Source organism: Macrotis lagotis, chromosome 1, assembly GCF_037893015.1.
Source record: "Macrotis lagotis isolate mMagLag1 chromosome 1, bilby.v1.9.chrom.fasta, whole genome shotgun sequence".
NCBI lineage: Eukaryota > Metazoa > Chordata > Mammalia > Peramelemorphia > Peramelidae > Macrotis > Macrotis lagotis.
The window spans coordinates 322,605,335-322,677,423 of NC_133658.1; the positions used below are offsets into that span (position 1 = coordinate 322,605,335).

General features: G+C 35.7%; 1 protein-coding gene and 1 pseudogene across 1 annotated transcript; both read right to left on the minus strand.

Moving 5' to 3' along the window:
- Positions 1-2,309: 2,309 nt before the first annotated feature.
- On the minus strand, positions 2,310-50,214 carry LOC141505584 (uncharacterized). Its single transcript, XM_074211527.1, has 6 exons — positions 50,151-50,214; positions 46,527-46,647; positions 45,946-46,055; positions 37,052-37,178; positions 36,396-36,491; positions 2,310-7,238 (listed from the first exon to the last, which is right to left on the minus strand). The coding sequence occupies exons 3-6, from the start codon at positions 45,958-45,960 to the stop codon at positions 5,770-5,772; spliced, it is 1,707 nt and encodes a 568-aa protein (XP_074067628.1). The 5' UTR covers positions 45,961-46,055; positions 46,527-46,647; positions 50,151-50,214; the 3' UTR covers positions 2,310-5,769.
- Positions 14,276-17,205, minus strand: LOC141505587 (small ribosomal subunit protein uS10m pseudogene; annotated as a pseudogene).
- Positions 50,215-72,089: the final 21,875 nt, after the last annotated feature.

Consider the following 72,089-nt stretch of genomic DNA (forward strand, 5'->3'; position numbering starts at 1 on the left):
ATCATACCAATATTTATATTATATGGGGACTTTCTTCTTATCATTGGTCTCCTTGAGGAATCTCAATGAGAAATGGAATCTTTGGATCAAAGTGTATGGATATTTTAGTTACTTTATTTACATAATTACAAGTTGCTTTCTAAAATGATTTTACTGCCTCAACTCAAATTTTGCCAACAAAAGGTCTGAGACTTTTTTTCTGATCTAAGAAAACTTAGGAGGTCTGCTAAAGAGGTCTGTGACAACGGGATGGAGGCCTGTCCAATTCAAAAACAATCAGCCCAGAGACAGTAAAGGGATCAACCAATTGCTCAGAAAGGGGTTAAAGGGGATCTATTGTTGACACTGGGCAATTCTGGGTCTCAGTTCCAGGGCTGAGAGAAGCACTAGTGCTTAGGGTAAAGACAAGAGTGCAGACAAGGGGAGTAGTGATCATACCTCTCCCTGCATCACACCACTTTGAAGCACCAAGAACGTGCAGTCTAGTTCAGAAAACAATAGCATGATAAAAGCCTAAAGCTTGCATAAAATCCAACTTTAATATAAAATTCAAAGTTAAGAATTAGGCTGGAAAATGAGTAGAGAGCAAAAAAGAGCTTTACCATAAAAAAGACATGAATTCAGAAGAAGATAATTTGGAAATAGCTACAACCAAAACCTGAGAGAAAAATGCTGAACAACTTTAAATAATACTTCAAAACAAATTCTGGAGCTGCATAACCCACAGAAGGATGAGGTGAAACAATTTTCCAGTCCAAGTCAACTTAGAAGATTGGCAGAAAAGGTTTGCTGCATCAGGGGGAGAGTGTAACACAGTTCAATATGGTAGGCTTTGGATGCAACTGAATCAGTGGCAGATTTTGGATCTTTTAGCCAAAAGACTGTAAGAGGGTCAGACAACTTGTCAGAAGGAACTAAATAGGTCCCTTTGCTGACACAGAACTCTACTGCATTGTCCATATTTGGAGCTGGGTCATTGTCCTGGGTAAGGAGAAGCCAGGGGACAAGGAGTATGCCAGAATTTGTGACCATAGGGAATGGGGTCACTGGTCGCAGTTCCAGGGTGGAAAAGAGTGTTTGGGTCCTTTGAGGACCAGAAGATTAGTAAACACCTTTCTAGATCAGACCATGTGAAAAGAATCAAAAACAGGGCTCCAGAATTATCTTGAAAAATAGATGCATGAAAAAATCTGAAACTTGTCCTCTAGTCTGGAAGCATTAGTCAAAACTGCTATATCAGAAAGCTCAGAGGAAAAATATGAATTGCTCAGACCATGGAAGAGTTTAAGAAGGATTTTGAAAATCAAATAGGAGAAACATTGGGAAGAGAATGATGCAAATAAAATCATGAAAAAGTCAACACTTGGTAAAGGAAACACCAAAAAATACTGAAAAAAAGACTAAAAAACAACAAAGGCCAAATGATTCAAAAAGAAAAGGCTCAATAATCCAATGAAGAGATGAAAATCTTGAAAAGCAGTAGTGACCAATTGGAAAAAGAGGAACAAAAACTCATTGAAGAAAATAATTCCTTAAAAAGTAGAATTGGCCAAAAGGAAAAAGAAGTATAAAAGTTCAATGAGGAAAATGATTTCTTAGGAATCCTTAAGATTTCTTAAGTAACCAGGCAAATGAAAGTTAGTGATTTTATGAGACAGAAACAATATGAGCAAGTTAGTGATTTTATGAACAAGAAAAAAATAAAATAAAATCAAAAATCAAAATAGAAAAATATGAAATATCTCATTGAAAAAAATAGCTGTCCTGTAAAATATATCCAGGAGAGATAATTTAAGAATTGTTAGGTTACCTGGAAGTCATGACCAAAAAAGCAGTCTAGACATCATTTTTCAAAATGATTACTGTGCCACCTAGCTGCCCTAAACTTTATCCACTAGTAATTTAATTTCAACTGGACCTTCAGTGCCACTTCATAATCCTTTTATTTGATTCTTAATGACTTTACTTTTCCAACCTTTTCTCTTATGTTCATTCTCTATACTCTAATAAAACTGGGCTACTCTGTCTTCAAAATGTCTTACTTCCATACCTTTGTTTCCTGTTTTCTATGCCTTCAATGCCATCCCTCTGTTAACCTAAACTCCTTAAAACTCAACTCAAAGATTTCCTTGAAGCTTTCTCTCATTACTCCCCAAATGATAATACTTATCTCAGACCTTATATAGGATTTTATTCACAATTCCTTAAGAGTATTTATCATGTAATGTTGTAATATTATAGTTATCTATATACCATATAATATATAATAATATAATATAATAATATATAATATCCATATTTGTGTCAACTCTTTACTGAACTGGAAAGATCATGAAAGCCCGTTACTGTGTCTTACATAAACTTTGTATTGTCCTAATACTCTTGCACATTATAGGTGCATAAAAATCCTTGTTGAATGATGAGATAAATGCATCCATTGGAATAGCAAAATATGATTTCATATAGTATTTATTTAAAACTACATTATATGTAATAGAGAAACATAAACATTCCCACCCAAAACAGGTTTGTTCACTTTCAACATTAATATTCATCATAATTTCAAAAATGCAAGCTATAGCAATAAGGCATGAAAACAAATTACAGAATATCTTTGTAATGAATAAGCTATCTTTATTTCCAAATAATATGGTTATATATTTAAAAAATTCAAAAAACTGACATGTACTTGATTTCATTTGATGTTAGAAGTTAATCAGAATTAGGACTAATTAATTAGTTTCAGAAGATACTCATAACTTTATTAAATAGGAGGGGTATAAGATAAATCAACAAAACTCAACAGCATTTTTATCACTGCATTTTATCACTAAGAAAAAGAAAAATTACAGGAAGAAAAATATTCTTTATAATAATGAAAGACATCAACTTTATGGCATTAATCTACTAAGACACAGACCTCCATAAAGAGAATTTTGACCTCTATAAAGAGTTTTCAAACTGTGTGACAAAAATAAATAAGGAAAAATATTAACTGGAGAGATGGCCTCTGAAATGGTTAGAATAATGTTGTATAGCAAAAATGTCATGATTTCTCATTAATATATAACTGTAATATAATATCAAGAAAGGTAGTGTGACATAATTGATAGAATGCTATACTTAGAATCAAGAACTGGAATAAAAAATCATCTCTGACATATACCTACCTCTGTGATCACAGAAAAGCCACTTAACTTCCTTGAATTCCAGTTAAGTTGCTAGGTTCCCTCACTAACATACTATCAATAATGCTAATACTAAATATCAATTAATCACCTTTAAAAAAAGAGTTAAAAACAACAACAAAATTTTACATGGAAGCACAAAAAGAAAAAGTTATCAAAGGAAACCATTAAAAAGAAGTTAATGAATAATATATTGTATTACATTTAGAAAAACAATAATAATCAAAACTATCTGGTACTAAAGCAATAGAAAAATACAGCAATGGAACAGAATTATAAAATATAAATAGTTTTGACTATATAAGCTTACAGGATATTTCCCCTAATTTGGTCAGTTCATATTTTATGAAATTGTGTGTTTATATATTTTCTTCTTCCTCACCATACCTTGTAATTACTTATTCAATTCAATAAACCATTATTATATGCCTACCATCTGCAACAATCCCTGTGCTAGTAAAGAGCTCAGAGGGTGAGAAAAATAGATTAATTAGGTGTCAGGAACAAAAGTCAGGGTATGTTTCCTAAATTATTTTAATGAGAGCTTCACAGAGAATAAGAGAACATTATAGAAATTTAAAAAACAATTTAAGCTGCTGGGATTCTAAGATTATATTTAACTCAGAGTGAATGTAAAGAAAAAAATTTCTTCCCTTAAAACCAAAACTAAGTAATATACAACAAGGTGAGGTAGCAAAGAGCAGGTCTATCCCTAAAATGAATTTTTTTCAGTTAGATGCATTGGTTCTAGTACTTCCATAAAATGTTAGTCTTATTATTTTAGTTCTACTGTAAATTTATATGTATCAAATGGCTAATAAAATTGAGAGGAAGAACAGGAAAGAATACTGTAGTTGAAACCTTCTATTAAAAGGCAACATGTGGGATTAAGTCAGTACCTGTGAGATTGGCATTAAAAAAATTTTTCTCTTAATCACTGAATAATACAAGATCCCTTGAAAATATGAGATAAACTTCAATCAACAACCCTTTCAAGATTAATGTTAAGTGAGGCATAAAAGAGGTGTGTTTTTCCAAAGTTATTTGCCACCATCATGGATGATGTTTATTAAATAATTCAAATGGCATATAGAAATGCTAAAATCTTCCAGATGCCCCTATTTGTGGTTGACATTATGAGGACTGTATTAAACCCTGGAGTTCCTGTGGAAGATTTAATGGAAGATGTGTGGACAAACTTCGCTCAGAATAAGGGGACATGGATAGTCTGTGATTCACTTCACTGGAAAAAATGCTCATCAACAAGATTACAAATCCATCATAGAATCAAAATGAAGTCTCTGATTTTCTATGTGGGCTGACCTGAATTTAAAGACTTCTTTAAATTTTTTTTTTTATTTTAAGGAGCAATGGGGTTAAGTGACTTGCCCAAGGTCACACAGCTAGACCATTATTAAGTGTCTGAGGTCACATTTGAACTCAGGTCCTCCTGACTCCAGGACTGGTGCTCTATCCACTGCACTACTTAGCTGTCCCCTTTAAATATTTTCTAACATGACACATTCATATGGTTACTAGCCAATATGATTACAATTAATATTAGTTTTCTTAACCACATCAGAAGGAAAAAAGTGGCTTAATGCCTATTGTCCTAGTTAGATGGACAGACTATAAAATTGATTTATCAGTACATTATTTTAGAAAGATTGCACATTAACAAAGAGCTAGGTCCAAGACTCTCAAGGCTGGATTGAATCTGGGAAACTGTGCAGTCTTTTTAATAATTCCATGTTTCATCCTGAAACAAAGACACATCTTTTTATGAACAATATTCTTTCAGTGATGCTGTATGGCTATGAATCATGAAATACCACAGTCTCCAAAGAATTCAAGTAGTCAGCATGAGTACCTAACCAATAATTGCACAGAGAAGTGTCATATAGTATGTCAACAAAGTGCTGTATGATAAGAAGTTAGGCTCTGCTTGGCAGAAGAGACTGATAACTGATGGAGGATTCACATGCTTCATCTGTAAGGCATGCATAGGATTCACAAGAATCAAAGGGAGACTTCCAGCATGTTGGGTGGACTGCCCTCTGGAAGATTTATGAGAAGACAAAAGTGGCTCAGAATGAGCAATATTGGAAAGTATCCACATTAATGAGAACACAGATCCATTAAAATGTCTGAAGCATGAGAGCTGAAGTACATCTTTTCTTACATGTATTCATATGGGTACTCTCTGCTTTCAGTTGTGAGATTGAACAAATACTATATTTTGCATGAAAGTTTTCCTACATTCTTTTTGTACATATTACTGCTCATTATGATTCCATTAATGGGTAAATGATGAATTGTTTGAAAGATCATAGGTTTTGAACTGGAAATAACATTAGTGCTCATTTTGTTCAACATCCTTATCTTAGAGATGGGGAAACTGAGACCCAGTGAGTTTAACTGACTTTGCCCAAGGTCACAGGTGGTAAGTAAAAAGAGTTGGGATTTGAGTCAGGTCCTCTGATTCTAAATTCAACTTCTTTCACTGCATTGTTCTACCTCATGTATTCTAGGTGAATTCTGTAAAGTTGAGGGTAGGTTGATAAGGGATTTTCCACACGAACTAAAATTTCTCTCCATTATGAATTCTCTGATGTTTAGTTAGAGAAGATATGTGGCTAAAAGCTTTCCCACATTCATTACATTCATAGGGCTTTTCCCCAGTATGAACTCTCTGATGTTTAGAAAGGGATGACCTATCAATGAAGGCCTTCCCACATGCATTGCATTCATAGGGTTTTAATCCAGTATGAATTCTCTTATGTTGAGCAAGGTTTGTGCTCCTTCCAAAGGCTTTCCCACATTCATTACATTCAAAGGGTTTCTCTCCTGTATGAATTCTCTGATGTTGAGTAAGATATGTGTTTCGGCTGAAAGCTTTTCCGCATGCATCACATGCATAGGGTTTCTCTCTAGTATGAACTCTGTGATGTTCAGTAAGGGATGACCTGTGAGGAAAGGCTTTCCCACATACATTGCATTCATATGGTTTTTCTCCAGTATGAATTCGCTGATGCTTAGTAACAGATGACCTGTCATTGAAGGCCTTCCCACATACAATACATTCATAGGGTTTCTTTCCAGTATGAATAAGCTGATGTTGATTAAGGTGTGTGCTGCGGCTAAAGGCTTTTCCACATTCATTGCATTCATAAGGTTTCTCTCCTGTATGGATCCTCTGATGTAAAATAAGTTGTGTATTCCACCTAAATGGTTTCCCACACTTATTACATTTATAAGGTTTCTCTCCAGTATGAATTCTCTGATGTCTGGTAAGGTGTATACTCTGAATGAAAGCTTTCCCACACTCATTACATTCATAGGGTTTTTCCCCGGTGTGAATTCTTTGATGTCTACTAAGAGATGACCTGCCAGTGAAGGCTTTCCCACATTCATTACATTTGTACGGTTTTTCTCCTGTATGAATTCTCTGGTGCTTATTTAAACATGATCTCTCATTGAAATTTTTCCCACATTCATTACATTCATAGGTTTTCTCTTCAATGTGAATTCTACAGTGCTTGCTGAGGGATGATTCCTTATTGAAAGCTTTTGAACATTCATTGCATTTATAGGATTTTTTTCCAGTATACTGAACAAAGTTTAAGTGGTACCTGAATGAATTTCCACATTCATTGTAATTATAAAGTTTCTTTCCTGAGGAGATCCTATTATATTTAATCAGATTTGAGTTCTGTTTGAAACTTTTCCCAAGCTTATCAAATTTACAGAGATTCTTTTCTATAGGAATTCTTTGTTGTAAAGCAAATACTGATCCCAGTCTGAATTTTCTCACAAATTTATTATTTTCACGGTTGGTCACCTTGTTGGTTTTTATATGAGTTGTTGCCATTTGCCTAGAAGGTCTCTCCTGGTTGCCCTGTTGCTTCTCTAATATGACTTCATAGTTCCAGGTTTTTCCCAACTTGAAGTCCTGGCAACTATCCTCTTTACATTTTGTCTGGGATAATTCTTCTGTAGAAATGACCTGCTTTAAAGTTGACTCCTCTGTTTCAGGCCTAGTCTTCCAATCTGAAAGAAATTGAAAAATACAAATTTGTCCTTTTTTTCTGTCCTGAGAAAATAAAACATCAAGAAAATCAATCTTTCCCATGAGAGGTCCTATTCCAAATGCCTCTTGAGCCAGGGGGTGACTTAAGTTCCTGAAGAAGATACCTGTCATTAGGATATAAAAGGTGCTAAGTCCTACTAAGCTGGAAAGAATTCCATTATGGGGGTAGCCTTTAATTGGGTGTTCCCCTATTTTCAGCATAACTAAATTTTTAGAAGTTTATCATCAAGAAGTTGACTACCAAGTAAGGCTCTTCTAAAGCATTATAGTATAATACATGGGTATAGCTATATACAGTTTATAAATTACTTTCATATTCATCCACTTTTAATACAGTAAGAGATAGATAGGTCAAATGACATCATTTTAATAAAAAAATGGATCTTAAGAAGAGCAAATGACTTAGACAATCTCATATGACTAAAAGGTGACTGAACAAGTACTAAAACCCAGGACTTGTGACTCAGGCCAGAACTATTTCTACTAGAATTCTACTAGAATAAGTCAATTTAAATAAAGTACATGTATAAACTCCAACAGATAATAAGTTAAAATACAAAAAAGCACCATTAAGCACAACTATAAATTATCTTTGGAAAATCACACAGAATGAGAGTGAAGAAAATTTGAGAAAGGAGGATATTCTGCTTTTCTAAATGCAGTCAAGGAGGATTTTTGAAGTTGTAGCCTGGGAGTTTCCTCATGTAACAACTCTAGGTTATTAAAGGGATGATTTGTAAACACTTAGAAAATGAAATAGATTCAGGTCTCAGTCAGTAAAGAGTGCCAAAGTATAATAACTTCTCAAAATTATATAACCTGGCAAGAGATTGATTTCTTTAGAGAGTACTCTTTCGAGAGTATCAGTAAGTAAGAAGTTAAGATGCCTGAGTATCCCTCCCTTTAATTACAAACTTAGGAGAACAATGATCCAGATGCTGGGTGTCTTGCCCTGCCAGGAAGAGACAACAAGAGATCCAATAGTATTACATAAGGATGATAGTCTTTGAATAGTAGTTTGGAGCTGAGATATTGGGTAACTTTCATGGTCAGGCCACAAAGGAGATTAATGATTTTCCCTGTTCTCTGTTTATGCATAAAAATCAACTCCTTCTCAGGTCAAGTGTGGCCTCCACTTTAATGGTCTAGAAGTAAGATCTTAGAGAATAAAACTTAAAAATATCTAACCCATATTTTGTCATTTTATTTTAACTATATTTTTAAGGTTCATAGTTTTTAGGGTTCATAAGAGTCATGCAGAATAATTCTGTTAGGAATAATTTTCTCACTTGCTTTATTAATAAAACTGTTAAATATGAAGAAGACTAGATTCTGAAAATCTAACATTTTGTTTTTTGGTAATCATACCACCATCACTTCCCAACCACCCATTCTACACACAAATTCCTCTCTTATAATAATAAACAGTTAAAACAACAGAGCAAATTTAACTGATAATAATTTGTTCAATAATTTGTTCTCATAGTCTAACATATTCTTTCTAGTAGGAGGGTACTATATTATATTAATCCTCTACAACTAAATTGGTCATTATGTTCAATCTTAATGATGTCTTCAATTCTTATTTTCATTTATAGTCTTATTAGCATATATGTTGTTCAAATGATTCTGATTAATTTGCTCTTTATAAGTTTATATGACTTCCCATTTTTCTCTTTATTTCTTCATGTGTATAGTTATAATTTATAAGTCATTCTTCAATTGATGAGCATTCAGTTTGTTTTCAGTTTTTTGCTACTACAAAAAGTATATGTGATTATTTGGGTATAAATAGGATCTTCCTATTACTGACCTCCTTGACATATAAGCAACATCAAATTGGTATGAAGAGTTTATTAAACATATATCTCCAAAATGTTTTCCAGAATGGTAAGACTAAATCACAACTTTACCAAGAGTGTTTGTAGTATTTCTGAGTTCTCACAGTCCTTTTAAATTTTTACTGTTTCTTTATCAGATTTTCTAATTTGATAGGTAGGAACTAAAACTTCAAAGATGTATTAATTTGCATTTCTCTTTTAAATTAAAAAAATTGAACTTAGCAAACACCAAGAAAGAGCATTTTTCATATTTTTAATTTGCAAAGAAATTTTATTTGCATACTGAGTAGAACACAACAGGAAATATGTGCTAAACAGTAAATCTCTATTCCATACTACTTGCTTTTAAAAATATATACATAATACATTTAACTTAACTTCAAAAACTATTCTTTTTCTATACTTTTTTTCTGTATTTCTTCTGTACTCCTTTGTACACTTTTAAAAATGTTCAATTACGTGCCTTTCTTCTTTTTTCTTCTTTTTTTAGGAAAATCACCATTGATATTTCCTCTCTCCCTCTAGACTTCTTACCATTAAGAACAGGATGGGAAAACTCCTCTTGTTATAAATAAGCATTAGCAAGTAAAACAAATTCACCCAATGGTTGTGGTGGTGGGGGGGGGGGAAGAATTTTTTGAGTTCAACACCTCTCTGCCAGGAGAGGAACACTCTGCTTTACAGATCCCCTGGAAAAGTAATTGGTTGTTGCTTTGATTAGAGTTCTTAAATCCTTTAAGTTGCTTTATTAATATGGTTGCTGTCATTGTTTAAAATTGTTCTACTTGGTTCACTAACTTCATTATATAGTTTTTAGTCTCTAAGATTCTATGGAATTGTTTTATCATTTCTTACAATGCAACAATATCCCATTATATTCATAAACCTCAATTTATTCAAACATTTCCCAATTGACGATTCCCTTTAAGTTTCTAGTTTTTGCTTTTTATTTTTGTTGTAATCTCCACTTCATGATTAGGAAATTCACTTTGCTTGAGATTATTTCCTCCCAGTATCCTCCCTCTTAACCCCTACTTTCCTTCCTGTATCCTTGCTGCATCTAATTTACTGTTCCACCAGACCCTTTTAAAACAATAACAATGCCTGATCCCAACTTCCTTTCTTTTCTCTAAACAGTTTGTTTTACTTACCTTTTCTTACTTAAATTTGTTTATCTTCCTCTCTTTTAATCTTTCTATGCAGGTCCTTCCATCTTAATCCTGTTCTTAAAATTGAATCTTTGTCAACTTTATCTAATCCCTTCTCCTACTTTTGTTCATGCTATTCTTATATTTTCCTCAAGTTCTTTTACATTTCTCCTTTCCAAATTCAATCTCTAATCTTCTTCAACAAATAACTCCAAATCATCTCTACATGTCTTTTTCCTCTATCTTCCATTGTTATGTCTTCCTTTACTTTTTTTTTTTTTTTTGCAAGGCAATGGGGTTAAGTGACTCACCCAAGGCCACACTGTTAGGCAATTAAGTGTCTGAGGCTGTATTTTAACTCAGGTACTCCTGACTCCAGGACTGGTGCTTTATCCACTGCACCATCTAGCTGCCCCCATTCCTTTACTTTCATAAAGAATTTTTTCTAATTCTTATTTAAGTCTTAAGAAGGAAAAGGTCTCAAAAATGTCATACAATCTGCTGATATTTTAAATGGAATGTCTCTAATGTTTCAATTTTGCTATAAATAACAATAAATAAAAAAGATATTTTGTGGGTTTATTTTATACCAGGTGTTCTGAAAGTCTTGATGCAGTTTTAAGCTTTCAATAATAGAAAACTATGAAGTTTTCTGTAATTACTGTTAACAGAAAGTAAGACCTTTGGGATACTCTACTTTATTGAAGCTATTATTTAATTTTTTCTTTGAATCTCTGGCATTCTATAAGAAAGGTATCATACCATTTGAAAGCAGAGAAAATTTTACTTCATCTTTGTATAGACAAAAGTGAAGCATGGGCTTATTTCCTCAATTTCTTTTTGTTTTATTGCTAAAATTAGATTTCTTACTCTGTATGAAATAATAATTGGTGATTAGACAATCTTGTTTTACTCTGATCTATTGGTTCTATCATTCTACTATTACAAATTGTACTACCTCTTAGCTTTGAGAGAAAACATTTGGTCATATTAAGGAAAAGTACTTTTATTATTAGTTTTTAGTATTTTACTATAAATATTGCTATATTGTGTCATTCTTGTATTTATCTTTTGACATAATTATATAATCTGAATTATTTTTTGTTTAGATAACTATGTCTGCTATTTTTCTAATGGTGAATTATCTCAAATTTCTTAAAATATAACACCTGGTAAGAATGAATATTTTGAATATGTTGTTGAAGTTGGTTATTGTTTTAACACCTTTGCATTAATATTTTATAGTGATACTGATCTATATTTTCTTTTTCTGTCTCCTAGGTTTGGATTTCAGTATTATATTTGTCTCATAGAAAAAGTCAGTCAAGGTAGCTTCTTCTGTTTTTGCAAAAACTTTATTATGTCAAGATTTCAGCCAAGACATTCCAGTAATCTGTGATTGTCCTATATCTTCTCAAATTACTTCCATTAATGCTAGATAGTGATTGGAGATTAGAATGAAAAGAGTCATTATACTCATTTGAGATGAATTCTTATCAGTAGCTGACAATGCAATACCCCCATAATTCTGCATCTCAGAGTATTACACTGCAAATAGACAAATTGACACCCACAAGTACATTCCATACTCTTAGAAATCTGAAAGACAAAGTATAGGATGGTATGTTGTAGACTTAAACTATTACACAGGCACATCCATTTTTAAGCTCATATATGCACAATCTAACCTGATCCTTACAATTGTCCCAAACGCCTACCAACTCAGAAACTCCTCTTGTTTCTGCTGCCATCCTTAGTCTTCACATAGTCTACAGGTTATAACCTCATTCATATCATTATCATAGTTGAGATACTTTCTATCCTGCTTCTACTTCCTCATCAATATCTACTGAATTCATTGAGCAAGTATTAGCTTTAAGATTATTTGATTCTATATTGCTGTTCAGTCACTTTTCAGTCATGTCTAATAATTGGTGACCTCATCTAGAGTTTTCTTGGCAAAGATAATGGAGTGGTTGCCATTTCCTTCTCCAGCTCTTTTTATAGATAAGGAAACTGAGGCAAATGGAATTAAGTGATTTGCCCAGGATCACATAGCTTGTAGGTGACTCAGGTCAGATTTTAACTCAAGAAGATGAGTTCCTGACTCCAGGCCCAGCACTCTATCACTGTGCTACCTAGCTGTACTTCTATGGTTTACCTCAAAACTTTTATGAATCTGTTATCTCAGTGATATGGATATTTTTTCCACCAATATACATTAGAGCCAATCTATGCCTTCTCAACTTGAATAATTCATGTTCTTCCATAGACATAATTTTATGATTCCAAGCCCTCATTTGTTCAGGATGTATCTTCAGAATTACAAAAATTAAAGAGAATTATATTGATAAACATAAGTCCTTCCTTCTCCAGGGGCTCTATCCACTACTAGGCTATTCTCTATTCTACTTATTGGAACAGTTCAGCACAATGTGCTAAGTGGGAATTTTGAAAGCAAGGATAAAAAGAGGAGGAGCTTTTATGACTGGGGAGTGAAGTAGGAGGGCAGTAGACCCTTATGGCTTTCATCTTTTCAGAGACTTGTCTGTTCTCATGAATCTAATGTGTTCTCTGTTGTCCTATGGAGGACCCCAGTATTATATCTTTGTGTTGAATAACTCAGGAGATGGTATGGAATGGCACAATTCAATTCATCAGCTATGTATTAATTACATACTATATGAAGGGGAATCATGCTATGTACCTGATATATGATTGCAAAAACAAAATTAACCCCTCCCTTATGAAACTTACATTCTACCAACAGATGGTACATTAAAAGGGATATAAAATGATAAATGTTAAATCACAAATACTGAAAGCATAATGCATGATGCCTTAAAGAAAGTAAAAACAGCAGCTGAAAAATGTACATCACTTTGACATCCCTCAAATACATTCTTACAATCTGGAAAGAGTGTGAAGGGAAAAGGTCAACATAAAGGAACTGAAGAGTTCATCTACTATAGTAAAGAAACAAACTAAAAAATCATTAGGATAGAGGAAAAGGGCAGGAGAAATCATGAAAAGATAAACAGGCTGTCATCAAAATCTAGGCCATCATCCTTTTGTAACAGGACTTGGGCAATGAGTTGTGGGATCATACCTGGTTGGTAAGCCTGCTTCTGGAAGTGGCTGATGAGGCAGAATTAAGTGGTTTCTCTTCCCTTTTAGGAGTTTTTTGACTGTTTCTAGGACACTTACTGCAAGGCTTTTTTGACTGGTGGCAGAGCTGGACCTGGATTTGTATTCAAAAGGCTGCCATGAGAAAAACTTAACTCTTTTCTGCCTGGCTGGCTCAAGTGAGGAAGACAAACTGTAAGTCTTTGTGTGGGGTTAGGGTTAGGGTTAGGGTTAAACAAAGAAAACTGGATTGCAGTCATGACACCTCAATGACTTGCCACTAATTGCCTGTGTGATCTCAGGCAAGACATTTCCCACTCTGGACCTCAGTAAGACATTCCTGAACTTATAATTCTAGATAGTTTCTATCAAAAAACGGCAATGTTTCACAGTTAAAATGATCAAAACACTGTACACCCCATCAGCAACATAGGGGTGATGCTCAACCTTGATGGACTTGCTTGTTCCATCAGTGCAACAACCAGGGACAATTCTGGGCTGTCTGCAATGGAGAATACCATCTGCATCCAGATAAAGAGCAGTGGAGTTTGAACAAATCTCAAGGACCACACCCTTTAAATTAGAAAAAATAAAAACCATATCTTATCATCTGATCCTGTTATCTCCTATACTTTTTGTCTCTTCCTTAAGGATGTGACTTCTCTCCCATCACACTCAACCTGGACCAATGTACAACATGGAAACAAAATAAAGACTGACAGATTGCCTTCCATGGTGGGGGGGAGCAAGATTGGGAGGAGAAAAATTGTAAAACTCAAAACTCAAATAAAATCTTAAAAAAAGAAGGAAAAAAATATACTGATTTTTAAATGAACAAATTTCATGCAAATGTCAATCAGTGCTATCAAATTAATACCTGTGTATATAAATCTTAACATAATTCTTTTATCATGCAATAGTATAAAAAGTTTGCTCATATGTCCTCAAAGCAGAACTTGAAATAATAAAGTAAACAACTTTAAAAGATCTCCTTTACACTGTAGTTTACTCTACCAAAGTTAAATTTCTTGATACCAAGAAACAAACAGGTAAAGGAGATTTTAAAGAAATTCTGCTGAGAGTAATCATTCATGACAAGGATATATAGATATTTCCATTTGAAAACCAGATGTAAGAAGATTATCTTTATGCTTTGCTTGCTTTTTCTTCCTTTTCCACCATTTCCCAAAGTGGTTCTTTGATGTGTTCTAATATGGTCTTTGTTACTTCCATAGCAACACCTTCAGGTAGGTTTCATTGAATATATTCCAAATAAACATCTGCTGTGCTTCCAGTTAAATGTTGTAACTGTAAACATCTGTAATATGTTCTCATTTCATACAGAACTCTGTGCTTCTTGAAAATATGTACTGATTTGAGAAGAGTAAGATGTTCTATTTTCCTTGGAGGTTCATGTACCTTTTTAATGGAGATACCAAGTTCTTTAGCAGTAAGTACAGCAAAGTATTCATAACTATCTAACACAGCTCTATCATGGCCTTTTACTAAAACTGAGAGGTGTTTATATAATGTGTCTGGTTCATCAGAAATGGAGATCTTAGGTTTATCTATATCAGTTCTGACATCCATATGCAAGCATGAAAATTGCACCCCTTTCATGTGGATGTGGAGAAGAAAACCATCTCTCTTTGCTGTAATGTTCTTAAGATGGTTTAGAGAAAAGATTCCTGGACTCTGCCAGAGGTACCAACACGCAAGCCCCAGGGTGACCCACACAGCCATCTCATTGCTCGACTCCTCCGGTTTTTTATTTTTTTAAAAAGATGTTCAGATTTTAATAATTTAGAAATGTGCTTCTCAATTTGGCTAACCTAGTCCTTAAGCCTGTAGAAATTGATATTTTCTAAATTGGAATTAAAATATTTACGATCTATATTTCTGATCAAAAGCTGTTCTATCAGCCTCTAACTGTGGTCTGTAAATTTGGAATGTTTACCTTCTGCCCCTCTTAAAGTCTCTGTCCCTAGTTATAAATCTGAAGGGAGGCTCTTTCTGTGTGAAATAGCCTAATACCCCCTCTAACTGCATCTGCAAGTTTTACTGCAGAAGCTGTGTAAACAACCAGTTAAAGACCATCCTGAGAAGGCAGGAATCTGCTCTTGTTATCTAAATGAGAACTTAAATAAATTCTTGTACTTATGACATTTTGGAAAGGAAGAAATTCCAATTTTTATATGCCTACTCATATCTAATAAAATGTAAAACAGTGTCAGAAGAGGAGACAATAGTTCTGGGCTAATTGGATCTTTGTCAGTTCTGACATGGGACAGATCTCATGGATGAGTTGGAGAATCATAAAGTAATTGAAGACACATTTATGTACAAATGTGTAACCTGACTGGTTGACTGCCCAAATTTTATGATCCTTTGTCAAGATGCTATAAATGTTGATTATTCAGTTAGCTGTTGGTGGCATTTGTAAGGATGCTATCCACCCATGGAATTTTGGTAATATCCTAGAGAATTAAACTTCATTTATAAAACTAACTTTGTTGTTTTGTTTTAATCAGAGAAATTATGGTTAACAAACCTAAGATGGACTAAAGAAGACTTTCTAACTCAAAGATTTTCTAGTTTCATAGGTTCCATCAAAATAATGTGTGGAACTGAATTCATTATCCTTTCCCCAAATCCTCCTCTCTTCTAAGCTTCCCAATTAAGGGCAACACCATCTAGCCATATCCCCAGGCTCACAACCTTTGTATAATTTCTTGACTCTTCACTCACTAGCTCTTGCTCCACCTACTCCCTACCTGATCTATTGTCAAGGTTTGGAACACCTCTCAAATATGCCCCCTTTCCCTCAATTACTTCACTCTCCTGGACTATTTGCAATAGCCTTGCATTTGGCCTCCTTGGAGGAAGTCTTCCCTTCCTCCAATCCATTCTCCATTAAACTACCAGAGTAATTTTCTTAAAGCACAGGTCTGGCCATGTCAGCCCCATACTCAACAAACTTCAGTGCTTCCCTATCATCTCTTGGATTAAATACAAAATCCTGTTTGACATTCTATCTCTCAGCTCTTTCTCTGATTGTTCCCTCAACCTGAAATGCTCTCCCTCCTCATCTCCAACTCCTGACTTCCTTCAAGTCCACTAAAATTCCATCTTCTACAAGAAAGCCTTTTTCAGTCCCTCTCAAGTCTAGTGCCTTTCCTCTATTATTTCCTATTTATCCTATTAATAGCTTGTTTGTACAAAAACCTGTATGTAACTACTTGTTTGCCATTCATTTTCCCAAGAATTTTACAAATAATTTTTCCATAGTCCTTTATCTTATTTTTTTGAAAACAGAAAACTGTAACTAAAAAGCTCATTACCGTTAACCTATTAAATGGATCTACTTTTTAAAATCTAGAACCAGAAAATTTTGATAATTATTGTTGCAGGCATAATCTGAATTCTAGGAGTAAAAGTTCATCTTCTAGTTTTTGTTAATTCATAGTGTTTCTTGATATTCTTGACTATTTTTCTTCCATTTGAATTTTTTTGTCCAATTATACATATCTATAAATATCTACTTCTTAAGTGCATTCAATTGATTCTCTACCTTTTCAAATATTTAGCTCTCCCCCCTCTTCTGACTTAGTTATAGTAAAACATACAGTATTATACTACTGGTAGAGTTGGTCCAAACTTTTAGGGGAAAAACTAGAAAATTATCCAGTAATAGTTAAAAAATGTTTATGTTTTCTGGCTCAATATTCCTAATAATGGGATTAGACTTCAAGGACTGTTGCTTTTTTTAAATCTTAATTAATTTTGTTCTAATGCAACATAAAAATGACTCAAAAATTTGAATTGAAGAGAACTATATAAAATTCCTAAAAACAGTTAAATAAAACTATGGAAAAGAAAGTATGCAAGTACTAATACCAGCAATTTCACACTGTTGTAGTTTTTTGCTTGCTAAAAGAAAAGAGGGCTTTATGTGCTTCATAAGTTAATACAAACATTATCCAATGGCATTTTTTTGAATTTTTTGAATTTTTTTTTTATATCAAGGCAATGGGGTTAAGTAACTTGCCCAGGGTCACACAGTTAGGTGATTATTAAGTGTCTGAGGCTGGATTTGAACTCAGGTCCTCCTGACTCCAGGGCTGGTACTCTATCCATTGTGCCACCTAGCTGGCCCTATCCAATGGTATTTATCTGGATTTTGTTACCATTTAAAGCTTCATATATTTACAAAATTATAGTGATTATGTATTTTTTTCTTTTGGTTCCATTTTGTTCCCTCTTTCCAAGTATATTTTTGACAGAAAAAAAAGAATACATCAATCCCCTCCAGAAAAAGATCCTAAAATGAAAACACCAAGGAATGTTGTGGCCAAATTCCAGAACTATAAGATAAAAAAGAAAATCCTTCAAGCAGCCAGAAAGAAGCAATTTAAATATCAAGGAGCCACAGTAAGGATTACACAGGACCTGGCTGCATTAACATTAAGGGATCCAAGGGCCTGGAATGAGATATTTCGAAGAGCAAGGGATCTTGGAATGCATCCAAGAATCCACTATCCCACAAAGCTGAGCTTTCTCTTCTAGGGGAAAAAGATGGACATTTAACAAAATGGAAGAATTCCAAAAATTCCTGATAAAAAGACCATAGCTAAATAGAAAATTTAGACATCAAACAGGAGGTTCAAGAGACACATGAAAAGGTAAAAAAAAAGGGGGGGTTATAAAAGAAAAAAAAACTGCTATCCAATAAGTTGAAAATGGCTATATTCTAACATGGAGAAAAAGATTCTCATGAATCTTGAGAATTGTAACTCTAATAGAGAGAATATAGCTAGCCAGAAGTGATGGACATTCATGACCTATCCATGAGACTGCTATCCAATGAGATGTAACTGGCTTTAATCCCATTTGGGAGAAAGACTCTAATAATTCTCAAGAATTTTAACTCTATTAGATAGAATGTACTTAGCTAGAAGAGAGATACTCAGAATTTTCTATGACTCAGAATTATCTAAAAAACACTACTTCCTTAAAAAGGGAGACAGGAAGGAGATGGGAGGAGGGAGGGGACTGAATGGGGTAAATTTCATTAGACTAAGAGGTACAAAATACCTATGGTAATAGAGGGGAAGAAGGGAGGAGATGACAAACACCTGAATCTTCTTCTCATCAGACTTGGCTTAAAATTAACTTAAAAAAAATCTAACCTTTCAAGTATTAAAAGGGGAAAAGGGGAGTGGGGAACAGAGAAAGGGAGGGGGAGGGGGGAAAGGGGGAACTAACAAAAGGAAGGGAAGGGAAAAGGGAAAAAGGGAAAAGGGAAAGAAAGGGGAGGGGGGTGATAGAGGAAGGCAAACACACTGAAGGGGGTGGTATTCAGAAACAAAATACTGGGGAATATGGATAAGGGGGGAAGGGGGAAAATACAAACGGAGGGAAGAAAGCATGGAGGGCAATAAAGAATTAGTAATCATAACTTTTTGAATGTGAATGGGATAAACTCTCCCTTAAAACATAAGCAAATAGCAGAGTGGATTAAAAAACAGAATCCGACAATATGCTGCTTACAAGAAACTCATTTGAAGCAGCAAGATACATATGGAGTAAAGGTAAAAGGTTGAAGCAAAATATATTTTGCTTCAGTTGAAGTAAAAAAAGCAGGGGTAGCAATCCTTATCTCAGACAAAGCAGCAGCAAAAATAGATAGCGTTAAAAGAGATAAGGAAGGAAACTTTATCCTCCTAAAAGGTACCATAGACAATAAAGCTATTTCAATACTGAATATATATGCACCCAATGGGACAGCATCCAAATTCGTAGAAGAGAAGCCGAAAGAACTACAGGAAGACATAGACAGCAAAACTCTACTAGTGGGAGACCTCAACCTCCCACTCTCAGATCTAGATAAATTGAATCATAAAATAAACAAGAAAGAAGCTAAGGAGGCAAATAAATTGTTAGAAAAACTAGATTTGGTAGGCTTATGGAGGAAATTGAATGGGAATAGAAAGGAATATACCTTTTTCTCTGCAGTACTTGGAACTTAAACAAAAATTGACCATGTACTAGGACATTAAAACCTAATGATCAACTGCAGAAAGGCAGAAATAGCGAATACATCTTTCTCAGATCACAATGCAATAAAAGTCATATGCAATATTGGGCCAAGGAGATATAGACCCAGAACCAATTGGAAACTGAATAACTGGGGTGGCTAGGTGGTGTAGTGGATAAAGCACCGGCCTTGGAGTCAGGAGTACCTGGGTTCAAATCCAGCCTCAGACATTTAATAATTGCCTAGCTGTGTGACCTTAAGCAAGGCACTTAACCCAATTGCCTTAAATAAAGAAAACTTTTTTTAAAAATCAATCTGGGAGGGGGTGGCTAAGTGGTGTAGTGGATAAAGCACCGGCCCTGGAGTCAGGAGTACCTGGGTTCAAATCCGGTCTCAGACACTTAATAATTACCTAGCTGTGTGGCCTTGGGCAAGCCATTTAACCTCATTTGCCTTGCAAAAAAAAACCCTAAAAAAAAAGAAACTGAATAACCTCATTTAAAAGAATGAGTAGACCAAAAAACAAATTATAGAAAGAATTAACCATTTTATCCTAGATAATGATAATAATGAAACAACCTACCAAAACCAATGGGATAAACTCAAAGTGGCTCTCAGGGGATATATTATAGCTTTAAATGCTTACCTGAATAAATTGGAGAAAGAGGAAATCAATGAACTAAACATGCAACTAAAAAAATTAGAGAAAGAACAAATTAAATTCCCCAATTAAATACCAAATTAGAAATTCTAAAAATTAAAGGAGAAATTAATAAAATTGAAAGCAAAAAATATTGAATTAATAAATAAAGCCAAAAGTTGGTATTATGAAAAAAACCAATAAAACTGATAAACCTCTGGTCAATTTGATTAAAAAAAGAAAGAAGAAAATCAAATTGCTAGTATCATTAAATGAAAAATGTGAACTCACCACCAATGAGGAGGAAATTAAAGTAATAATTCAAAATTATTTTGCCCAACTCTATGCCAATAAATTTGATAATCTAAGTGAAATGGATGAATATTTACAAAAATATAAGTTGCTCAGGTTAAATGAAGAGATTAAATACCTAAACAACCCTATCTCAGAAAAAGAAATTCAACAAGCCATCATCAAACTCCCCAAGAAAAAAATCTCCAGGGCCTGATGGATTCACAAGTGAATTCTATCAAACATTTAAGGAACAATTGGTTCCAGTTCTATATAAACTCTTTGGAAAAATAGGGAAAGATGGAACTCTGCCTAACTCTTTCTATGAAACCAATGTGGTGCTGTTACCTAAACCAGGAAGAGTTAAAACAGAAAAAGAAAATTATAGACCCATCTCCCTGATGAATATAGATGCAAAATCTTAAATAAAATCTTAGCAAAATGATTACAAGTTATCACTAGGATAATACATTATGACCAAGTAGGATTTATCCCAGGAATACAGGGTTGGTTCAATATTAGGAAAACTGTTAGTATACTCAATTATATCAACAACAAACCTATCAGAAATTATATGATCATATCAATAGATGCTGAAAATCTTTTGACAAAATACAGCATCCATTCCTACTAAAAGCACTAGAGAGTGTAGGAATAAATGGACTGTTCCTTAGAATAATTAGCAGTGTCTATTTGAAACCATCAACAAGCATTATATTCAATGGGGAGAGGCTAGAGGCATTCTCAATAAGATCAGGGGTGAAACAAGGGTGCCCATTATCACCACTACTATTCAATATCATATTAGAAATGTTAGCCTCAGCAATTAGAGAAGAAAAAGACATTGAAGGAATTAGAATTGGGAAGGAAGAGACAAAATTTTCACTCTTTGCAGATGACATGATAGTCTACCTAGAGAATCCCAAGAAATCATCCAAAAAAACTACTGGAAACAATTAGCAATTTTAGCAAAGTTGCAGGTTATAAGATAAACCCTCATAAATCCTCAACTTTTCTATATACGTCTAGCAAGATACAGCAGGAAGAGCTAGAAAGAGAAATCCCATTCAAAGTAACCTCAGACAATATAAAATACTTGGTAGTCTATCTGCCAAGACAGACTCAGAAACTTTTTGAAAACAATTATAAAACACTTCTCACACAAATTAAATCAGATTTAAATAACTGGGCAAATATCAACTGCTCATGGATAGGTAGAGCTAATGTAATAAAAGTGACAATTCTACCAAAACTAAACTACCTGTTTAGTGCCCTACCAGTCAAAATTCCAAAAAATTACTTTAATGAGAAAAAAAATTTTAAGTAAATTCATATGGAGAAATAAAAAGTCAAGAATTTCCAGGAACTTAATGAAAAAAATTGCAAAAGAAGGGGGCTTAGCCCTACCTGATCTAAAATTATATTATAAAGCATCAGTCATCAAAACTATTTGGTATTGGCTAAGAAATAGAGTGGTGGACCAGTGGAATAGACTAGGTGTAAAAGCAGGAGAGGATTATAGTAATCTGCTGTTTGATAAACCCAAAGAGTCCGGCCACTGGGATAAAAACTCCCTCTTTGATAAAAACTGCTGGGATAATTGGAAGTTAGTATAGAAGAAACTTAGATTAGACCAACACCTCACACCCTTTACCAAGGTAAGATCCAAATGGTTACAGGACATAGACATAAAAAACAATACTATAAGCAAATTAGAAGATCAAGGACTAGTCTACCTGTCAGATCTATGGAAAGGGGAACAGTTTATGACTAAGGAAGAGTTGGAGAACATCACCAAAAACCAACTGGATGATTTCAATTATATTAAATTAAAAAGCTTTTGAACAGATAAAACCACTGTAACCAAGATTAAAAGAAATGTAGTAAATTGGGAAACAATCTTTACAACTAATGATTCTGACAAAGGACTCATTTCAAAAATATACAGAGAACTGAGTCACATTTTTAAAACAAAACCCATTCCCTTGATAAATGGTCAAAGGATATGCAAAGGATATTTACACATGAGGAGATCAAAGCAATCCATAGCCATATGAAAAATTGTTCTAAATCATTAATTATTAGAGAAATGCAAATTAAAGCTCCTCTGAGGTACCACCTCACACCTCTGACTGGCCAATATGACCAGAAAGGATAATGATCATTGTTGGAAGGGTTGTGGGAAATCTGGGACACTATTACACTGTTGGTGGAGCTGTGAACTCATCCAGCCTTTCTGGATAGAAATTTGGAACTACACCCAAAGGGCAACAAAAATGAGCATACCCTTTGACCCAGTAATACCACTAATGAGTCTATACCCTGAAGATATGATGAAAAAGGGTAAAAACATCACTTGTACAAAAATATTTATAGCAGCCCTATGTGTGGTGGCAAAGAATTGGAAATCAAGTAAATGTCCTTCAATTGGGGAATGGCTTAGCAAACTGTGGTATATGTATGTCATGGAACACTATTGTTCTATTAGAAACCAGGAGGGATAGGATTTCAGGGAAGCCTGGAGGGATCTACATGAGCCGATGCTGAGTGAGATGAGCAGAAGCAGAAAAACACTGTATACCCTAACAGCAACATGGGGGTGATGTTCAACCTTGAAGGACTCGCTCATTCCATTAGTGCAACAAGCGGGAACAATTTGGGGCTGTCTGCAAAAGGAGAGTGCCATCTGTATCCAGATAAAGAGCCGTGGAATTTGAACAAAGTTCAAGGACTATTCCCTTTAATTTAGAAAAAAACAGATATCTTATTGTCTGATTTTATTATCTCTTAGACTTTTTGTCTCTTCCTTAAGGATATTATTTCTCTCTCATCACACTCAGTTTAGATCAATGTACAACATGGAAACAAAGTAAAGACTGACAGATTGCTTTCTGTGGGGGGGTGGGGAGAGGGTAGTAAGATTGGGGGGGAATTGTAAAACTCAAATAATATCTTTAATAAAACAAGATTGGTATGTTAAAAAAATAGAAAAGACCTATGAAATAGACATTAGCCAGTTTAAATCTCTTAAATGGGGAAAAAAAACACATTACCACAAACAAAAATGAGAAAGGGAAATGACAGCTAGAGAGAAAAAAAAGTAAATTATTGAAGGTTATTATATCTTATTATTTTACAAACAATGTGATAACTCAGGTAAAATATATTAATATTTACAAATTCATAAGATACCCAGATTAACTGTACAAGTATTAGAGCATTTAAACAACAAAATTTCAGAAAAGTGAAATAGTTGAACAAACCGTAAGAGAATACCTAGAGGAAAAAAGCTAGGCCTAAGATGGTCCTTTTATTTAAAGAACAATTAACTTGCTACATAAACTATTCCCAAATATAAATAAAAACCTTTCTATGAGACAAAAATTATCCTGATACTCAAACCAGAGTAAAATAAAACAACAAAAAAAAAAGAAAATTATCGACCTCTTTCATTGACTGTTGCAAAACTATAAAATGAAATGTTAGCTAAATGGCTAAAGCAGTACATTAAAAAATAATTTACTATAGCCAATTTGTATTTGTTTCAGGAATGCAATAATATTTTAATATCAGGAAAACAATAATATAATCAATCATATCAATAACAATAATAATAAAACCACATTATTTTAATTGTAAAGAATCTCTGGTAAAATCAAGTATTCATTTATAGTAAGCATACACACACAAATGCACAGAAATAAAAGTCTCTCTCCCTAATGTGATCAAAAGGACCTAAAACAACTAGCAGTATTTGCAATGGAGAAACAGTTTTCCCAATAAGATCAAGAGTAAGAGAAAATTTTTCTTTGTTTCCACTATTATTTGACACTATTTTACAAATTCTAACCAAAGAAAGTAAATAAAAACACATTGAATCAAGAAGCTTGGGCAAAAAATAAATTAGGTAAAAATTATATTTACATGTGATACAATGTTTTACCTTACAACAAAAAGTAATTAAATAACCAAAACCCAACTATCAGAATATGAAATAAAAGTATAAAAATCACTAACCTTTCTATATGACACACTCAGCCTACCCTCTCACCATTTAAGTCTTCATTTATATCTTTAAAGTGTATCATATAGCTAAATTTATATAAATTCTGAGTGTGTACTCACATTATAATTATGTGAATTAATTTATACTATAATGTTATATCAAACTACAATAAGGCTACTTATTATTCATAGACAAAATTATCTGGAGGAACAAGTGCTCAAGAATCTCCAAGGAAATATTTTTAAAAAGTAACAATGAAGAGGGATGAAGTGAGCAATGCCAGACTATAGAAATATATAACAAAGCAGAAATCATGATGATGATTTTAGTTAAAAAATAAAAAAGGAAATCAGAACAAGATAACAGACATATAGGACCTAGAAATAAAATTATGTGGTAACAGTTATTAATAAACCTAAGAAGATGAACTCCAGAGAAAATATTTCTTATTTTATTTGGAAAGAAGTTTGTCAGAAAAAGTTCTTATTTTATTTGGAAAGCAGTTTGTCAGAAAAGTTCTTATTTTATTTGGAAAGCAGTTTGTCAGAAAAAGTTCTTACCAGGCTCTTATACCATGAATTCCAAATGAATGCATAATCTAAATACAAAAGGTCATATGAATTTAAAAAAATTAGAGAAGAGTAGAAGGACATACCTTTCACATCTATGGATAGGAGAAGAATTATTAATGAAAGAATGGCTAGAGGAAATCACAAAATCTAAACCAGACAATATTAAATATATAAAAGGCAAAAGTTTCTGTGTAAACAAAATCAATGTCATTATAATAAAAAGCTAGTTTACTGACTGGGGGAAAAATTCTTTGTAGAATCAAATGAGATAAAGGGCTAATATCCAAACTATACTGAGATTTAATACATAAGAAAAAGAGATATTCACAAGAAGTTTACAAAAGAGAAAACATAGAATACCATCAACTATATGAAAGAATGCACTAAATAAGAGAAGTACAAATCAAGGTAACTCAGGTTTTAACCTCACATCCATCAGATTGTCAGATATAACAAAACACAAAAATATGTAAAAACTGGAGAATATGTAAAGAAACTTTAGTATACTGATGGTGCAGTCATGAATTAGGTCAATCATTAGACATTAAATTAGAAAAATCACAAAATTGTACATACTCTTTGACCCAGCCATACCATCATGGATGTCACAGACTGAAAGAAGGTACTGAAGATTCAAAAATATAACAAGAATTTTTGCAATTGAAAACAAAATGGGAGCTTACTAGAGAATAGTTCAACAAATTATAGAGTGTATACATGGATATGTGTGTATACATATATATATATGTATTTATGCATATGTACACATTTGGATATATGTATAATAGAACTATGCTGTAACAAATTATAAATATGAATAATTCTGAGAAACAAGAACTGTTATTTTTCCCCTTTTCCCTTCTTCCAAATTTCTCTATTACTTTCATGGATATCATCAGGATTCCAATCCTCTAGGTAGGCAAATTAGATCAGCTTCAATTAATACAACTCTTCGCTTATATCCAACCTATTTCCAAGTCTTGCTACTTTTATCTTTACCACATCTGTACTCTATATCCTATTTTCCCCATTCATCCAGCCACCACACTGGTAAAGAACTTCATCATCCCCCTCAATTCAGAGTCACAATAGTCTTCTGGTTGATTCCCTTGATTCAAAGGAATAGATCAAGAAGAAAACCTGATAAACTTGCATGAACTGATGCTGAGTAAAGTGGGTAGAATCAGGAGAACTTTGTACACTTTAACAGAAACGTTGTGAGAAGATCAATTATGATGGAGACTACTCTTCTTGGCAGTTCACTGATCAAGGTTAATCCTGAGACAAATCTTAAAGATTTCCTGTTAAGGAAAATGTCATCTATATCTAGAGAAAAAAATTATGGATTCTGACTGCAGAGCAAAGTATACTATGCTCACATTTTTTTTTTAGGTTTTTGCAAGGCAAATGGGGTTAAGTGGCTTGCCCAAGGCCACACAGCTAGGTAATTATTAAGTGTCTGAGACTGGATTTGAACCCAGGTACTCCTGACTCCAAGGCTGGTGCTTTATCCACTACGCCACCTAGCTGCCCTCTATGCTCACATTTTAAAACTTCTTTTATGTTTTTACTTTCTTTCTCATCTTTTTCTTAGTTCTAATTCTTCTTTTACAATGTGAATGACATGGAAATATGTTAAATACAATTGTCTATGTACAACCTAGATCAGATTGTTTGCTGCCATGTGAAGAGGTTTAGGAAGGGAGAATAGTAGAAAAATGTGGAAATCAAAAGGATGAATGTTGAAATCTATCTTTGTATGTAATTGGGGAAAAATTTTGGAGTCATTAAAAATAAATGAAATTTTTTAAGAGTTTAAAAAAAGTTTGTACAGGTGGTACAAAACCTTGCCCAAAAAACAAACTCCCTGAAAATTCAAATGAACCAAATAGAAATCATTGAGGCAACAAGAAACATTAAAGCAAAAAGCTGAAAAGAAGAAAATATGTTATTTCATAGCAAAAACAAGTGACCTAGAAAATAGATCAAGAAGAAAAGAAAATTTAAGAATCACTGTACTATATGATCATAATGATCAAAAAAGGAACCTATATATGTGTATATTATATATATATATCCTGTTTTAAGAAATATTAAAAGAAAACTGCCTAGATTTCTTAGTCAGAAGGCAAAAATGGAAACACAAAGAATCTTTTGGTTTCTCTCAAAGACACTCCAAAATAAAAACTCCCAACATCATAATCAAAATCCAGAATTTCCAAGTCAAAGAAAAAATACTGCAATCAATATGAAAGAATGAACTCAAGTACCAAGAAGCCACTGTCAGCAACACACACACACACACACAATTTAATGGAAAAGACAACTTGGAATATGATATTCCAAAAGGAATGAGCCAAAAATGAAAACTGAGTATAATGTTAGAGGGGGAAAAATGGACTTTTAGTGAAACAGGGAAATTCCAAGATTCCTGATGTAAAAAAAAAAAACCCTGAGCTATGAAGAAATTGAAGTTAAAACACAAGAGTGAAGAGAAACAGACTCTTGAGGCCATAAAGACATGACCTATACCAAATTTTATTTTGCTTGACTACATGTGTTTGTAAGAGGAATTTTGTTTTTCTTGTTTGATGATGGGGATAACAAAGCAAAAGTGAAACACTCCCTGCTCTCCAGGAGTTTACATCACAGATGGGAGAGAGACAAGAATGTGAACGTATTTATTCAAATTAAGAAAAAAGATAAACACAAGCTAATAGTGACTAACAAATAAGGGAATCAGGAAAAGTTTCTGGATAAAGACAGTGCTTGAGATAAGTCTTGAAGGGAACTAAGAATTCTGAGAGGTGGAAATGAGAATGAAAGACATTCCGCTCATGGGGAAAAGTCCATTTGAAGGTAAAGAAATGGGAAATGGGTATGTGAGGCTGGTTTCACTAGATCAAAGAATAAATTTAAGGAGGATGGTGTGTAATAAGGACAGAAAGGTAGGTGAGATCCAATTTTTGAAGGGTTTGAAATGCCAAATAGTTTATATTTGCTTCCACTTTAGCAAATATGCTACTTCATTTCTTTAACCTGAGGAGAGGCCCAAGTGCAGCTGCTATTTGCCTCAAGATATGCTGAGACTGAGAAGAGGTTTTAGTATCACCACACTACCAGGAGGACCACTTGTTCACTATGATGCTAAGTAAGCCAGACATCTGTGAGGGAAAGGGGGAGAACCAAGAAACCAATCTGCTAGTGGAGAGGTCATACTGGACCTGGACATCCAATCCTTTAGGTTAAATATTGCAACCAGTTCCAGGGCTCCAAAAGCATTGCCCTCCCTCCCACCCCCGCCATCAGGAAGGCTCTTAGAGCCATTAGTAATAACATTATTATAATAACTGATTTGTCATCATCACAAATACAATGGACATTTCTGAACTTAAGAGTCTGAATACCTGAGTTCAAATACTGGCTCTGACATTTACTAGCTGAATGACCACAGGGTGGTCACTTATTCTAAGTCTCATTTTCTCATCTATAAAACACTGACATCCCCTATTTTACAGGTTTGTAGTGGGGAAAGCACTTTTTGAAAATTCAAAATGATATTAAAATGTGAATAATTATTCTCCTCATAGTAGATTATCTCTTTAGAATATGCCACTGCTTCTGCCATAATACACAGATAACATGATATATTCTTTTTTTTAACATGATATATTCTAAGGAGCATTGTTCTCTTATGGGTTTCCAGTACAGATCATCAATAATACATAGGCCCATAGTTGACCAACAAACCATGGGAAAAGTCTACAAAAAACGATTAGGGGTTCAGTTATTGTTTGTCTCAGCACTGCAACCATAAGTCAATGGCCACAGAGCCATGCAAATCAAAACTTTAAAATTAATATTAATGAATATTTAACCATTTAGCCTTTGCTGCACCAACCCACAAAGGCCCATTCTGCTTATCATTGGAAGGACTCTGTACTGAGTTTCTTTTTTTCTCTATACTCCATCTTTTGATGATCTCATAAGTTCCCACTAGTACAGTTGTTTCTTTGCAGAATATACATATCTGGTCCTCATCTGTTTTGAGCTCCAGTTCTGTACCACCAACTTCCTGCTCCTGGATGTCCCATCTTGCATCTCAAGGTCAACATATCCAAGCTGGAACTCATTAGCTTTTCCTAAAAACCCATTTCTCCTTATTTTCTTATTTTGTCAAAGGTTGCATCATCTTTCTAGTTTCCCAGATTCATAACAAACTTAGTCATCTTTACTTCTCCATTCTCTTTCACTCCTCATATCCAATCAGCTGTCAAATCTTGATGAACTACATCATTTCTCACATTTGTTCTTTTCTTCCTCCTTATATGGCCATAGCTGTAGTTTATGCCCTCATAACCTCTCACATGGATTATTATTTTTTTAACCTAGACATTGCAATAAATTCCTAATTATGCTATGAAAATCAAAACAGATGATGTAATTACAGTTAGGTGGCAAAATGGAGAGCACTGTGCTTGGAATCAGGAAGAAGCATCTTCACGAGTTCATATGTGACCTGAGACCTTTACTAATTTTTTTTTTTACTTTTTGCTTGGCAAGGCAATGGGGTTAAGTGACTTGCCCAAGGTCACACAGCTAGGTAATTATTAAATGTCTGAGGCTGGATTTGAACTCAGGGCCGGTGCTCTATCCACTGTGCCACCTAGCTGCCCCATACCCTCACTAATTGTTAAGTCACCACCCTGTTTGTCTTTGTTATTCCTCTGTAAAATGAGCTGGGAAAGGAAAAGATAAACCATTCAAGTATGTTTGTCAACTGAAAAGTCCAATTACTGAAATGACACTGTCACAACTGTGTCATTACAGACTTAAAAGCAGTATATATGTGTGAATGTGTGTGAAAATCTATTATTATTATTATTATTATATTTTCTTATTTCCAATGTCTCCCCTTTCAAATTTATCCTCCCAAGTTCCCATAGTAAGATTCCTGTAGCAAAGGTGTAATCATGTCACACCCCTGCTCAAGAACCTGGTCCCAGCTGGCCAAAGGTTAAAATACAAACTCTTTTGGCATTTAAAGCCTTTCATAGTCTATATTACAATCTAAATTTCCAGACTGATTTTACATCATTCTACTTCATAGATTCCAGTCTCATTATATTATTTTGGGGGTGGGGAGTTGCAGGATCAGAGCTTTATCCACTGTGCCACCTGGCTGCCCCTAGCCTCATTATATTCTAGTCAAACTAGCCTTCTTGCTATACCCCATACATATCACCCTGCAAAATAGAAACTTTTTGAGAGCAGGAACTTTGTCACATTTATTTTGGTATGGTCAGTTTAGCACAATGTTTTGAACAAAATAGGTGCTTAATAAATACTCGTTGCATTCAATTAATTAGTTTCTTCCAAAAATGTACCCAGTAGATAAAACAACTTTAGTGATCTGGTAAAAACAATCACTGCAGATGAGAATTTGAGATATTCTATAATCACAAAAGTAGATGCATAAAATAGGAACAATAATTTATAAAAGTTCTCCTTATTAGAATTTGGAAACCAGATCTAGTTGAATCATATACACCTCCCCACAGATATTAATACAAGTATCTAAGGGAAACCAACAGAACCAAGGGATTAGAACTGCTTTATGAGTAATTGTGCCATCTTTCTAATATGCAGAGGTGTTTAGCTGGGAATATTTAAAGAGAAGAAGAGCAATAACTATATCCTGCAGCACTGTTGCCTTTGAGAAAAATAGGCTTATTATTAGGGAGAAGAATAAACCCAAGTAAGTCTTCAGGTCACTGGGGAGGCAAATTTCACTTTTGTATCCTGGAGCATTTGTGGGTGCTCCATTGTGGGGATGACCAACCTGGTGTGAGAAGTCCAGTTCAGGAAGCATATAGGCTATCTGGTGAGGGGTAGTTTTGCTGGCTAATGATGAGAGAAAGTGGACACTGGTAAAGGGGCATAATGGCAACAGAACCCTCAGGGGCTGGTGACATGGCTTGCGATGAGAAATTGGTGGATAGAAGAATAGGCTTCTCTTTTCCAGGGCAATGACTTCCAGAAGAGCATCTTCCTCCCTCTTCACAAATCTATATCTGTCTTCTGCAATCTGGCACAACAGCCCCAGGGAAGAAGTGCACCCCATCATTGTCAGCACCATAGGGCAAATCCCCAGGAGCCTCATGCTACAAAAAGCTTTCTTTATTTTTCTCTCTTAATTGTTATTCTAACTGTTTACAAGTCCTGTCATCCCATCTCTAGGCTATGCCCCATGTCCATCCTCTTCTATCTAGTTCCATTGCCATCCTTATAGTACAGGCCTGACTGACCATAAGTTGGACTATTAGAAAATCTTCCAGGTCTTCCCACCTTCATCTTTTCTCTCTTCCAATCTATCCTTCATAGTCCTTCCAGATTGATTGTCTACATACATACACCTGGTTGTGTTACTTCATTGTTCACTGTTGGGGCCTCCAATGCAGTGAACAGAATACTGCATCTGGACTCAGGAAGACCTGAGTTCAAACATGGCCTTAGATATTTATGAGCTGGGTTATCCTGGGCAAGTCACTAAACCTCTGCTTGCCTCAGTTTCCTCATCTGTAAAACAGAGAGAATATTAGCACTTATCCCCCCCAGAATTGCTGTGAAGTTCAAAAATGAAATAATAATTGTAAAATGCTTAGGATATTGCCTGGCACATGCCAAGTGCTATATAAGTGCTAGCTACTATTATCATTAATGTTCAGAAATCCTCAGAGGCTTCTGCTGTCTTTCAGATACAGTTCTAACTCCTTGGCCCAGCATTCAAAGATGTACATAACCTGACTCCAGCCTACCTTTCCAGCTTGCTCTAGACTACTTCCCTCTACACAGTCTACACTTCAGCTAATTTGGATTACTTATCTCTCCCCTGGACCCCCAAATGTGCCTTAAGATTTCCCCTGGCTCCATGCCTTTCTGCCTATTCTCTCTCTCTGGGATCTGCCTTTCCCTGCTCCATTTCCTGAATACCTGTCCACCCTTAAAAGTCTAACACAACAATTTGGGGCAGCTAGGTGGCACAGTGGATAAAGCATTGGCCCTGGAGTCAGGAGGACTTGAGTTCAAATTCGGCCTCAAACACTTAATAATTACCTAGCTGTATGACCTTGGATAAGTCACTTAACCCCACTCACTGCCTTATAAAAACTAAAAAAAGAGTCTAACACAACAAGAAAGTGGGCAATGACCATCCTCAGAACTCTCAGAGCATTCTATATGGGACTCCCTAATATGCTGATCAGACATATGAAATTTGTGTATATTATATCCTGTTACCAAGGAAGCCTCATGAAAGGAAGAAACTATCTATTTCTGTACTTTCACAGCACTTTTTAAAGAGCAGATGCTTAAAATATTTACTGAATTGAACTTCAAATTAAAACAAGAAAAAGCATCTAATATTTTTTAGCTCCAGAGCATATCAACAAGCTCATCAAATGAGTTAGAAGCTTATGGCTAAGGAGGTAAGAAGTTACCAGATGCTGGACCAGAACATCCAGGAATGGTATCCTGAGAATGAATAAATAGGGGGCTATGGTGATGATGATGACATCAATGATAATGATAACAATAACAATAATTTTAATAATAATCCCTTGCATATTTACATCACACTTTACTTCAAATGATTCTTGCAACAAACCTGTGAGAAAGGTAAAACTAGTACTATCACCTCCAGTTGCCAGATGAAGAAATTGAAACTCAAGAAAGTTAAATTACTTAGTCAAGGTCAAAAACATAATAGAGGTCAGAGATAAGACTTGAACCCAAGTTGTTTTATTCTAAGTTCACTGTTCTTTTTACTATCCCAAACTACTTTATAACTTTATAGAGGAGAAAAATGCTTTGTTTAAGGTCTAAGCTTTATCTCCCACAAATTAAAGAGATGGAGGTTTCTTAAGAGGTAACACAGCAGCCTGAGCACCCAAATCAACAGTTAGAAAGCTAGAACTAGAATAAAATGACCATGTCCTAGGAGGATGCTGGGCATAAAGGAGTCTAAGAAGAGTCAGCTCAGTAATTTATGGTTGGTGTTTAGAATAAGAATTAAAATCAGAAACATAAATGGTTACTTATTTGATTTGTTACCATGCTACTCCTATTCCTATATATTTATGTTATTAAACATAAGAAGTTGATGTCTTCTTATTAGGAGGCAGAAAAAAAGAAATATCTGGATTTGATAAAATAGGAAGGGAAAAAAGGAAGAAATCCTGAGACCTTATTCTAAAGGTAATACAGGTTGTAGGAAAGTTAAAAGAAGGGTGGTAACTACATGATGTCTGGAATAAAAGTGAAATAATCCCATGAGGTGAGAGTGCTCGATTGGGGGAAGGGAGTGGAAGGAGAAAGGCAACTGTCCCTATAATGGTTCCTCCCCTCAATCTCCAGGCCTGGAGACTGTACATGGTATCTCACTTAAACCCCCATGGTATAATCCATTAGCTATCCCAGGTTTCATAAGGTCAGCTCCAGTAGACCTTACCCCATCACTGCCTGCCCACACTATCCATGTCACACTAATTTCCAATTTTGTGTCTTTTCAATTGCTACTTCTTCTCCCTCAATGTATCTTCTACAGCCCATCAAACACCATTTAGGTAAACTCAGGGCCTATAATATAACTTCCATGAATCTTCTTAAGAGTTCATTAATTATTCCTTTCTCTAAACTCCCAAAGCATTTATTATCAATACCCTTCATTCTGCTCCTTTCTTCAGCTGTTAGGAAATTGTTCATTTCCTACTTCAAGTCAAATTAAAAGTATTTATTTAAGCACTCATTATATGGCAGGTAGGACACTAAGCCCTGGTGATAAAAAGACAAAAACAGTCCCTGAGCTCAAGGTGCTCCCAAACTAATTATGGAAGAAAACAAAGCTAGCAAAATTAAGATAAATAGGATATAATCTCAGGGGGAAGAAGACCCTAACATTAAGGAGGGCTAGGAAAATTTTCCTTTAAAAAAGTGGGATTTTATCTGAGACTTCATATAAACCAGGAAATCCAGGAAGTGGGAGGGAAGAAGGAGAGAGTTTCAGGCATGGGAGATAGCCAGTAAAAATGCAAGGCTAAATAGATCTTTCAACCAGATTGTAAAATACAAAAGTACATCCATCACTGGATGGAGCTTTACTCTTCTTGCATGGAGTTTCTCTCAAGAATTAGTACAATGACACATACCTATCAAAGAGTCAGGGATAGAGAGCAGCTAGGTGGCACAGTGGATAGAGTACTGGCCCTGGAGTCAGGAGGTCCTGAGTTCAAATGTGACCTCAGACTTAATAATTGCCTAGTTGTATGATTTTGGGCAAGTCACTTAATCTCATTGCATTAAATAAATAACATGAAAAAAAACAATAACAAAGAACCAGAGAAGATGAAGCAGGAAAAAGACCAAGGAAAAAGTGAATCTAAAAATAATGAAAGAGACAGCTCGCTCTCTCTCTCTCTCTCTCTCTCTCTCTCTCTCTCTCTCTCTCTCTCTCTCTCTCCCCTCTGTCTAACTCCAAAGCAATTAGTCAATGGAAGACTCAATGCCAAATATGTTTCATAGGCAATTTTTTTTAGGTTTTTGCAAGGCAAATGGGGTTAAGTGGCTTGCCCAAGGCCACAGAGCTAGGTAATTATTAAGTGTCTGAGACTGGATTTGAACTCAGATACTCCTGACTCCAGGGTCAGTGCTCTATCCACTGCGCAACCTAGCTGCCCCCATCGCAAGCAATTTTTAAGGGTCAAATTTTCTCTTGAACTTTGCATACTGATGTCAAAACAAGATAAATATAAAACAATTATTGAATAATATATAGGGATTCTAAATTGCAGAAAGCTGAGAGAGGATTATATAGGGTAGAGAAATCAGGAAATGTTTTAAGGATGCAGGGGAACATAAGATTGGGTTCTCAAAGGTGGGAAGGATTTGAAGAAAGGACAGATAAAAGCCAAGTAAGGGGACAACATGATTTAACAGTACAGGTAACATGGAAGACACTAAGGGAGGACCATAAAAGAAACTGTCCAGAGGCTGGCACAAGTACTCTGTAGAGTACAGGCAAGTTAGTTTGGTTAGAGAAAGTGAGGCAAATTATAGAGGGACTTATAAAATGAGCAAAGTTTAGAATTCTAACAGGAATTCTTAAGCAAAGAAATTAAATGAGGAAAGGAATGTGTTAGACATTACTGTCTGACAGATTGATTTGAATGATGTGACTACAGAGTGATAAGTGACTGCAGTCAAGAAAATGAAGAGATTTTAAATAATTCAGGTATAAGGAAAAGAGGATCTATCCTAGATGGTAGAAGTGGGAATGGAGAATAAGGTTGGGGAAAGTCAAAAAATATTTCACAGAAAAAATAGATGATTCATTGATTTCCTGGACAAAGAGTATTAAGCTAGTTTCTAGATAGATAGTATAATGCTCCCAATGAGCAGAAATGAGCAAGTTGGAAAGAAGAGGTAGTTTGGAGGCAGAAATAATAGGTTGGTCTGGGAGAGACTAGGTTTAAAGTTACAACAGGACATTCAATTGGAAATGTCCTAAAGACAGATATAAATGAGGATTTAAAATAAAAATGAGTTATCAGAGAGATAATATGAGATGGCTTTGTGGACCATCAACATCAAAGGGATAGTTAAAGCCCTTGAGAATTGACTAGCTCTAAGAAGAGAAGAGCAAGGAGCAGTGGACAGAGCACTGAGGGATCACATAGTCTGGGATATGAAAACAGTAAGAAGAGAAAATTTGTACTATACAAATGGATTATTAAAAAAATCAGGGGCAGCTAGGTGGTGCAGTGGATAGAGCACTGGCCCTGGTGTCAGGAGTACATGAGCTCAAATCTGGCCTCAAGACACTTAATAATTACCTATCTGTGTGGCCTTGGGCAAGCCATTTAACCCCACTGCCTTGCAAAAAATAAAAAATCAAAGAAGGATGTATTTTCAGTAAGGGATGTACCCTCAAATGAGGCACTGATGTAAAGAATCATTAAGACTGAAAAAAAGACTTAGTATTAGACTTTCAGAACAGATTTCTTCTACACAATAGAAGGTGTAGATGTTAGGATTTTAGTAAGGGTAGGTAGTAGCAGTGGATGTTGGCGATACATTTGGAAAATCTGAGTAAAAATGAGAAATCTGAAGGGAGGTAAGGGGCAATGGGGCAAAATAAGAGAGTTTTGTTTTAAGATATAAGGCAGAGCTACCCAAATTTGAAGGCAGAAGGGAAAGAGCTAGTGAAGAGGAAGAGAATATGAATGCTGAAGAAAAAGAATATTCAAGGGATCAATGTCCCCAAAGAGACAGAAAAGGATGGCATCCAGAGAGGATTGATTTTTGGATAGCAGCCTTTTTCAGGGATTTGGGGGTAGGGAGAGGGCACTTTGAAGTCTGTTTCCCAGTATAAATTTCCCAAGTGACCCTCTGAGCAGTACCTGCATAAGTACACCATGAAATTTCTCTTTCCAGGATCCATGGCTCCTTTCCTTGCTCCAATTGGGAGATCATATTGGGTTTGGAAAAAGGATATCCTGAAAAGAAATGGAAAAGTAGTTTTTGAGAAGGGCTAAAATCGGCTCGGAATTCAATTCTGGCCCTTTCCTCTTCAGAAAAGAAAAGTAATGAAATTAGGAAACCCAAGAATAATCTCTTCAAAAGAACTCAGCATTATGTTGCTAGAAAGAAAGGAGAAGAAATAATCTTAACTCATAACTCTCCCTCCCTATTAAAAGAGCAGAAATCTCCCACATTTATAGATGTTTACAGCTGGAATTTTAGGGAGAATTCTTCACCTAGGGAAGGTGAATGGAAAATGTACATGTACAGTACAGTAAAAGTGTTCATGTATAGCACAGGTACAGTCTTATGTACAGTCTTATTCCCATCCAGTTCCATAAAGCAAAGTTCTTTCACCTATGAACAGGCAGTAGAGATCTCTAGACTCTTGATTGTAAATTGATTAAGAATCTTTTAATTCCTACACAAAAAACCAAAAACACCAAATCTCAGCTTATCAATTCAGAAGCTCTAGATTTTAACAATGGAGAAATCAAAGAAACCCAAATAGGAAGGTTTAATGTCATGTCCTTACCTAGAAAAACCAGGTTCCTATAGTTCTCCAACATCACTTCCCTATATAGGTTCCTCTGAGCAGGATCCAGTTGTCCCCACTCCTCCTGGGTGAAGTCCACTGCCACATCTTTGAATGTCAAGGATTCCTGAAATATCAAAGTAAATTTTATTACATACATGGAACACTATTGTTCTATTAGAAACCAGGAGGGACAGGATTTCAGGGAAGCCTGGAGGGATTTCCATGAACTGATGCTGAGTGAGATGAGCAGAACCAGAAAAACACTGTATACCCTAGCAGCAACATGGGGGTGATGTTCAACCTTGATGGACTTGCTCATTCCATCAGTGTAACAATCGGGAACCATTTTGGGCTGTCTGCAAAGGAGAGTGCCATCTGTATCTAGATAAAGAGCTGTGGAGTTTGAACACAGTTCAAGGACTATTCCCTTTAATTTAGAAAAAAAAAACCAGATATCCTATTGTCTGATCTTGTTAACTCTTAGACTTCTTGTCTCTTCCTTAAGGATATGATTTCTCTCTCATCACACCCAATTTGGATCAATGTACAACATGGAAACAAAGTAAAGACTGACAGACTGCTTTCTGTGGGTGGGGGGGGTGGGGGGAGGGAAGTAAGATTGGGGGAAATTGTAAAACTCAAATAATATCTTTAAAAAGCAAATAAATAAAAAGTACAGTATTATGGGAAAGTCTAAAAAACTTTTATGACATAATAGCATATAAAAATATATTTATTATTTCTATGTTTAATTATGAGTTCTTTTTAGAAAAGTGTTGTATGATGCTGAAAAAGTAGATTTATTCCTTTAAATTGCATTCAATAATTGCCATAAACTATCATAATCTAAATTTTCTAATATTCTATTCTAAGCCTTAATTTCTTTTTTCCCCATTGAAAGTATTCTTATTTTATTTTTTTCATACTACTACAATTGTCTTCTTGTCAAAGTAAATATAATCCTCCTCTTCCCACAAGGATAGAGAAACTTCAAGAAAAATAAAGTGAGAGGAAAAAAGTGTACATCAGTCTATTCAGATACCATCTGTCTTTGGGATGAATCACATTCTTTGTTTTTCCACATTGAGGTATTTATTTATTTATTTTTATATTTTTATTTGTTTATTTTATTTTTGTACAAATGATGCTTTTTATACATTATTAAAATATTGTTCAAGAATAAACATAATACCCCCTTGTCCCCCAAAATATAGACCCTCATGAGCAATAAAGTAAAGGAAAGAGGGAAAAAATTAAAATATGATGATAATAATAATAATAATAATTAATAATAATAATGATAATAGGGGCAGTTAAGTGACACATTGGATGGAGCATCGGCCCTGGAGTCAGGAGCACCTGAGCCCACATTCGGCCCCAGATAACTAACAATCATCCAGCTATGTGAACCTGGGCAAGCCACCCCAACCCCACTACCCTGCAAAAAAACAAAAAAAACCCCACCAAAATAAAATAAAATGATAATAATAATAATTATAATAATAATAGTAGGGGTGGCCAGGTAGCTCAGCGGACAGAGCACCGGCCCCGGAGTCAGGAGCACCCAGGTCCAAATCCAGCCTCAGACACCCAACCCAGCTGTGAAACCCCAGGTAAGCCACCCAACCCCATCCATCCCGCAACCCCCCCCCCAAAAAAATAACAATAATAATAATAAAAAATATGCTTCAGTCTGTGTTCCAACACCATCAGCTCTATCACAGGTGGATTACATTCTTTAGGATAAGTCCATCATAAAAGCTACTTCCATAATTTTCCACTGTTGCCATTGCTGATCACAGCTCCCTCCATTCATACTTCCCCACAACCATACACTATATTTTCTCTCTCCTTTCACTCTGTTCCTATTCTTAAATGTGCCATAGGGTAGCTGAGTGGCACAGCAGACTAATCACCAGCCCCGGGTCCAAGAGGCCCCAAGTCCATCTTCCACCCCTAAGGCCCAGCAACCATCCAGTCCTGTGGTCCCAAACAGCCCCTTGCAAGAAATAAAAAAGATAATGAGTTATATCTGACCCCTCTCCTCCGTGATCCACCCTCTCCTCCATCACTCACATCCCCCCCCATCCCCCTGTCTCTCTTCTCTTCTTATTCTAGATGTCTATACCCCATTGAGTTTATATATATGCTGTTTCCTCTGTGAGCCACCTCTGATGAGAGCGAAGGTTTCCTCATTCCCCCTTGCCTTACCCCCTTCCATATCATTGCAATAGCTCATTGTAATAAAAAAATCTTATTATATGAAATATCTTTTTTTTTTTTAGGTTTTTTTTGCAAGGCAAATGGGGTTAAGTGGCTTGCCCAAGGCCACACGGCTAGGTAATTATTAAGTGTCTGAGATCGGATTTGAACCCAGGTACTCCTGACTCCAAGGCTGGTGCTTTATCCACTACACCACCTAGCCGCCCCTTATATGAAATATCTTAGTCTATTCTACTTCTCCTTTCTCTTACTCCCATTACATTTCCCTCTTAGCCATTGACTCCATTTTTACAATATATTATATCTTCAAACTCAGCTCTCTCCTGTGCTAAGATTATTTCTTCTCCTTTCTCCTTTCTTACTAGCAACATAATGCTGAGTTCTTTTGAAGAGATTATTCTTGGGTTTCCTAATTTCATTACTTTTCTTTTCTGAAGAGGAAAGGGCCAGAATTGAATTCTGAGCTGATTTTATCCCTTCTCAAAAACTACTTTTCCATTTCTTTTCAGGATATCCTTTTTCCAAACCCAATAAGATCTCCCAATTGGAGCAAGGAAAGGAGCCATGGATCCTGGAAAGAGAAATTTCAAGGTGTACCTATGCAGGTACTGCTCAGAGGGTCACTTGGGAAATTTATACTGGGAAACAGTCTTCAAAGTGCCCTCTCCCTACCCCTATACATTGACTCCATTTTTACAACATATCTTCAAACTCAGCTCTCTCCTGTGCTTCATCCATAAAAGCTCCTTCTACCTGCACTATTAAATGAGTATTATCAGTATCATTTATCTATGCCATTTTTCTATACATGTAGTTCATCATCATTAAGTCCCTCATATTTTACCCTTCTCCTCCACTCTCTATGCTTCACCTGAGTTCTGTACCTGAAGATCAAACTTTCTATTCAGCTCTGGTCATTCCAACAGGAACATTTGAAATTGCCCTGGTTCATAGAAAGTCCATCATTTTCCCCTGAAAGAGGACATTCAGTTTTACTGGGTGGTTGATTCTTGGTTGCATTCTGAGCTCTTTTGTCTTCCAGAATATTATATTTCAAGCTCTACGAGCCTTTAATGTAGTTGTTGCTAAGTCCTGTGTGATCCTGACTGCAGCTCCATGATATTTGAATTGTGTCCTTCTGGCTGCTTGTAATATTTTCTCTTTGACTTGGGAGTTCTGGAACTTGGCTATAATATTCCTAGGGTTTGTTTGTTGTTTTGTTTTTTTTGTAACTCTTTCTAGGGGAGATCAGTGGATTCTCTCAATTTCTATTTTGCCCTCTGCTTCTAGGATATCTGGGCAATTTTCCTGTAGGAATTCTTTAAAAATGATGTCAAGGCTCTTTTCCTGATCATGACTTTCAGGTATCCCAATAATTTTTTAATTATCTTTCCTGAATCTGTTTTCCAGATCAGTTGTTTTTTCAGTGAGGTGTTTGACATTTTCTTCTAATTTTTTATTCTTTTGGTTTTGAAGTATTGTGTCCTGACTTCTTGTAAAGTCAGCAGCCTCCTTCAGCTCCATTCTAGATCTGAAGGATTTGTTTTCCTCAGAGAGCTTTCTTATCTCTTTTTCCATCTGGCTAATTCTACTTTTTAAAGCATTCTTCTCCTCAATAACTTTTTGAACTGTTTTATCCATTTGGCCTAAGTTGACTTTTAACATGCTATTTTCTTCAGCATTTTTTTGGATCTCCTTGACTAAGCTGCTGACTTCTTTTTCATGTTTTTCCTGCATCTCTAGTTTCTTTTCCCAATTTTTCTTCTATCTCCCTCACTTGCTTTTCAAAATATTTTTTTTTTAGTTTTTGCAAGGCAATGGGGTTAAGTGGCTTGCCCAAGGCCACACTTCTAGGTAATCATTAAGTGTCTGAGGTTGGATTTGAAGTCAGGTACTCTGGACTCCAAGGCCGGTGTTCTATCCACTGCACCACCTAGCTACCCCTTTCAAAATCTTTTTTGAGCTCTGTCATAGCCTGAGCCCAATTTCCGTTTTTCTTGGAGTCTTTAGATGCAGGAGCTTGGACTTCCTCATCTTCTGACTGAGTATTTTGATCCTTCTTGGGATCATAGACAAAGTATTTCTCAATGGTGTCCTCTTTTTTCTCTGTTTACTCATTTCCCCAGCCTGTGCCTGGTTTTGGGGTGCTTCCTGAGCTTTTGAGTATTATTGGGACCCCCCCCCCAACAAGGATCTTAGTGGGTGAAGCTCTGTCCTCCCTCCTGGTCTGTGAACGACCACAAGCACACCCCTCTGCCAAGGAGCTGAGGTGGGGGGGGGGGGGGCTGCTGTTCTATGGGAGGCCTAGACTGCGATCAGGATCTGAATGTGATCAGAGTCCTGTTCCAGGGACAGAGCACATAACCTCAGAATTCTCTCTCTACTCCCCTACCTAGACTGAGTACTCAAAGCTGAGTTGCTGGGGGTTCCTGCTTATTGGCTCTGCCAGCTTCCAGTTCCTGTATCTGGGCTGCCTGGGCCACGCTGCCTGCTGAGTGCTCTGAGGGCTTGGCTTCATGCCCCTGCTCTGGCAGAGGCCCCCTGCTGATCTTCCAAGTTGTGCCCAGTGCTCCCCAGTGTAGGTCGGGAAATTGCCCCCCACTGCCATGAGCTCTAGCTCCCAGTGCCCTGGGGCTGCCTCTGGGAGGCTTAAGTTCCTTCACTCTGGCAGCCGCCCCCTAACCCCATGGAGCTGAGCTTTTCTGCTATTTTCCAGGTTACCTTGGGCTCAAGAATTGCCTCACTGGATCCCTCTGTGGGTTCTGTCACTTGAAAATTTAGTTAGAGTCCTTATTTTATAAGTTTTCAGACAGAGCACCTAAAAGGGACTCCTCCTGTCACCATCTTAGCTCTGTCCCTGAATCACATTCTTTATCATAAGTCCATTGGAGAGGTTGCTAAAATATTTTTTTTCCATAGCAATTGCTAGCTGTATTTCTCTGAGCCTTAACTTCTTATTTATTTTTTTATTACATTTATCTACAATGGAGAGAGGCCTATCAGTTAGTTTATCTTTTAAGTACTTACCATTCAGAATATGTATATATATATATATTTATACCATATTTCCCCACGTATAACACACACCCTTTTTTGAAAAATTTGGGGTCTAAAAACTGGGAACATCTTATACAGTGGTTGTAGATTTTTTTACTTGCATTTCCCATTTTTTCACTCTTTTTTTTTTGCATTCATTGTTTCGCATTTGATACTGGTATATTAGGTTATGTTTTGCTATATTCTTCTCGAAAATAACTCAGAAAAGATTTTTATACAGTGCTGAATTCAAGTTAGAAGTGATCCAGTTTGTAAAAGTGAATGGAAATCCTGCTGCTGAACATATATGTTTTCTCATAAGAGCCAAAAGCCAAAACTTCTGAAAGTGGTGAGAAAAAATTCAAAGACCAAGAAACCACAGTCAAGATCAGTATTACACACAATTTAGCAGCCACCACCATAAAGGAGGATAGAACTTAGAACATTATATTCCAGAACGAAGACGATACGGGCTCGCAACCAAGAAGAATTTATACTGCAAAACTGGGCATAAAATCCAGGGGGCAAAGTAGAATATGAAAGTGAAATAGAGGACTTCCAAGTATTCCTGATGAAAAGATCAGAGCTGCAAAGAAACTATGAGGTTCAAACATAAGAGAGAAACATAAAAAAGAAAACCTGAATGAATAGTGATAAAGGACTAATTAAAGATAAACTGTTTGCCTTCAAATATGCGAAGATAATACACATCTCCTTTTAACTTTATCACCATAAGGGTTCACAGAGAGAGTATAATTAGATCAGATTTAGGAGTGGTTCAATTATGTCTTAAAGAGTTTAAGGAAAGAATGGAAGGAGAAGTGAAGACGACAACACTATGGATGGTGGAATGGGATATGGATATCCATATCCAGGATATCCACCTATAGTCTTTATTATATGTGATAACTTTTCCCCCACCCTCTCCAACCCATTCCACCATCCATAGTGTTGTCGACTTCCCTTCTCCTTCCATTCTTTCCTTAACATTTTCAAGACATAATTGAACCATTCCCAGACCTGGTCTAATTATACTCTCTCTCTCTCTCTTTAAACTTTTATGGTTCTCTCATATGAACTAGCCAAAAGATGGAAGAATACTCATACACACACAATGGGGTGCAAAAATACATTTCACTCAATAGGAAAACTAGAGGAAAAGTAAAGAAGAGAGGAGGGGGACTAGAGGGAGAAATTAATTAAGTCTTAAGCAAAACAAGCTATAAGGAGATAGAAATGGTACAGGATGGGAATCTGAGAGGGTGTCCATAAATTGCAGAATGGATGAACAAATTATAGTTGTAAATGTGATGGAAATAGTATTGTGATGAACCAACCAGAATTCCAGAGGACTAATGATAAAACATGCACCTGTGGGGGATGGCCTTCAATGAAGTTTCTTCTTAAAAAAACCAAAAAACATTCTTATCACTGGGAAAGTAAAAACTGTGTGGTTTCTATAGCACCTGTGATTCTTGGGAAATGAGGTAATTTTAAGAAGAATTGGATTGGTTCTCTTTCTGATTGGCTATCTCCAGATCTGGTCACAGGAATTTAAAAAAAAATTTTAAAGATTTTATTTATTTTGAGTTTTACAATTTTTCCCCTAATCTTGCTTCCCTCCCCAAGGCAGTCTGTTAGTCTTTACATTGTTTCCATGGTATACATTGATCTAAGTTGAATGCGATGAGAGAGAAATTGTATCCTTAAGGAAGAAAAATAAAGTATAAGAGATTGTAAAATTACATAATAAAATAAGGTTTTTTTTTCTAAATTAAAGGTAATAGTCTGTGGTCTTTGTTTAAACTCCACAATGCTTTCTCTGGATACAAATGGTATTCTCCATTGCAGACAGCCCAAAATTGTCCCTAATTGTTGCACTGATGAAATGAGCAAGTCCATCAAGGTTGATCATCTCCCCCATGCCGCCGTCAGGGTATGCAATGTAAAACATCACTTTTAATAGGGTATAAATTATTTATGAATAATTATGGTAATAAGGGATTGAAAACTATAACTTTTCAATAGGATAGAGATTAGTTACAAATAATCAGGATAATGAGGATTTAATTTGCTTTACAGTGGTTGGGTAGTATTAGTAAAAAGATTGTGAGCTTGTTTTACCAGCTCCCAGATGGGATAAGACAGAATTTAGAGGTAGGATTAGTATTATTATAAAAGAGGTCTGCAAGCTTTTTTTTTTCAGACACTCCCTGGCTGGTGCTGCTTTAGCAACAGGGGACTGGGTCCCCTTCTTATGAGAAGAAATAAAGACCTTTTCTGTTCTCTGACTTGGACTCTGAACTCTTGATTTTTATGGTTGTTATCTCATCACTACCTTCTCTTGATAGAAAAGTGAAGGACTCAGAATGCAGAATGAGACAAATATTTTTAGGACATGACCAATGTAGATATTTGTTTTGAGTGACTATACATATTTGTATTGGGTTTGCTTTTCCCGAGTTCTCAGGTCAGGGCAGGGGAAAGAGGGGGCAGAAAATTGAGAAAGGAGAATATTAACTCATTAAATAATTTTTTTTTAAATCTAGGGTTGGGGTTTCTCAGGGCATGATTAGTGTTACAACAAGGGGATAAAGGATTCCATAATAGAAGCTAGAACAGAGTGAGGTAGTTTACCAAAGAATTTAGATAGGGAAGGGAGCAAAAAATAACCAGCAAAGGGATATATAAAATAACATATCTATTATTAAAGGGATGGTTTCTAAGCATTTTAAAAATGGAAGCAGTGATAACTAAGAAGTATCAAGACTTAAAAAAATAGATCAAGACAGAGTAACTTTAGTTTGTTTTTTAACAGGGTTATTAAACTAGTAGATCATAAAAATTCAACAGCAATGGATTTCAGCAAAGTATTAAATAAAATTTCTCATTCTACTCTTGAAGACAAGATGTATAGATATAAGCTACACGTTAATATAGTAGGGTGGATTTAGAACTGGTTGAGTCATCAGAATGAAGTAGTCATTAATGGTTCTCTTTCAACTTAGGGGAAAAATCTCTAGTAAACTTTCTCTAGAAATCTATTCTTGTTCCTGTGACCACATTGATGAGGTGAAGTATCTAGAAAAGAATGTTCAAAGAAGAGGAGACTGGATATCATGCCATATGAGGACTAGTATAATCTGAAAGAGAGAAGCCTGGGGGACACAAAAGTTATCTTCAAAATGAAGAGTTGTTATGGGGAAAACTTGTTATTCTTCATCCCAAAAAGAGAACTAGAAGGAAGGGATGGAGAGACAGACTTTGGGTCAAGGTAATGAAGGCCATCTTAATTATCAGGAGTGTTGAAAAGTGGAATGGGAAGCAATGAAAATTAAAGGGCTCCCTTTCACTAGAGGGGAGTATAAGATGGATGACCATTCATTGAGGATGTCCAGATGTAATTCTGTTCAAGCACAGGCTGGATTAGATTGTTTCTAAGGTCCCTTTGAACTCTATAATTTTGTTTTTTAAGTATAATTATTGTTACCACTATTAGTAGTTACTATACTAACAATATAATACACAGGGAAGAATATGAGGATTTAAATATTCTTTATTTCCCTATTTTTTCTTTAAGAAGATGTATCTATTTTTGCATCTTATACATTAAGTTCAGGAGCAATTCCTACCTTGTTCAGGGACATCCTCTCCAGATGGACCTTCACTCTGCAATTCAAATCTGCATCCCTAGCAGAAAGCTGGTCTCAATCCCTCAGATGAACCACTCTACTGAAGAACCCTGTAAATCAAAGATATCAATTAGAGGCAACAGGAGGAATTCAATAGCTTCAACCTCATCCTTATCACTTATATCTAATCAGGTACCAAATTCTGTCAATATCATTATTATATCCACTTTTCTAAGATTCTACATATCTACTTTGCTGAAAGAGTCTCCTAACAGATTTTGCCACTTCCTCATTCTCCTCCTTCCATTGCATTCTTCAAACTGCCAGATTATCTTTAGTCATATAGATCTGATCAAACTACTCCTCTGTTCTACACCATCTAAAGGCTAAAAGTCCAAATTCCTACTATCTTGGCATTCAACACCCTTTAAAACTCATACCACTTCCATATTAAGATATGAGAATTATAGCCCCAGTCACATAAAGGAGGCTTTGACTCCTCTCTAGGCCATTAGATCACCACCCTTATCAGACCAAGAATCTATAGAGAATGAATGTTGGATAATCTGTTCAATAAATACCTGAAAGGCAACATGATGCCCTGACAGCACACCAGATCTGGAATCAGGAGACATATGTTCAAATTCTAACTGTGATCCTTACTAGTTTTGTGACAGCTTCTTGGAGCCTCATTTTCTTCATCTGCAAAATTAAGAATAATATTTGCATTATCTAACAAACAGTTTCTTTTGGGAAAGTAGTTTATAAATTTTACAGTGCCACGGAAATGTCAGTTGCCAATATTATTACTTCTATCAAATATAGGTTCCTTGGGCCAAATGGACGGCATTTGAAGTCATATCTAATCATAACTATCAACTTCTTTTGTGCACTATCATATTTTATTCATTCATTCATTCATTTATTTCTATTTATTTATTTATTTTTATTCATTTATTTACATGTCGCATCTCCCTACTAAACTATGAAGACAAGTATCATTTTTCTCATTCATAAAATTATCTTATACAATTTCTAGCAAAAGGACTCTGAATGTTGTACTGAATTCTCTCTGCCTCCCTAATCTCTACCCCCTCTACCCCCATCCTCATACTTGACTGATAGATGTTTTTATTTAAACATAAGGATGGGGGTGGGGGTGGGGATGTATGTGTGTGTGTGTGTGTGTGTGTGTGTGTGTGTGTGTGTGTGTGTATGTGTGTTTTATGGAGGCTGTGTGTGAATTTTTTCTTAATTTCAATGAATAAATTGCAAAGTCAGTATAGACTTGTCTAGGACCACACTGGCTGGCCCTGAGACAACTAGATGGCTCAGTAGCTAGAAGACTGGACCTGGACTCTAGAAGACCTGAGTTCAAATATGATTTCAGATGCTCAATAGGCATGTGACCCTGGGCAAGTCACTTTATATGTTTACCTTAGTTTCCTCAACTGTAAAATGTGGATAACAGCACCTATCTCCCAGGGTTATTGTGAGGCAGTTAGCACAATTCCTAGTAGGTTCTTAATTTATACTTGTTTCCTTCCTAAGGTCACCTCTTTATCTACTACTTTAAGGGATCCTTTAGTAAAGCAAAATTAACTTTAAAAAATTTCACTATCTGGGAAGTAATTCTCATTTAGCAGAGGTAAACTACAAACATTTTAAATTCACAAATCAATAGGCACACGATCTAAGGAAATTTGCTTCCCTTGCTAAAAAAGTGGGATCTTTACATTTCCTAATGATTGTTGATATAGCAAGAGAAAAAAAGATTTTCAAAGAACTGTAGGATTCTATAAGTCTATGCTAGAAGTATATAATTTATACAAGGATAATCACAGAGAAGTTATTTTTATGATGTTAAAAAATGGAAAAACTAACAAGAGGATGAAAAAATCAAAGTAATTGCATTTTACTTCATGGCTATGAAAAATTATAAACATATAGATTATATCAATACATATACAATTCGGAATAAAGGAAAGGGCACTGGGAGAGAATTTGAAGACCCGGGTTTGAATCCTGGCTAAGCCTCCAGGTAACAGACATCAGACAATTCATGGCATAGTGTAGCGTTAAGAACACTGGCTTTGTAATGAAAAGACTTGGGCTTGAATTCTGGTTGTATTATTTATTAACTGTGTAATTCTGGGTAAGTTATTTTACCTTTTGGAGTTTCCTTATTTAAAAAATAGGGTCATTAATACTTATCTTCCTGAATGACTTAGTGTTGCATAAATATGTGCTATTAACAGTCTAGAATGACTCCATAGTTGTAGTGTTCTGTATTTACTACATATAAAAAATTAATTACATGGTGATAATTGAGCTTCTATAATTTTAGTTGGGTTTAGTCCTCAGCTAGCCTTTCTAATTTGGAAGTTTGTCAATGCTTATACTCAGAGTCATCTGTGTGCCATAAGGAAATACTTATGATGGACTTTATCTTTTTGGAACTGAAATAAAGAACTGCAAAAAAAAAAAAAAAAGAAAAGAAAAGAAAAGAAAGAACCTCTTCCTTCCAGGAAAGATCAGCACCTTTTCATTAATTTATAGTCTTAGGAAAGTTGCCTACACACTGAGAAGTTAAATGACTTTCCCAGATTGACCTAGCCAATTTGCGTCAGAAGGACTTGAACCCAAATCTTCCAAAGCTGCCTCCCTATCCACTATCCCATACTACCATTAGTAACAATGGGTAATAATAATAATAATAATAATAATAATAATAATGTATTCAGATCTGTAAGATCAATTTAACTGTGTACAAATGTATATTTGAAATCATGCAAGAATGTGAATAACTAATTGAGTGGGTTTTTTTACCCCTAAAAAATTATTTAACAATTGCCACAATAGTATTTTATATTGTGAACCTTAGAGTCAGCCAGGAAAAAAAAATCATGGAAAAAATGAGATTCCCAGGAGATCAATCATAGCAACATCTTAGTTGTTGACTAAGCTGGAATCCAGTTATTCCAAGCTGTGATATAGTTATCAGGCTTTCTGGTTTGAATACTGTTACTTTGCAGCTGGGGAATCTCTTCTTTTGCCTCGTGGATAAAACATGAACCACTCTGCTTGGCATTTAATGCATTTTCACCCTGATCACTGCCTACCTTTCCAGGTTTATGACAAATGACTCACATTGACATACTCTGCAATCCTCCAGTCTGCTTTTTCAGTCTCCCTAGCCATAAGTGTCATTTCAATGCCTACCTCCCTATCTTTGCAAAGGCTTTTTTCCAAGCAGAAAAAGACAGATTCATTTTTGTCCTTGTGCCCGGGTACCTAGCACAATGCCTGACATATCTTAGATGCTTAATAAATATTTGTTGACTAACTGTATCCTCCCCTCCCCTCAGACTCTCCCTAATGTCTTTAAAGACTCAGTGCAGATGTCACCTCTTAACCAAGTTTCCTGATACACTTCTTTCCTGTTTTTTAACTTCAGCCCTCCCCTCTCATTTATACTTGGCTTACTCATCTTTGTACATAAATATAATGCAAAATCCAGGTCAAGGACTCTTTCTTTTTTTTTTTTTAATCTTAGGATTCCCCGGTGCCTGGTGCAGTGTCTGGAGACATGGTGGGATCAATAAATGTTTGCTGAATGAATAAATCTGACTCAGTGGCAGATTGGTTGTGAGACATAGCTTAAGTCACTCTCTCTGTGTTTTAATTTCTTCTGTCCTCAACCAGTGAATTTTATTAAGCACGTGCTGTGAGTCAAGCTCTTTAGTGAGTGCTGGAGAATACAACAAAAGGACGCAAGAATCCTTGCCCTCAAGGAGCTTACGACAAAACTTCAACCTGTTGCGCTTGCTGGCCTCCGAATGCTGGAACAAGACGCAGGACTTTAAAATTTGCTTCTGCCTCCCCCCAAACCATCTCCCCTCCCCGGTTCCTCAGCCCTCTGAAGTAAGGAGGCTCAGGCAGTGACAGGTGGGCGGGGCCAAGCTAGCTCCTAGGGGGCGGGGCGGGGGCGGGGCGGGGCCGGCCCTCAGCACATGCGCAGAGGGGAAAGCTTGTCAAGCGCCCCCAAGGTCCTTTTAACGCGCGGCTTTGCTCGCACCCCTGGGCTCCGGCCCCGCCCCCAGCGCGGAGAGCCGCCCTGATCTGGCTGAAGGGGCGGCGGGGAAGCCGGTCAGATGCCGGGCCACCAAATACCTGTGGTTCGGGGTCCCCGGGGATGAACTCACCACAGACAAAGGAGGCGCCTCCGAGCAGACGTCCCCACAAACCGCATCGGGGCTGCGCGCGCATTCCCGGGCAGAGAGGAGCTGCGCCTGCGCAGAGGCGGTCCCAGCCTTGAGCTACCTGCCAGCGCCATCCTTGGGGATCCGCCAAATCCTTCACCGAGGCCGCGAAAGACGGGGCTGGACGGGGCTTGCTTTTTTTCTTTTCTTTTCTTTTTTTTAACTATTAGAATGTTAGAGCTGAAGAGGTTTAGAAGGATAAAATGCTAAAAAGGTGTGAGAGCTTTAAAACAAGGCATTCACCATCGGAGCTGGAAGAGAAGCCAGTAGATGCTTATGAGTCAACGAGGATTCAAATGTGTGCCAGGCCTGGGAGCTGAGGAGCCCATATGATGCAGGGAACAGGCCCTGCCCCCTGAGAACAAAGATAAGTATGTGCAGAGATGGTGTGTGTGTGTGTGTATATGCATACATATATATATATATATACATATATATGTATATATATATATGTATAGGCCTGAAAAGTCAGGCTACTTTAAGCTTTAATAACTTCAATCATTCCATTAATAAACATTTAAGGGCCTACTTTGGACCAGGTATTGTGCTAAGAACTGGGGTTTTAAAAAAGAAGCCAGGGGCGGCTAGGTGGCACAGTGGATAGAGCACCGGCAAATTCGGCCTCAGACACTTAATAATTACCTAGCTGTGTGGCCTTTGGGCAAGCCATTTAACATCATTTGCCTCGCAAAATCCTAAAAAAAAAAAATTAAAAAAATAGCCAAAGACTGTCACTGCCCTCAGGGTGCTCACAATCTAATGAAGGATACGATAAACAAATATGTACAAACAATCTACAAGATGGTTAGGAAATGCTAAACAGAGAGAAACTAATTATTTTAACATTGGAATAGAAAGCGATTACTGTTCAGAAAATTTGTCAGTGAGCTTAGAGAAACATGGTAAGACTTGTATGAGATAATAAAGAATGATGATGAGGATGTTTGTGATTCTGTTTCAAAGAAGACCATGATATCAGGGGAGGTGATACCATAAAAAGCCCATGAATTGGATTTGAGTGAGGGAGTGAGTGCTACGTCACCAGCCTCATTTTCTCCTCTAGAACCATCTGGATCCTATGGCCAAATATGAATCAGGATGACCGGAGATGGCCCTGGATGCTTGAACTTAATTCAGACTCCTGTCCTCCTGACCCTAGGACCAGTGCTCAATCCATTGCACCAACTAGCTGCCATAATAAAGAGTGAAATGAGTAGTCAAAGGAACATTGTAGAAAATAGCAGCAATACTGTTTTAAGAATGACTTTGAACAAATAATAATTCTGACTATTATAAATACTCATATTAACCATAAAAGACATGAAGAAAGATGCCATTTGCATCCAGAAAGAATCGATAAACCAAAATGTATATATATATATGTATATATATAGAAAGAGAATAATGTTACATACATATCAGATTGTGTTTAATGGTAACCATATCTGAGGAAGAAAGAAAAAGAGGGGAAGGAAATTTACATTTTAACTTTGTTGTGTATTTAAAAGGAATAGCAAGTTGTACATAATGAATTTGAGGTTTCATGTGCAATCATTTTTATTGTACTATTTAATGTAAATGCTTCTTTTATTCCATAGATTTTTAAAAATTGAATTTAAAAAAGAAATGCCAAAGCTATACACTTGCAAAACATTATTTGGAAAGTTAATTATGTACAATTTTAAAATGTTAATGTTTCTTATTAAAATTCAACATAACCATTGACATGTGTTGTATATTTTTCTGTATGTTTGTAAGAAACAGTTCCTGCTCAGTGAGTAAAAGCATTTCATTTGTAACTCTAGGTTTGTGACCCATAAGGTCATCCAAAGAACAAGTTTTAGTGTATATGCTCAAAGATCAAGTTTTGATATAACCCTACAAGAAAAATATGAGATCTCTTTCTAACGGATTTAAATCGAGTGACAAAAGTGACCAAAGCATGAGGACCTCTTCCATAGACCCATGGTTATGAGGCCAGCATCATCTGGAAACTTTCACAGGCAATGCATGATGATAGATTATCCCAACTTCCTAAAATTGAAAATTTAAACTTACCCAAAATTCATAAAACTAAATAAGTATAAAATTTTAAATAATTGAACTTCAAAAATGATGTTTTTACAAGTTTGCATCATTTTTATACTTCTGAAGTTACTAAAGCTTTAAACCTCATTAAGACTTTGGGGACATCCTATCTAAAGAGAATGTATCCTATATAAAGAGTTAAATACAAAGTAGTTTGAGAAGAAAGATACCAGCAGTTCAGGATATAAGGAAACTGAGCCCCACATTGAGAAAGAAGCAGAGTTAAAGCTAGAACCCAGTGACTAGTAGCTTAGTGCTCCTTCTTCAGAGGCTCCAGCTATTCATTTCCTTAAAGTCCTGATTGTTACCACTAACTTTTCCTTGACAGAGGTTAGTAATAAAGTTCCCAAGCCTCTCAATAAGCCTAAACGCCTGGCTACTCATGGACAACCCTGGTTGAAAGGGGGAAAAGATACAGGAAGATCTGTGGATTTCCCCTTAGTCACAGGCCATATTTTTTGCTATTCACAGCTCCATTAAGGCATAGGAGCTTCAGCTGGTCTCCATGGAAACCTTATAAGCACTAAACTCTATCTACCTCCACTAGAATGGGTATCAGAAACAGCCCCTCATTGTGTAATTCAGATCATATCAAGTCTAGGGATTGATCCAAGAGAAAAATGGAAGTATGGGGGTGGGGGGGTGGGGATGAGGGTCTAGGGAAACAACACACACAAGGGCTAGATTAGAGCAATGAAATTTTGCTTTGAATCTGACCCAGTAGTGGTTTGCAGAGAATCTCTGCCTCAATAGGTGACTGACCTCTCAAAAGGAGAGTCTGTTGTTGATAGGGAATAAAAAATAAGATTTATAAAAGAATCCCAATGAGAACCTAAAGATTATTTAGATACATTATCTAGAGAAGTATATATGTTATGATAGAAAGCCCTCTTATATTAAAATGAGGGTTAGAGAAACAGCATGGTGTGGTAGATAAAGATTAGTGGAGTCAAGAAGACTTGGGTTTATCTCTGATACATGACTGGGCAAGACACAACATCTCTCTGCTGCCAACAACTCCAAATATTCACAAGCTGCCTTGTGAAATAAAGAAAAGGAGAAAGAGGAGAAGAAAACAGACTTCTTTTTCTATCCATTTTTTCATCAAAATTCTTTATTTTTCCCCTGTTTGTCTCTCCCTAAATTCTCCTATTTCTTTCATCCCAGTAATCCAGGATCATAATCTGGATTTCTTGACTTTTCTCTCTCCCTCATTACATCCCCATAGCCACTCTAAGAACCTACAATCCTGGCTTGGCTAATCATTTTTTTCAGAGTGCCATTAATAGAGAGATGGTAAACCATGTTCACTTAACTCTGGCCTTGCTTATTTTTGAGATTTCTTCACCTCCTCAAGAAATACCTTTTGCCTATATGGGTTCCATTCCTCATGGCCCCATTTTTAGCCTCCCTTTGTGTGTTTTCTTTCCCTGTTAGGATGTAAGCCTCTGGGGGGTTGGGGGGGGAGGAGACTATCTTGTTTATATTTGTATCTCTTTATTTAGCATAGTGCCTGGCATGTTATAAGTGCTTCTTTCCATCTCTGCCTTTATGACTCCTTCATCTTCTCTCCATTCAGACATACCTGTCACCATTTAAAAACTTCCTAATTAGTCTTCCTGCTTTTAGTCTCTGTATATCTGTACACTGTTCTTCATGCATAGGATGCATTCCCTACTCACCTCTGCATTTTGGAAACTCATGTCCTTAAGAATTCATTCAAATCGAGGTGGCTAGGTGGCGCAGTGGATAAAGCACCAGCCCTGGAGTCAGGAGTACCTGGGTTCAAATCCGGTCTTAGACACTTAATAATAACCTAGCTGTGTGGCCTTGGGCAAGCCACTTAACCCCATTTGCCTTGCAAAAAAAAAAAACCCTAAAAAATGTCATGGGGAAATATTTAACAAAACAAGCAAATATACAACATGGGACAGCTAGATGGCACAGTGAATGACACACTGACCTTTGAATCAGGAAGACTCATATTCATGAGTCTGAACCCAGCTTCAGTAGCTGTTTGACCCTGGACAAGTCACTTAATCTTGTTTGTCTCAGTTCTTGGTAAAGTGAACTGGAGAAGGAAATGTCAAACCACTCTTTGCCAAGAAAATCCTTAAATGGAATCACAAAGAATTGGAAATTACTGAAACAACTTAACAATACAACATAATGGTAATTTATGGTTCTGTCAAAATGCTGCCTCTTCGGATCTATTTTTATTTGAATTTGATATAACTGTCTCAGTGAGATGTTCTTTGATCAAATTATCTTGCATTTTACTCTCCTATATGAGGGACTTAGGGAGCAGAGGCTGTTTTATTTTTGGTTTATATCCCCTACCCCCAACCCCCCCCCCCCCCAGTACCTAGCACAGTGCTTTACACATGGATGCTTGATAAATAGCAGTGATTGTCATCTTGGAATCTAAAGAAAGAATGTTGGGATTGATTCCAAGGTCTTCCAGTTACCACCTATGGGATTTTAAGATTATCCCTTCCCCCTTCTGAGCTTCAATTTCCTTATCTTTAAATTATAATAAAATGCCTACTATTACTACTTGTGATAGCTGAATAATCTTTCACTAGCACAGATCTGGTTATGGCACCCCTCTGCTAAAACCTTTAAAAAATTAATAGATTAGAAAAAGTTGAATATGCAATGGAAAAACCAAATGGGTAATTACAAAGGAGCAGAAGCTCTGAGAGAGAGAGAGAATAACATGTAAACTACATAAACATGACAGGTGGAAGAAAATGTGGCAGAAGAATCAATCAATAAATTTTTAGTAAATGCCTTCTTTATACTTGTCACTGTGCTCAGTATAGAAGATCCAAAGAAAAACAGTCTCTGCTCTCAAGGAACTCACAAAATAAGACAACATACAAACATACAACAACATACAAACTATTTATACAGGAAAACACTAGAATTAAGGGGGATTGGGAAAGACTTCCTGGAGAAGGCCGGGATTTAGTTGGAACTTGATGAGAGTTGAGAAGGGAGAAAATTTCAGGTATAGAGGATAGGAGATGAAAATGCCTGGGTTCTGGAGAGAGTATATTGTTTAAGAGCTGTGTCAGAGGATCACAGAGTGTAGAGAGGACTGTTGTTAAAAGTGTAGGAAGACTGGAAAGGTATGTAGGGGTATCAAAGATTTTTGAACAGCAAAAGGAGAGTTGCCTATTTGATCCTGGACATTCTAGAGTTTTTTAAGTGTTGTGCTGTTTGGGCAGTGGGGGAGTGATTTGGTCACACCTATGTTTTAGGAAGATCACTTTTGACAGCTGAGTGAAGGATGGACAGTAGTAGGGAGCATCTTGTGCAGGGAGACCAACCAGCAGGCTTATTGCAATATAAGACAAAAAAAGGCCTGCAGCAAGGTGAAGGCAGTGTCAGAGGAAAGAAGGGGAGTAATTGAGAAGGTAAAATTGACAAAATCTTAGCAATAGTTTGGATATGGTGAGTGAGTGAGAGAGAGTGAAATTAGATGTCACCCAAGTTGAGAACCTGGGCAACTTGGAGGAAAAACAAAAGGTGACAACAATAAAAGAACATATGAAGATTGTACATGTATAATCTAAATCAGATTGCTCATTGTTATGGAGAAGGGAGAGGGAAGAGGAGGTGGGAAAATGGGGAACTCAAAAAACTTACAAAAGATGAATGTTGAAAACTATCTTTGCATGTAATTAAAAAAAATAAAATAAGATAATGAGGTGGAAAAAGAACATATGAATTCTGTGCAAGCAAAACAATTGACCTTGAAGAGAGAATGTACGGGAGTAATTTAAGTATTATTGTTCTCCAAAAAAGAAGATGAGAATTTTTTAAAAGCTGAATACCATGCTGCAGGAAAAATAAAACTTTCCAGAACTTTTGAACTCATTTATGATGTTCCAAAACTCTAAAAGTGATAAGCTACAAACTAAAATATCTTTTACATTTTTAAATTTTTTTCTTATTTTGAATTTCATTAACTGAAAAATAGCATTTTTATACACGTTAAAGAATAAAAAAGGGAATTCTATGTGAAATTCTGAATCTCCATTTCATATTGCTTCTTTTCTTTAAAAATTCTATAATAAATTCCGTATATTAGTTTCAAAACCATGCCACTTGTCTATCCTTTCCCTCCCCTCTGTGTATTTTTTTTTTTAGGTTTTTACAGGGCAATATTAAGTGGCTTGCCCAAGACCACACAGCTAGGTAATTATTAAGTGTCTGAGGCCATATTTGAACTCAGGTACTCCTGACTCCAGGGCCAGTGCTATCAACTGCACCACCTAGCCACCCCTCCCTGTGTATTTTTAAAAAATGTTACTTCTTTTTTTTATGTTTAAAAAAATGCTACAATTCCTACATTCTTTTTGGCATCTCTATTGCCACCAATCTTTTCTTCCCTACTCCACCCCAATTAAAAACTGAAAGATAACTCTTGTAATAAATATAATCAAGCAAAACAAAACTGATCATATTCACATCTCTCCCTTGTGTTCAAAGTTGCTAACATGCTTCATTATAGGTCTTTGTAGACATAGCTGGACACTGCTTTGATAAGTATTCTTGTCTTTTAAAGTTATTTTTCTTCACAATGTTTTTTGTTCCTGTATAAATTGTTCTCCTAATTCTGTTCATTTTCTTGTGCCAGGTCATATTTCCCAGGGTTCTCTGAAATTGTCTCTCCATTTCTTACACTTTACAGAGTATATTCCATTCCATTCCTATGCAACAATTTGTTTGTTTGGACACTCCCCAGTTGTCTACAAAGAAATGAAAGACAACCCATTAACTTCTCCATCTTGTCTTTTCTAAGTTCTCTCTCCAAGGGCAAAGGCTATCTATTTCTCTCCCTCAGGGTTCTAGGATTACCCTTGAAGTAGTTCCAGTACATATTCTTTAATTCTTCCAACTGCAACTTCCTTCTGGGTGTGTTCTTCCCAACTATTGATCTATAGTTCCTCAGCTCCATTTAACCAATTATATATATATATATATCCTTATACAAGATATTTATTTTGAAGATATAGTGAAAACCAAAATGTTAATATTTCCTCTTTTTCTTCAAAGTTACATTCTTATTATACCATGTCAATCTCTGGATCAGTCCAAACACTATTTCTATGTATATTGATCACTTCCAGGTTCACATACAAAAATAGCAGAATTTCAGGGATGCAGCTAAAGTAGTCTCCTGAGGGAAAATTATGCCTCTGAAAGCAAATTAAAGAAATATATAAAAAAGGAGATTAATGAAATAAGTATGCAATGTTCAAAAAAACTAGGAAAAAAATACTAAAATCCAAAATAAGCATCAAAGAGGAAATCTCAAAAATGAGAGGAAAAAAGCTGATTAAATAACAGACCACATACACACACACACACACACACACACACACACACACACACACACACACACAGAAGCTAGTTCTGTGAAAATTTGAAAATTTACAAAATTGGCAAAGTTTTAGCTAAACTAATTTTAAAAAAAGAGGGGAGAATATCAAATTGCCAAAATAAAAAATGAGCAAAGTGAAATATCAACAAACAGTTGATTGGGTGCTAGCAAAACTGAAAATTTAAATATATGTCAGATTACCTAAAGAAATATAAAATTATAAAATTAATAAAACCAGCTGCATTAAGATATGTATATACATTATATATTATATATATATATATATATATATATATATATATATATATATATATATATATACACACACACACACATATTGTATATACCTTTGTATATGTATATACAGGTATAGTTATATAAAATCTCCCTAAGAGCAACTATGTGGTGCAGTGGATAGAGTATTGAGAGTAGAATAAGGAAGCCATGTTCAAATCTGGTATCAAACAATTACTGTGTGACTTTGGGAAAGTCACTCTCTATCTGCCTTAGCTTTCTCGACTGTAAGTTGTAGTGGGTAACAATAGTACTTGTCTCCTAGGGTTGTTGTGAAGATCAAATAAGATCATATTTGTAAAAGGTGCTTAGCTCATAGTACATATGTAATAAATGCTTTTTTTTCTTAGTCCTTCCTCTCCCTCCCCTACCCAGAGAGCTATCCTTGGTAGCAAAGAATGAAACAGAAAAAAAAGCAGCTAAGCAAAACTAATCAATATAACCCAAGTATATAAGTAATGTTTCATGCTCATAGTCCCTCAACTTTGCAAAGAAGGGAAGGAACTTCTTTTTCTCATTTCTCCCTTAGAATTAGGCTTGGCTGTTATAAATATGATTTATTTATAATTTTTTCAGCTATTATTTTTTGTTTAATATAATTTGTTAAATTTAAATTGTTGCAATCATTGTGTTTATTATTTTCCTGGCTTTATTTACTTCACTCTGCATCAACTCATATTGTTTTGCTTCTCTGAAATCATTATCATCATTATTTATTAAAGCACAGGAGCCACTCCTCAGTGAGTAAATGGTCAAAAGAGAACAGTTTTCAAAAGAATTACAAATCATTAGTAGCATTATAAAAGATCATACCAAATCACTAAAACAAAAAATGTAAATCAAAACCTCATACCTACTAAATTGGCAGAGATGTCAAAAAAAGTGGAAATTGCCAATAGTAGAGAAAAATGGCCACATCCTCTATCAGTAGAACTGTGAATAGATCTAATTGTTCTGAGTAACAATTTAGAATTGTTCTATTTTTAAAAAGCAAGTAAATACCCATGTCCTCTGTCATACAAATCCCAGTGTTAGGCATAAATCCCAAAGAAATCAAAGATAGAAAGAAACATTCCTTTAACATTAGAACATTTACATCAATACTTTTTGTAGAAACAAGAACAGGAAACAAAGTTATTGCCCATTACCTGGGGAATGGCTATACAAATTGTGATACATAAATGTAATTGTTCTTATGCTTTAAGAAATTATAAATCTGAATTCAGGGGATGGGTGCATGTATTCATACTCATACATTCATATGAGAACAGAATAAGTACACAGAAAATAATTTGAGAAAATATACAGAGAATATATGTATGTATGTGTATTAATGTATATGTACATTATATAGTATATAACCAAACACACATATAAAAACTGATACAATATGAAATGAACAGAATTATGAATGTAATATACAAAATTGTTATCACAATATAAATCAAATTTTAAAAATATGAAACTGAATGCTGTATAGTTATAATGATCAACTTTTGTTCTAGAAAAAGGAAAATGTACATCCTCATTGATACTGCATAAAACTATCACTTAGGATATGTCGATTAGTTTTACTTAAATTTTTCCTTTTCTATTTAAATCTTCATTAGGAAGGATGGATTATTAGGGAAAAGGACATTATTTTGGAAACTAATGTGAGGTGGTAACAAAAGTAAATATTTTAGAATGTAGTTTATTAATGGATGCAGTATCTTTACTGACCACCAGAGATTGCTCAACCCACAGAAGTCTAAATTGCTACTGTATTGGCATGCCATAGATTCAGAGATTGCTGCCTGGTTCTAGAATTAATCCAGTGTATGTAACAAAATATTATTAAAAAATAAAATATACAACATATCTACAACAGTTCTAAAGTTCTTACCTTGTGTTTAAACTATTACCTTTGGTCATAACTCTCTTTCCATTTCCTCTAACTAGAACTCAGATTTTAAGCATACCATCACAGAAAAAAGCAAGTTGATGGTACAGTTAATATAGCACTGGGCTTGGAGTCAGAAAGATTCATCTTCATGAGTTGAAATACAGCCTCAGACATGTATTAGTTGTTTGACCCTGGCTAAGTCACTTAACCCTTTTTGTCTCAGTTCCTCATCTAAAAAAGGAAAGAAGGAAATGGCAAGCCACTCTAATATCTTTGCTAAGAAAATCCCCAAATAGGGAAAGGACTGTACAATAATCACAGTTAACATATAAACAAGTAAAGAGATGTGTTTCGGGGTGGCTAGGTGGCATAGTGGATAAAGCACCAGCCCTGGAGTCAGGAGTATCTGGGTCCAAATCTGGTCTCAGACACTTAATAATTACCTAACTTTGTGGCCTTGGGCAAGCCACTTAACCCCGTTTGCCTTGTAAAAACCTAAAAAAAAAATAATGTGTTTATATGTTCTATATAAACAATGGAAAGAAAAATTTCAGGCTTTAACATGTAGACCATCTGTCTATAGTCATTCACTAAACTGACTCTAATTGGTCTGCTAGATATCCAAAATGTGGGTGGGTAAGAGAAATTCTTGAACCATATGTACCCATAATTCATGGAAAATGAATAACAGAAGGGAGTGTGTCCAGAATCTCATTTCCACATTATAATAGAAAAAAAGAAGTAAAAAAAATTAGTTTTCCCCTGCAGCTTATAAATCAGATGAGAATTACCAATGCCTTCTAGTTTCAGGACTAAGGATTTTCTTTCCTCACTGATCTCCAACTCTGTTCCAAAAGTAGGATCAGATAGCTCCACAGTGGCGATCTAAAGCATCCATATTCTGGGTTCTCTGTCTATCTCATGGAAGTTGAGATAGTGGCTGCTTGAGCTTCATCATCCATTCAGTGATTAAAAGCAATTAGATTGAAAGTGATTAGAAGCAATGAGGTGGCACAATGGATAGAACAATGACTCTTGAGTCAGGAGAACGTCTGTTCAAAACCAACCACAGATACTTAATAACTGTGTGACTCTAGGCAAGTCACTTAACTCTCATTGCCTCTGAAAAAAAAATCTGTCTTTCAAAGATAGCTAAAGAAAGAAGCAATAGCCAATCTTAGATCTTAAAGATCTTTTATCCTTCTCCAATCCTATCATGTGGTTCATGTCCACTGTGAGCATGTACTCTCTAAGATTCTCAGTGAGGGAAAAGGAGCAATTATCTTATTTATGCCAAAATTCTCAGAATTCATTTTACCAAATTTAGTACCAATGAATTCAATGATCCAAGAAGATTTCAGCCCAGTATTAAGGAGAATGTCTTAATTATTAGAGATGCTAAGGAATTCAGATACATGTTAAAAAAAACTGTACGCACTAATTACAATGTTATAAATAAAAAGATCATTAAAAGAAAATGTAACTGAATAAAGAAAAACTAACAAAGGTGATAGAAAAGAGATAGAGAAATATACCTTCTCTTTCTTGGTTCAGAGGTGGGGGTATTGTAAGAACTAAATATTGTATACATTGGTTAGCTATAGCCTATATCAGATGCTTTTGCATGATGTTTTTTGGTTTGTGTCAGGGGTTGTGTCAAGTTTGTGTCACTTGGATTGAGAAGTAGAAAGTTATAGTTCTATAGAGGAAAAATTAATTTTGTCTTTTCTCTCCTTCCTGTCTCTTCTCTTAGTGTATGTCTGTATCTCTCTCTCTGCCTCTGCTTCTGTCTCTCTTCTACCTTTGTTCCTTTCTTTGAGTCATCATCATTTTGGGACCAGAGGAAAATAAAAAGGAGATAAACACCATGGTGACAGGTTGCACATTTTTTGAGAATTTCACATCCCTCCTGGGTTCACTTTCCCTGAAGAATTTTAGTGTAGGAAATCCTAACTATTTTTACTCTTTGAAATTCCTTCTCTCAAAATCTGTACGAATCAGACAAACAATAAGCATTTATTAAGTTGTTTCTTTGAATCAGGCACTATGTTAGACTTTGAGAATACAAAGATTAAATCAGATAGTCTCTTTCTTCAAGGAGTTTATATACTAGTTGAGAAAGCAACATGTACACATGTAAGTAAAAACAACCCATATAACAAAGAAAATACAAAATTATTTGAAGTTAGTCACCAACAGCTAGGAAGATCAAGAAAGATATTATTCAGGAGATAACATATGAATTGAACTTTGAAATAATCCATATATTCTCAAATGACAAAGGTAAAGTGGTTGATTATGAATGCATTTCAGATTATAACTAGATTTCCTATCCTTCCACATAACAAATTCTAGCTGGGAGTGGTCATTTTCCTTTTTAGTTCAACCAACCACAGATACTTAATAACTGTGTGACTCTAGGCAAGTCATTTAACTCTCATTGCCTCTGAAAAAAAAAATCTATCTTTCAAGGATAGCTAAAGAAAGAAGCAATAACCAATCTTAGATCTTAAAGATCTTTTATCCTTCTCCAATCCTATCATGTGGTTCATGTCCACTGTGAGCATGTACTCTCTAAGATTCTAAGATATTAAAGAATAAATATTTCTTTACTTTAAAAACACTTTTGAGATTTTTTCCTTTTAGCAAAGTGTGTAAAAAGCAGAGAATAAGACTAAGATCTCAGGAAATTGATTAAGGAGAGAGATCAAACTTTGAATGAAAAACATCTTTTATATTTTAAATCTTTGCTTTCTCCATCCCCCGAAGTAATTGGTCTGTAACCCACTCAAAAGAAATATCTTCTTTTTTTCCATTCAAAGCCCTTTTATTTTATTCAAAAAAGGATTTCAGGGATATTAATCATAAAATGGAAACTCTAAGTCCCTGTGGGGAATGTTCAAGGAAGGAATTGAAGAGTTCTAATTAAAGGGGTTTTTGGTTCTATTTATCTAGGTCTGAGAGAAAGCAAATTGAAGTTCCTGACTATTGTAATTTTCATACCTACTTCTTTCTATAACTTATTTATCTTTTCCCTTAAGAATTTAGATGCTATGTAATTTTTTTAAAAAGGTATTTAAAAGGAGCAGCTAGGATAGAGTACTGACCCTGGAGTCAGGAGGATCTGAGTTCAAATCTAGCCACAGACACGTTAATACTTACTGAGTGACCTTGGCCATGTCACTTAACCCCATTGTCCCACCTCCCTCCAAAAAAACATTTAGATACCATTCTATTTGGTAGATATATTCAGAATGGATATTATCTATGGTACTTTTTATTTTTTATTTTTTAACCAATCTCTTTTTTGCATGGTTTTAAATTTTCCATTTTTCTCCCTCCCTCTTTTCCCTTCCCCCCTATCCCTGACAGAAAGCAATCAGCTATAGGCTCTACATTTATAACCATGTTAAACAATAGATCCATATTGGTACCATGTTGTGAGAGAAGAATAAAATCCAAATGGAAGAAAACATTAGAGAGAAAGAAATAACACAATCCATAAGACAACTTTTAAAAATTGAAAATAATAAACTTGAGTCTTTGTTTAAATTCCACAGTTCCTTCTCTGGATATGGACATTATTTTCCATCATAAGTCTTTTAAGATTGTCTTTGATTCTGGGGCAGCTAGGTGGCGTAGTGGATAAAGCACTGGCCCTGGAGTCAGGAGTACCTGGGTTCAAATCCGGTCTCAGATACTTAATAATTGGGCAAGCCACTTAACCCAGTTTGCCTTGCAAAAACCTTAAAAAAAAAGATTATCTTTGATTATTGTATTGCTGAAATGAACAAGTCCATCCTGGTTGGTCATGACCCCATGTTGTTATTAATGTGCATAATATTCTTCTGGTTCTTTTCATTTCACCCTGAAGCAATTCACACAAGTCTTTTCAGGCTGAAATCCTGACCCTCCTGATTTCTTATAGAACAATAATGTCTCACCACATACATATACTACAATTTGCTCAGCCATTCCCCAATTGATGGGCATCCCCTCAATTTCCAACTCTGCCGATTTTTACCCTTTTTTCTTGATCTGTTCAGGATATAGAGCCAGTAGTGATATTACTGGATCAAAGGGTATGCACAGTTTTATTGCCCTTTGGGCATAATTCCAAATTGCTCTCGAGAAAGTTTGGATCAGTTCCCAATTCACCAGCAATGCATTAGTGTCCCAGTTTTCCCACATTCCCTCCAACATTGATCAGGCCAATCTGATAGGTGTGAATTGGTACCTCAGAGATGATTTAATCTGTATTTCTCTAATCAATATGGTACCTTTTAGCAAAATGTAGTTTCTCTGCTTATTTTTTAATGAGGACATTTTTTGCTTTTAGTTTGTCTAAGATCATAGTTACTACTGCTGCCTCCCGCCCACCACTTCAAGTGAAGTAATAGCTTCTACTCTAGTCCTTTATTTTAACTGTTTGTATCTTACTGTTGCAAGTCTATTTCTTGTAAAAAACATATTGTTGGATTGTAGTGGATTGTAGTTTCTAAAGGTTACTATTCACTTTCATTTTTTAGGTTTTTTTAGGTTTTTTTTTTTTTTTGCCAGGCAAATGGGGTTAAGTGGCTTGCCCAAGGCCACACAGCTAGGTAATTTTAAATAATTCGGTCTGAGACCAAATTTGAACCCAGGTACTCCTGACTCCAGGGCCGGTGCTTTATCCACTGCGCCACCTAGCTGCCCCTTACTTTCATTTTAATGGATGAATTCATCCTATTTACATCAACAGTTATGATTGTTAACTGCTTATTTCCCTCCATTCTTTTCTCTTATATTTATCCTTCTCTTTTCTCCTTGCCCACTCTTGAAGGTTTTGTTTTGCTTCAGACTAACCCTGTCCCCTTAACCTTCTTCCTTCCTATTTCTTTGTTAAATAAAATGTATTTCTGCACCTAACTATATGCACATTCTTAACCAGATCAGTTGAGAGTGATGTTCAAGTGCCATTTGCTCTCCACCACACCATCTCCTTATTGATTAAATTCCTCTATACATACCTCATTCATTGAGTTCATTTTTCCCATTCTTTTTCTCCTTCCCCTCTCCCACTCATTCCATTCTTCTTTTAAGATCAGTCACAGGCTTTCTGTCTAATTAGTCTTTATGAGTGGTGATAATAAAATTTTGAGGAGTTACATATGTCATCTCCCTGTATATGAATTTAAACATTTTTAGTCCTTCATGATTTCTTACTCATATTTACCATTTTTTGCTACTCTTTAAATTCTTTCTGTTTTTTTCTTCTCCTGCTTCCATTTGGTTTTTAAATTTTTTTTAAACTATTTATAGGAATATAAAGAAGAGTTCTAAATCACTTTTGATTAGAGAAAACAACTCTGAGGTGCCACCTCACACATATCAGATTGGCCAATAGGACAAAAAAAGGAAAATGATAAATTTTGGAGAGAATGTGGGAAAATTAGAACATTAATGTGCTATAACTGAGGAACTGCTCTGACCATTCTTGAAAACAGAGGGGTGGCTAGGTGTCGTAGTTCAAATCTGGCCTCAGACACTTAATAATTACCTAGCTGTGTGACCTTGGGCAAGCCATTTAACCCCATTGCCTAGCAAAAACCTTAAAAAAAAAGAACAATTTGGAACTATGCCCAAAGGGCAATCAAACTGTGCATCCCTTTTGGTTTAGCAATACCACTACTAGGTCTGTATCCCAAAGAGATCATGAAAAAGAGAAAAGGACCTAAATATACAAAAATATTTATAGCAGCCTTTTTCATGGTGGCAAAATATTGGAAAGGATACTCATCAACTGGAAAAGGGCTGAATAAGTTGTGGTATACGAATGTAATTGCATACTATTGTGTAATAAGAAATGATGGACAGGCATATTTTCAGAAAGATTTATACAAACTGATGCAAAGGAAAACCAAGAAAATACTGTACCTAGTATCAGCAACATTGTGTGATGATCACTATTAAAAACTAAGCCCTTTTCAGCAACACAATGATCCAAGATAAGTACAAAACACTCATGAAGGAAAATGGTATCCACACAAAGATAAAGAACTGATGGAATCTGAATGCAAATCAAAGGATACTTTATTTTTTCTTGTGTTTTTTTTCCCCTTTTTGATCTGTTTCTTTTTTCACAACTGTTACTAATATGGAAATGTTTTACATGATGGCACATATATAACCTGTATCAAACTGTCTGCTACTTTTCAAAAGAGAGAAAGGGAGGAAGAGCAGAGAAAAAAATTGGAACTCAAAATCTTATAAAATGAATGCTAGGTGCGGCTAAGGTGGTGCAGTGGATAAAGCACGGGCCCTGGAATCAGGAGTACCTGGGTTCAAATCTTATCTCAGACACTTAATAATTACCTAGCTGTGTGGCCTTGGGCAAGCCACTTAACCCCATTTGCCTTGCAAAAAAAAAAAACCCTAAAAAAAATGAATGCTAAAAATTGAAGCAACCTGATACAGGTTGTACATGTACAATCATGTTTAACATATTTCCATATTAGTCGTATTGTAAAACTCTGTTTTAAATTCTTCTAGAAATTCTTACTGAATTTATCTTTGAAGCTTTGCTTGTAGTTTTTTTGTTGGTTTTGTTATTTTCTGTTTGTATCTTGAACTTCCCCAGTACTGTGATAGTTCCTTAAGGTTTGGTTCTTTTGTCTGCTCCTTCTGCTATTTCTTAACTTTGAACTTTATGGTAGTGCTGGACTCTGCACACTTCTGGGAAATGGGGATATCTGATCTAAGTTTCTATCCTCTTTCATCCTTCTGCAGCTTTCACAGCTCTGACTAGGGTCCTAAAAAATTTCAGTGCTGCCAAAGTACTGGGACAGACAAATTTCAGATCCAGGTTTTGGTTTATCAGCATGTTTCTATTTGGAAATTTCAGTAAACTGCCACTAGATTTAGCTACTATTGGTTTGTGGGGAGGCTCTCCATATTCAGAGTTACTGAATTGCTGGTTACTCTTTGGTTTGGGATGATGTGGAATAACAGTCACACAGCTATTATTTGATTCCTGGAATCTGTTCCATGCTTAGTACATTCCCCTCCATCCTGAATCTGTGACTTGGCACTGGATGACCAGGCTCCTTCTCCAGAGACCACAGAACTCCCATAGGATGGAAAAAGATGACTCACTGTGATTCCTTCTTAGCTTTCCCTATGAGAATCCAATTGGTGCATTCTCTAGATCTTTTTCAAGAAGGGAAGAGTCAAGACTCTGCTTATCTTTGGCTCCTAACTGAAGATTAAATGACTATTGCTGGTAAATATTGTTCTGGAATGTTAAGCCCAAATGGCATTCTAAAAAAATATTTTTTTTTGTGCAATGTTCCTATTAATGCTACTAACATCCCATTTCTTTACCTCCATTTGCCTTGGGGGGTAGAGAAATGTTAAAAAAACATGGAGAAACTATGTCAATATGGATATTTTTTCTGTAATCTAGATTTGCTTGGATTTAGAATAGTGTTACAATGAATAAAATTTGTTTCAGTAAGACATACCTAAAACAGTACAGTATATATAGTTTTTCTTCATCCTCCCTTAAGATTTTCATTATTGCCATTCATCAACCAGTTCTCTTAGTGAGAGTTAGACCCATAATAGAATTTATCTTAGCTGGTTTCTCTCTCTTTTGAAGGACAGAATTACTGTTAAAGTAAAGATACTATTGGCTTCTCTGCTTTTGGGGAAGAGAGTTCAATTCTGGGTTCAGACCTTGATATCTATGTGATTGTGGACAAGTCACTTAATATCTCAGAGCTTTTGTCATCTCTCAAATGGAGGAAATAATTCCTATACTCCATACCAACTCCAACAAAGAGGTCATCCCACGGAGAGTCTTTTCAAGTGTGAAAATCTTTATATTCATAGAAACTTCTTTTCTCCCCTTCCACTCCCCACACAGTCTTCTTTGCTTCAACTTCTTTGTCACAGTCACTAATTCAGGAATACCCTAAGGCTCTTTCCTGGTCTGCCTTCTCCTTTCTCTTTAATACACTTTCTTACTTGATCGGCTCATAGTCTTTCATGGATTCATGTATATTCTGGAGGCACTGAGGCTGATAGAGGTTGTGTTTTCCCTAGGGTCATACCGCTAGTGTTACTCAATTTAAAACTCAGGTCCTCCTAATTCTGGACTTAGAGCTCTATTTCCTATGCCACTTAGCTGTTTACTTCAAAGACTGATGATTTCATCAGTGTAAGTATTCCCTCCATTGACATAGATAATACTTTCACATTTCAGACAATGTCTTAATATATGACTTCCTATTTTGGTAGTCAAAAAAGCTTTTCATATTTATTGAATCACTGAGTCTCAGACAGCTGGAAAAGACCTTAGACTTGATCTAGTACAACTTGTACCTAAAGAAGAATCTACTCTATAACATATCTGACATGGGTTCAGTTGGTCCTCACTTGAATTAATGAACAAGCATTTATTAAGTCCTATGTGTCAAGCACTATATTAAGTACTGGGGGAATAAATAGAAACAGCACAGTCCTTGTTCTCAAGAAGCTCACACTCTAATTTGGGAAAGCAACAAATATAAGAGAGTTCAATTTCAAAGAGGATAGAAAAAGGCCTGGAGGTACCAAGTGTGCCGCTGCAGGGTTTTTGTCAAGATCCATGCATCAATGTATTAGACCTGTCTAGTCATGCTTCTTCTATGTGTAAAGTTGATTTATTTTTTTGGAGTACATATAAATTTTATATTCAGCCACAGTAAATTTTACTTTATTAGATTTAGCCTAATATTCTAGCCTGTCAAACTATTTTTGGACTCTGCATGGCATTCAGTATATTAACTGTCCTTTCCAGCTTTGTGTCATCTGCAAATGTGTTAAACATGTAATCTGGTCTGTTTTCTCCAGTCACTGATTAAAAAAAATACTAAGTACATTCCCTGAGGTATTCTGCTTGAGGTGCCCTTCTAAGATGACATCAAACCATTAATGACTATTTTCAGGGGCTGGTATTTAACTAGTTTCAAATCAACCTAATCGTGCTATTCTCTAGTCCAGATCATTTCCATTAAAAATAGCAGGATAATTTATCAAATGTTTTACTTAAATCTAGGTAAACTATATCTACAGTATTCTTTTGATCTACAAGTTTAGAGACCCTGACCCCCCAAAAATAAATAAATAAAATTACTAACAACATAATCTGCTCTTGATGAAACTGTCCTGGGTTTCTAGTAACACAACTTCCTTTTAAAAGATTTCACTAACTATCCCCTTTAATAATGGTACTAGAATTGTGTTGGGAATTGATGCATTAACTCATTGGCCTACACTTTACAGAATTCATTCTTTTCCTTCTTTTTTTTTTGAAAGCCTAGACAGTTTTCCTAAGTGACACTGAGCATGAAGGGGGGTAGTATGACTAGTGAGTAGTTGTAAGATCAAGGATCCTGCACAGGGGGCAGACATTTTAGTGAAACAATTTGACAGGCAGGAAGGAGAGGTAAGTGCAGACTTTTGAAATGCAGACCAATCTCCTCTTAGTCATTAGTGAGTGGGTAAGCTACCTCTCACCAAATCCCTAAATTCTCAATGACTACAAATCTAGAGAATTGCTGAGAGATTTTCCTTGGTGAGATAACTCTCCTTCCTTGGGAGAGTGGAGATCTGATCTTAATCACAGTCAAACAGGTAGTATTTGAGCCATGGATAAAGTGCCCAGTTTGGAGTCAGAAAAGACTCATCTTCCTAAATTAAAATTTGGCCTCAACCAGCTGTGTGACTTGAGCAAATCACTTAACCCTGTTTACCTCTGATTTCCAATCTGCAAAATAGTCTGGAGAAGGAAATGAAAAACCCTAGTACCCTTGACAAAAGATCCCCCTCCCCCCCAAAAAAACCCAACCAACAGTTTAAGAAGAGTCAGTTATGATTGAAAAACCCTATTCTACAGCAATTTGGCTTACAGACTACTCTATCCATTTTTATGGTTGAAGTTTCCTAACTATTCATCATGAAAAGTATCTTGAATCCATTACTCCCCTAGATTACAAATATTTGATGAGTAATAGATGGCTTTAATACTTCTTTCAAAAGAAGAACATTTGACTTTTCTGCTTTTACACTTGTTCCTCATAACTGTGAGGAATGTGAGCCCACAATTACTTAGAGATATTCTAGCATGTTACTTCACTGGAGTGAAGGAGGGAGGAGAAAAGGTCTAGGACAAATGTACATGTCAGTATAAAGGGCGACTAAAACTTCAATTTAAGAAAGAACTATGTCTTTGGCTGGTAAGGAAATATGTACCTAGTGGGAAAGATAACCCATCTTGCTCCCTCCCAAACAGCCCTTTATTCTGGGGATAAGGAGATGGAGCAAGGCTCTCAACATCACTCCTCCACCCTCCCACCACCTCTCTAGCCCTGGGAAGAGAGGTTAGTTTTATCTTTGGGACTCAAGGAAGAGTAAAGGAAAAATTTCTCCCAAGTTTCTAGACAGGGAGGAAGTCAGGAAGTCAGGAAGAGACGTGAGTTTCATATAGGAAACTAAATGAGAGAAATGCCAATCCTAGGCACTAGGTTCCCACACACAGACCTGAGAGTTAGATTTTAGGAGGCTGAAACCTAAGCAATACTTTGACCTAGCAAAATTGTAGGATTACACACTTTAGAGCCAGAAGGAACTTCAAAGATTATCTATTGCAACTTTGTAACTTTACAAAAAATCACATGAGGGCCAGAGAGGTGCCCAACATCACACAGTTACATGGCAGAGTCTAAAGTCAGTTTTTCTTGGTCAATATAAAGAGAAAAGAGAAACAGAAAATGAACAAAATACCTAGAAGAATGTCATACTAGAAAGGAAAAATAGAGGAGTATTACCTAGGTTCCTGGAGATGACATATAAAAATAGTGTTTGTTAATAAAATTCCTGTAAATATCCCTTTTATTATTGTGCATCCTCAGTACATAAGTATAGTAACAAGAAATCCTTTTTAAAAATGCATTGGAAAAAGTTTGGGTGCTATTCTCAGACACTGGTAAAAGAACAAGGGGAAAAAATGAACACTTTCTTGCTCAAAGTCTTTTCTGGACAGAAGAGAATCCAGGTCAGAGAAGAGGAATTGGCAATAATGAAAAAAGTAGAGGATGCTTTGGTCTGTCTGTGAGTAAACAATAACCATGAAAAATAGCAAGTATAAAATTTCGGGCCAGAATATTGAATATTCTTCACCTGTTTGTCATCTAAGATGTTAAAAAGGGAGGTGGGACAGGGACAGACACAAGTTTTGCTTCCTCTGAAATCTTGCCTTTATTTTGCCTTGAGTTGCTCATAGGGGGCGGCTAGGTGGCACAGTGGATAAAGCACCAGCCCTGGAGTCAGGAGTACCTGGGTTCAAATCCAGCCTCAGACAGTTAATAATTACCTAGCTGTGTGGCCTTGGGCAAGCCACTTAACCCCATTTGCCTTGCAAAAACTAAAAAAAAAAAAAAAAGTTGCTCATAGCAATATTACAGGTCAGTTTTGGTGCATATGCTATAAGGTTGTTGAATTATGTTTTAGGACTGATCTTTTGTAACTGAGTTGAATAAAACTGACCTAAAACCCATGGTAATCTCTGTAAAGTCCTGCAATCCATGTAAATGTAATGAAGTTCCTACTCTGTTCAGTAGCAATATTATGAGGAGTAAATCAGGCATCCTATAGGAAGAAACAGAATGAAATAGGACATAGAGACAGAGTATCTCTCTGAAATACTGATCTAAGGTGATTCAGGAGTACAATAATATTTGTCCTTCATTTTCGAAGACATCAGGGAGGTGATGTCATGACAAAGCATGTGAAATGGATTTGAGTGAGGGGTTGCTGTGCTAAGTCACCAGCCTCACTTTCTCCTTCAAAGTCATCTGGGTTCAGTAGCCAGGTATGAATCAGGATGGCTGGAAATGGCTTTGGTTTCAAGGCAATCAAGGTTAAGTTAATTGGCCCCAAGTCACAGCTAGGAAGTATTAGAAGCTGTATTTGAACTCCCAACCTCTTGATTCCAAGTCCAGTGCTCTATCCATTGCACTTAGCTGCCCATTTCAGGTGCACAATGTCTATTTTAACAGAACTTTAAGAAGTTAGAGGTAACATAGCTCAAAATATAATCTTTGAAGATTCAGTGTAACCATCAGGGACAATTTGGGGCTGTCTGAAATGGAGAATACCATCTGCATCCAGATAAAGAGCCATGGAGTTTGAACAAAGT

What these genes read in the sequence shown, in the direction of transcription:
- LOC141505584 (XM_074211527.1), bottom strand. An exon ending in TAGGAACCTGGTTTTTCTAG is followed by an intron (nt 36,492 to 37,051) that starts GTAAGGACATGA and finishes ATTTCTTTTCAG; the next exon opens with GATATCCTTTTTCCAAACCC. An exon ending in TTCATGGTGTACTTATGCAG is followed by an intron (nt 7,239 to 36,395) that starts GTACTGCTCAGA and finishes AATTTCTTTCAG; the next exon opens with ATTGGAAGACTAGGCCTGAA.